Source organism: Anser anser (genome assembly GCF_964211835.1).
Source record: "Anser anser genome assembly, chromosome: 1".
Lineage (NCBI taxonomy): Eukaryota > Metazoa > Chordata > Aves > Anseriformes > Anatidae > Anser > Anser anser.
The window spans coordinates 8,552,752-8,624,840 of NC_139720.1; the positions used below are offsets into that span (position 1 = coordinate 8,552,752).

Sequence of the window (72,089 nt, forward strand, 5' to 3'; positions counted from 1 at the left end):
TATTTGAAATTAAAATTTCCCGAAAAATCTCAGGACCATCTAAGATTATCTTAGAAAAGGGCAATGTACACTGAATACTAAGCAGTGAGGAACCTCTACAGCAGTGGTCCCTAGCCAATGTTTAATCATGTTAAAACTGTTTGTATTTCTTGCTAGTTTTATTGCACTACCAGAGGAAAAAAATCTTTGTTTCTTTATTTTGGATTTCTCATTCTCTGTTTCTCATGATAAGGTAACCATCATACACTACAGATGTACTTTTAAGGGACTTCCACAAAGATCTGTCTTGTAGCATACAATAATCTTTACCTGAGGAGAGAGAAAGAGGCTGGGAAACACAATGTATGATTTATTTCTTTTTAATGGAAAATGAATCGGGAAAGTGTGCTTTGACTGGAATACTAAATAAGCTTTATTTGCAGGGGAAAGATTTGTATTTCCAAAAATAACAGGTCCATTCTAAATGACTGAGTTTCCTGTCAGTGTCTTCTCATGAACTTGCAGGTCTTGGTTTTAGTCAGGATAGAGTTAATTTTCCTCCTAGTAGCTGGTATGGTGCTGTGTCTTAGGTTTAGGATGATAATAATGTTAATAACACACCGATGTTTAGTTGTTGCAGTTGTTCTTACACAGAGTCTAGGACTCCTCAGTTTCTCATACCACCCTGCCAGTGAGGAGGCCGGGGGTGCACAAGAGGCTGGAAGGGGACACAGCCAGGACACTGACCCAAACTGGCCAAAGTGATATCCCATATATCCTGATGCCATGCTGAACAATAAATATGGAGGAGTTGGCTAGGGGGATGGTGGCTGCTGCTGCTTGGGGTCTGGCTGGGCATTGGTCAGTGGGTGGTGAACAATTGCATTGTGCACCACTTGTTTTGTATATTCTTTTATCTTTTTTATTACTATTATTTGCCTTTCCTGTCCTATTAAACTGTCTTTATCGCAACCCATGAGTTTTACCTTTTTTTGGATTCTCTCCCCATCCCACTTGGGTAGCGTGGGCAAATGCCTGTGTGGTTATGAGCTGCCTGTCAGGTTCAACCACAACAATGCTATAACGGACAGTTAAACTCATAAGGTATGCAGGTCATGCAACCTGAGCCTTGGAAGAGGAAGGAAATGTTTCAGGACACTGAAGAGGAAGATCCTTTCCTGACAAATATTACTTTCTAATAAGTCTGAAAACTCAGATGCTTTCCAAGTTGCTGGGGCGAGGTGGGGAGAGACTGGGTGGAAAGAGAGAGAGAGAGAGAGGCAGTGGTCAAGTGAGGGGAAACAGTCTCAAACTAACAAAAAAAAATGGTCTTATAGAAAATGTCTGCAGAACAATGAGTCAGAAATCTCCTTCTATTATTATAGTATCTTCACAACTCAAGATTTTTTTCAGGTATTTATCCTGAGAGCACCTTGCTAACTAGAGAAGGAAAGAAGACATACAAAGATATGACCAAGAAGGCAAGAGAAATTGCAACAGAAAAAGAAAGTTAACCCAGGCTTTTGCTCTCTCCACTTCCTGTCCTAATTAATTACATTTGTCCCTGACCAAAGAATGAAACATAAAACTAGGGAGGATGACCTAAGAAGAACTGGAGAACTTTTCTCTTTAACTTGAAAGAATCCAGCCTGCTGATGGAAGAATATAGTGATCAAATAAGTTAGGTAGACAAATTTCTGTAATTCAGCAAGACTAAAAATACCTTAATAGCGTAGCTGCAGCTGTCTCTACAGCATGGGAGATTGCCTCATCTCTTAAAACCCTAGAGTCAAGCTTCCATAAGAAACAGAAGACCATATTAGGTGGTTACAATGATGAAAATATTCATAGCAGATGATGAGACAAACAACCACAGAAATGCTCATGTGTTTTTTGATGGAAGGACTCCACCCTTGGTACCCCTGCACTATATATTAATATTTTTCAACATCTGCTACCCATCTTCTTGATGGTAGGATATAAATAGGCTGTTTTTACCTTATTTTTGTACGGGGTAGACCTATATCTCAAGGGCCACTGTGAACTGTGTTTTTGCATTACTTTCACTATAATTATTCTTGGGTATTTGTAATTAAAACCGTCTGAGACAGCTACAAACTAGAGACATCTCAGAAACACAGGCAATTTAAATGGTGGTTATGTAGCATGAATCATAATGATGAATTTGAAATTCTGGCAAATAAACTTACTCCTTAAAAATTCAGCTGCTTCTCCTTTTTACTTAGTATTTTTTTCAATGGAGTTCTAATGAGTTAATAATCAATGAAAGAAAGATCTTCCTACATTCTGTATTTGACGTTAATCTGGTGAATATATCCCAAAACAACAGAGTAACTTTACCACATTGGTCTTAAAGAAATTTTGGAGGATGCTTCAAGGTCTGTTTGGAACCAGTGGCGTGCATGGAACTGGTTTGGCACCTGAGGATTCAAATAGATACTCAGTATAATTTCCATAAGTAACTGTGTATCCTACTCCCACAACTTCTCATGAATTAATTATCTGAAAAACAGAGAAAATCACAGTAGATGTTCACCTTTAAGGACTTGCCAAAACAGCCATTCCAGACATAAGACATTATGACAAAAGATCTACAGTTGTCATGTACCATGGAAAAAAAGAGGTTTGGGACTTGAGAACTGCAATGTTCTGCTGTCAATTATATACCCAATTGGAGTTGCTGATAATTTTCTTTTCCTGTCACACTTAGGTGACATTTCTGATCACAGAAACTAAAGCAAAGGCCTCAGGAAAGAAACAGAAAAATACAGAATCATAGAATACCCTGAGTTGGAAGGGACCCACAAGGATCATCAAGCCCAACTCCTGGGTCCACAAAGGATCACCCAAAAATCAGACCACGTGTCTGAGAGTATTGTTCAAACTCTTCTTGAACTCTGGCAGGGTTGGGACTGTGACCACTTCCCTGGAGAGCCTGTTCCAGTGTCCAACCACCCTCTCGGTGAAGAACCTTTACTTAATATCCAACCAGGACCTCCCCTGTTGCACATTCATGCCATTCCCTCAGGTCCTGTACAGAAACACAGAATCTCAGAATACCCTAAACTGGAAGAAGACCTATTCTGAGAGGAAAAAAAAGTGAAGCTCTAACCCAACTATCTGATGCCTGGTCTATTGAGAAGATCGAGACAGAATCTCCTGTGTCTGATTTATAAGGGATTTTGAGACAGAAAGAATTTCTGAATATCTTCATCTACATAAAATGTAGCAAACAGATTAAAGCAAGAATCATAAATGTGAAAGAGAGCGTTTGCTTTCTGCCTCCACTGAAATGACTTCCCAAACTAGTGACAATGATTCCCTGGTCTATCATACAAGAGAGCCACACAACTGCTCAAAGGAATAGTTGGAGACAACAGGGAGCAAGAATAGGCAACTGAAACCACACAAAAATTCAGAGCTATAAAATATAGCAGAAGGAAAAACACTGTAAGTGAGAAGAAGACTGAGACACATCATTAATTAGTAATGCCCTTTGACATGAAAACATCAGGGGATTTAAAAAACAGTGGTAGGTCCATGAAGTTGGGTTTCTGTGCCTACTAAGCATACTTTGAGGAGAGAAAGAACTTGTCTATAAGATGTTTGTATGAGGGTGTGGGGTGTTGCTTGGGAAAGGGAGGCTTCCTTCCTTCAAAAGTTTTTATTCCTTCAGTCTTGGATCTAATGAGAACCAAATGGTTCCTGGATGTAATTATTTTATAGGGTCTGGTGAACAGACATTAAAACGTTCACCTGCTGTAATCTTAGCTCAAACACGGCTTGCACTGAGGAGGAAGAGTGCAGTGTCCTAGAGCCTTCTGGAATGAAATCTTTCAATTTATAGATAATAAATCACTTAAAGCTGAAAACCACATTTACATAACACCTCATTGAGCCTTTTTAAAAACATTTTCTCTTGGTCAACCACATGTATAAACAGAGTTGAATCAAAATGATTTGTCTTGTTGATAATGAGAATAAAAGCACCAGTAGCAGGATAATACTATATGCTTTCAGAAAAATCTTGTTAATGGTCTCTAAAATAGCTCCCATTGTTCACACAAGGGAAAGCTTTGTCCTTTTTTTCATTGTTGTTGTTAGACTGGAGGGAAGACACATTAAAGGAGAAAATCTTCAATATTTTTTTTTAAAGGACAGATTTATTGGTTAATAGGTGTGGGTGAAGGAATGTGGAGGAACGCTTTCAGGAAAGTGCTATCACGGTGAAAGGTGCTAATGTTTTTTTCATTGGGGATTACTTATGTAGATAACCCAGGATGAAACCCTTAAAGTTATGATTAGAAACAGAGGGACGTTACAGATATGCTGGGGGACAGAGCACTTTCTCCCTCTCTCTCCCCCCCTAGATTATTCTGTTCTTGCTTTTCCTTCCAGAATAACTTTTTAGAATTTATGCTCACAAACAGAATCACCTTCCCAGAAATCTTTAGGAATCTAGGAATCTTTAAAATCCAAAATTGTAGGTGCCAAGGAAGGAGAAAGAGAGAGCTGGTAAATCACTTAGAACTGTGAAAGAGGAGAAAGAGGAGGAGAAGGCTACCACTTTCAAGGACAAGGCAAATTGTTTTGGCGGAAGTGTCTGCAACAGTAATAGATTCTCAGCTATATCTTGTTCTCCTATAGAAGCACTTTTATTTTTAAACAAAACCTCTGATAAATTACCAAATATTAGAGAAAAGAGAAAAGTCAGATTATGAGAGAGAAAAGTTGGAAAGATTGTTAGCGAAGAAGCATCTCTGAGGCAAAGTAACTCTCTAATCACCCACATTGCAAACTAGTTGCATGATAATATTTTGGTTGCTTTCTTTTACGGATGTTGCCCAGTTTATTCATATGAAAATCTCTTTGTAGTCAGTTAACTGCAACCCACATCTCAGAGATGACTTTATTTCTTGTGAATATATTGAGAAAAAAAAAATCTATGTCTTCTTTCAAATTAACTTACACAGATTTCTGGTCTTCATGGTGAAAAGACAATATTGCAAAGCAAAAAAAAAAAAAACAAAAAAAAAACAAAAAGTACCACAAAAAAATCCTTCAGAAAAGATATTTTGCTGCATGTACCTCTAGAGCAAAATATGAGATGTTGTGGTATCATAGCAGGGCTGAAGAGCCAAACTATTGCTCAGGCATTTCTGAGAAAGTATGTCTCCCATAGAACTTGTTTCAGAAATTTAAGAAATAGTCATGGTTATTTTTGCATGTCAGGGCAAACGAGGTGTATTGCTTAGCCAGGACTTTTAGGAAATGAGACTGAAAAGCAATGAGCCATACTTTAGACACAAGACATACTGGCAATGTTCTTTAGAAAGAAGTCAGGCCATTTCCTGGAAAATTCAAGGTAAACAAGAGATCAAAACAACAACCTCATCCAGCTGCCTTCCTTCTGACAGCTTTCAAGCTCCTTCATCATGCACTAAATCTAACATTACGTGTAAGTCCATGCAAGAATGCTAATTAAAACAATGTACCTTTCACATATTCTTATGCCTTCCAGGCAGCAAGAACACAACAGACTGCTGCTGTTCCAAGTTGCTGTATGGGAGGATAAGAGGTAATTGACCCTGCAGTTGTTAGGTTAATTCATAAAGGGAAATCTCTTGCACAACTGTTGTTTCATCTGCTCTCTCTCTCTCTCTGTCTCTCTCTCTCTCTCAGAAAAAAAAAAAAAATAGCAGAAGCATTCCCTTTATATAAGCTATTTGTATACAGTCATGAAGACTAATTACTTAAATGAAGAGTTCCATAAGCACAGGAAATAAGGAAACCTTGTGCTCCATATATTTCTGCTTTATGCTTGACTGACTTCAGAGTCTAAGAAAGCACAGGCTTCATTTGAAAGTTTTCCTGTCTGGGAACTGGTTAAAGCCTCTTCCCATGAGGCAGAGGCATGAACTTGAACATCGCCATTTTTCCTCCATTAGGCATAGCGTGCAGGTTCTCTTCCTGTAGCTGGTCATCCATTTTCACAAAACAGGTAGGAGCTTAATTATTTTTGATACTTCTACTCCCCTGTTGAATTCCTTTAATAAAGTATCAGTTTCACTGGGAAGAGAACGGAAGTGCAAAATTAGGAATGCACATGAATGGGCACACTGACAGAAAAAGCCTCATAAGCCTTGTTGCTATAGTAAGTCAAGTTAAAACCCCCACATGCAGATGTCAGATAAAACAATTTTCTTTACAAACACGAGACTGTTGATTTAACTCCAAGGGTTTCAAAAAAAATTATGGCATTCCGTAATAAGCAAACCCACAAAATCCTGCAGGAACCCATGAAAACTTAATTGGACTCAGCATACAGAAGAAAATGTGAATGCCTTAGTATAGTTGTTGGGTGGTTTTTAACATCCATTATTCCCTGACACAGGAAGAGATGATGTTACATCCTTCAAAGGTTCCCTCTAAGCAGCATGAGATGAAACCTCTGATTTCCGATTACTGTTTGCTTGTCTGTTGAAGAGAGTGTAAGCCACAGTATTTGGATTCAAACATGAATCTAAAGTCCCTAAAGGTGCTTGTGCCTGAGGTTTTAGGTCTGATTTGTTTTAGAGATAGAATGACCACCTACATGCATTTATCTAGATCCCAGGCTAAATTTTATGTGTAAAAGCTGGGAGAGTTTTGGGTTAAGGTTACTAAGGAAAAAAAAAAAAATCTCAATCAGTTTAAAGTTATCAAATACTCATCATTTAGCTTAAGGCAAAAATTCAGAGGAATTTCTGGAATGCAGACAAGGATTGTCTAAAAAAATGAATTGAAGAGTTGAGTCTAGCCCTTTAGGAGAAAGTCTCAGTCAATACTATGTGTTTTTTTGTTTGTTTGTTTGTTTGTTTTTATCTGAATTAAAAAATACTCTTTAAAAAACTGTGAGGCTGCCTCATAAATCAGCTTAACATCTACCTCTTCCCACCAGCATCTGTTGTCTCTACTGCACCTTGGAAAATCAAAAATGTATTTTCATGAAAAAGATTTTGAGAAGATTTTGAGGCTTATGTACACAAATCCTTACAGTTGATAAATAGCATATTTTTGTCAGAACTTTGAACAAGTTCTAGAATACTCATTGTTAATTTGGTTTGGTTATCAGATAATTGGTAAGGAATGTAATTTAAATTCATTAACACATTGTTGTTCAGAGATTTCCAAAATGTTTTGCTTAGAGGCAAAACTTCTCAATGATACAAATTCACACAACACTTAATTACATTATCTATCATTCCCTTAAAGGTAGTTTACATATTATGTTAGAGCATGAAGGGAAGAGCAAATCTGCTGTACCATCTAAGGTATACAGTAACGCTATCTGCAGCTGTTCATTCTTCAGCTACTTTTAAAAGCACTTTCTTCCTAATTGGGCAGTTACCTCTAGTGACTGACTAATTTATCCACAGTAAGAGCTGAATATCTTTCATGTTAGCCCAAAGGCTACTAATTTAGGGAGAAAAAATGTAGGATTGGTTACTGCATTCTTGACTTACATGGCTCCCATACTTTTACTGAAGATTCATGGTGTTTAGTGGTGTTTCTCCCCTTTTATTCAAAGCACTGGAACTCAGATTTACATGAGATTCCAGCTTTCATCTTTTCTTCATTGGGTTTGATCTGCTACTGATTTTATTAAAAGTTCAGATTGGTAGTCATTACAGCCTACCATGTGTTAGAATATTCATCATCCTTATGTTATGCTGACTTTTTATATGCTAGAGGCTCAAAAATAAGTCATTATTTAGTGCTTCTGGGTGCACCAATACTGTTAAATGTTTACAGAAAAGAAGAACAGAGTAGATCAGCAGTGTATGATTGATCTGCTGATGGTCTAAATTCATTTAATTCAGACATCAGAAAGCTCTTAAGCCTGAAACCTTGTGTTTTTACAAGAAAGTTCAAGTTTTCTGTCTTCTGCATGAGATCTATGCATTAAGGGCACAAAGAAAAGAGATTATTCGTAGGCAGAGGGAGGAAAGGAATCGATCCACTCTACACTGATTTTCAGTCTTATTACTGTTAAATAGTAGAGTGCTTATCTTGAACATAGAAAATGGCCAATTCTGGGTTAACCATGTGCTTTTCTTATTTCTGTTTTTCAAAATAGCTGCAGAAAGTGAAAATAATCTTAAGGTTTATGTATTCTTACCTAGTAAACTGGTCTGGCATATAGATAGTGAAAGATTAAGCTGGCTAAAGCCATCTAGTTTCCCCTCATTTTGCAATTCCATTAATTGCTTCTCAGATGGAACCAAAATGGGGGCTTGTATCTGCATTCTAAAGGATGAAAACCTACTAGAATAGGAAGAGGAAACAGAAGAGGAGTCTTGGCATAGCAATACCAGCCCATAAAGCAAGATGAAACAGAATAATATATTAATATTTTATCAATCTATAAGCAAAAAATAGGCCTTGTAAATGGTATATACATTCAAACAGTAAGGATGAGGAGGCAGGAACGATCAGTTTATGAGAAGAGTAAGACTGTAGAGACCTATATCTTGGAGAAATAACTGTGGGTTCTTTTTTTATCTTTCAATTCAGAACATACATGGAAATTTTTCTTACTACATGGAGATAAAGTCATCCAGAGAACCATGTATGGGTATGTATGACATCCGCAAATGGGCTAGTACGTTATACACTACAGAAGCACCTGATTTGTTGTGGAAATGTCTGCCAGTTTGGTGTAATTACATGAATTGCTCTTTATTTTTTGGACAGTTGTTCAACTGCCCTTTACAGTCTAAAATTAAAAACTTGAATGAAAATACATTTGCAGCTGAGAAAAACCCTTTCCAATGAAATATTGCATTTCTTTCCATGTGAATAGCTGTATGTGAAAAACTGTTGGTTACTCTCTCCTGTAGAAAGTGGTAGGCGATTAATCTGCTAGGCTGGTAGACCTATAGACAATTATTAATCACCTAAGTCATGGGAATTTTTCTTTCACATCCACCTTATACCTCAGAGCCTGTAGCAAAGCAGTGAAACACATAAAAAATGAAAAGATACTCTGCATGCAATGTTTAGGCCATATCTTCAGAAGAAAAAAAGGCAAAGTTGAATTTACATTTGACAAAAAATTAAGGATAAGACAGCCTGAAACATGAGTTACTAAATCTGAGCATATCCTAGTATTTCCACAAACACCATAACTTAGTTTGTTAACTTTCAGAAAACAAACAAACAAACAAAACTGCAAACAGTCTGTCCCAGTTAAGAATAGTTTTTTCTTCTTTCTACTAGCTAATCAATAGAAAAGTATTTCAGGTAACTTACAACTCTTCAAATGACTGCGTGATTGAGGAAAATATAGGAATATATAATAGTAAGATCAAAAATTTGGAGGAAGGAGAGACATTCTGTGGAATAATCAGCAGGACAATGTAGATTCAGTTTCTAGAGGATGTCTCTGGCATATGGTGAACTGGGGTTTAGATCCCTTTTTTTCCCAGTTCACAATAGGTAATGAATCTTTTGACACTCACATTTCAGATTTTTGTCCAAAACAGTTGTTTGTAAACCTTCTTATAAAATATTTGACTAGTGAATGTCCCAGACAGAGGAGGTACATTCTACACATCTAATGTGTTAGACACACATTTTAGTTGCAGCTATATCTCCAGATTAGGTAGAAAGGTGTTGGGACCTCTGTTGGGACCTTTATACATGAATATATGTAAGCCTATTCAAGCTCTTGCTTTTATTTAATTGTGTGGTAAAGTACAGAAAATAATTCTGCAATATTTTTATTTCTGGTTGACCCCGTCCAATTTTCCAATATTTACGTGTGGTTTCACTGACAAACTGAAACATCAGCTACTTGTAATACCTTGTTTTTTGTGGTAGTTTAACCATAAACACTGGTCTCCAGGGAAGAAAAAAAAAATCCCTTAATGAGACTACACCTTTACACATGAAAGATCTTGCTTTTAGTAAGTTAGCTGTCAACAGTCTGCATAAATTATATTGCTTCCAAGGCTAGCATGAACAATGCTTAAATGTTTTTTCTTGGCTACAAATAGCAGTTAAATTGAGATGTTACTTAGAAAAATAAATTTTTCATGTATTTTGGTTTCTAAACAAGACAGTCAATGTTTTCAAGACTATTGTCTTCAACTATAGACTTAGATTAGAGACAATAATTACAGTCAGATATGATTTATGGCAATAGATGCAGTTTTTATGGCAATTTATGGCAATATTGCAGTTTACAAAAGTACATTTGCCACAAGGTGGCAAACTATGTCTACATTTATACTGGAAAAAAGAGTGTAGAGGTGTCAAGACATCTCTAAAAACTTTTCATCTCCTGTGCTCAAAAAAAAAAAAAAAGAGTAGTATCATATCAATTACTGATAAGTTTCTGACTGTAACTGTCAAAATTGACTTACAGCCAAGAAAACAAAACTAATAAATACAACTGTCAATAGCAACGTAGATAAGTCACTGTTCTGAACCAAAGAACAAGTGCAGTTTGAAGGAAAAAGAAAAAAAAGTATTTTATCAGGGGATAACTAAAATTCCTTAGGTGACCTGTTGGGTTTTTAAAGAAAACGAGCCTGCCAAAAAGAAGAAAAAAACAGCAAGTTTTCTGTCAGTTCTAGGAGACAGAACAGGGCAAATGTTTCACAGTAGGATTTTTAGGACATTAATAAGGAAAACTAGAACGTGGATGGAAAACATCCATGGCAAAGGAGGAAATTGTCTCTTGGGGCCAACTTTCATTTGAGGATCTTATAGAAGTACTGAAGGAAAAATCTCGTGTGATTTTAGTTTCCCCTTCTGAGATTCTCCAATTAGTTTTTAGTTTAGTTTAGTTTTGTTTTTGTTTTTCCTATCAAATACAGTCATATTTTTTGTAAATTGTTTTTAAGCAATCCAAAGTGAACACTTAAGGGAGCAAATCCTAAGCTAATAGTCATGTTAGGCAGTCATCTCAATATGGAGTTAAATGAAAAACCTGCTCTAATAGCTCTACAAATGATCCATGCAGAAGGAGTCTTTAAATAGTTGTTGACAGTTAGCAGATCTTTCCTTCCCATTTTTGAGGCATTCCAGTGCTAATGGAAAAAACAGGGGGGAACAAAAAAGTCAACAACAGAATGTTCACAATGATGTGACCATTCTACAGAGACTCTTCCTTTTTCTGACTTTATCAAAACTTCATAAAACGTACAAACCCTCACCGACACTAAGGAGTTCACATCTAGGATGAGATCTAGCTTTAGGTCTTTCAATCTTTGTACTTAGGAAAGAATTTAAACTTTAAAACATTGAACTAAGCAGAAGATTAGTGTCATCATGCCATTGACTAAGTGCCCCTTCGAAAGACAAGTTTGGTTTACTACATGAGTGCAATTTTTGTAAGGAAGACTACCACAGATTCACCTGTTCATGCTGAAGCACCTAAAACTTTTGCCTCTCTTTCGAGTTTGGTGGGTAAAATAACGGTGTCCTGATAGTTGACAGATACTGAGTCATTGCTCTAAACAGCCGTGCAGCACATCTGCAAACAAGGACAGCTGAATGTAGGAATATTTTACTACTGATGAGCATCTTGGTCATGCCTGCAGGCAGTGATTGCTGCGGTAGACTATAAATAAAGTCTGAAAATGACCAATTATCAATATCATGATTATCAATAATCTCTGAAAACCAGCACAGACCCTCTGCTCATGGAGATCAGTATGGGGTCAATGTACATAGCTGGAATAAGGTTTCATCTCTAAATATAAATTTCAGACACCAAGCCCACAGGTAACAAACGTGTTAGAGGGAATATAACATCTTGGTCAACTGCAGATGGACATTCTCCACTTCCATGTGTCATTAGACTTACATAACCAGCAATGTGACCTAGCACCACTTTTCACAGAATGGCCAAGGTTGGAAGGGACCACAGAAGATCATCAAGTCCAACCAAACTGCCGATCAGGATCACCTAGAGAAGGCTCAGATCACCTTTTGGAAGGCTCAGCTGTGTGAAGGAGGTGCAGCTAGCACTGAGCAGCAGCTTTTTCTCTTAATCTGTGAGACAGCATATAGGATTATAAATTGTGCATAATAAAAAGGTGGAAACAAAGAAGCGAGATTGCTGTGTTAATAATGATAGTTTATATTTCAGAAGAAAAACACCAGCAAGAAAATCTGAAAGAAAAAGGGTTGATTCAGAGGATAGTAAATCAGCAATATTGAGGATCAGTTGTTTTAAGGAACAGCAGAATGTAATACTTCTGCACTTCACTGATGGACATCTGGCTTACAGACACTCATCAGGTGACTGTACCCCAGTACTGTGAATGTATCTTAGTCTATATCTTACTCATATCTTCATCTGTCCAAGGGCAAGCCATAGCTTTTCCCAATAACATATTTGTCCTAGCTCACGTCTGCGTGCACTAGCTAATAAATGTGATATGCTCATAAGTTCTATGCCTTATCTTTCCCTCAAGACTCCACATCTGATAGACGTTACCAAAATGAAAGTGACCCAAAGATTTGGGGTCTCTAAAAAAGGTTTGAAAGTTATGACATATATGAAAAATGACTGTGATATTGATTGAGTTAAAGAGACAGACAGATGTATTGACTGTTTAATTCCTGTAAAACTTCAGTTTTGTTTTTCTTCAGCTTTAGCTACTCTCTACTTACATTTTGGGGCCTACAGATATGTATTTTAATAGATAGATAATTATATCTTTTAAATTCTATTTTTCTCTGATTACCTTCCAAGATATTTTCTTTGACAGCATGTGGTGCTAATACTTTTGTGCAAATACGACTGTTTAAAAATAACACTGCTGGTTATATTGTTTTCACGAAATTTGTTTAATTAAGAACATTTTCCCAAATATTCCTGTCACACTAGTTTCATTAGTTTACTCTGGATTAACCTGGTCAATGTATAAAAGCTAATATGGATCAACATCCATGTGATTATTTTTTTTCCTAAAATACTTGATGTTCCACTTAGTTCAAGCAGTTTTTATCATGTTCAACTGTTATTGCTAACAAAAAGTGTTAAGCTGAGGCTTCAAAATTTTTACAAGTTATTCTTTCATTTCAGCTGTTTTACTCTTGCCAAATAACTACCCCAGAGCAAGCATATGTTGAAAGAAGAGAATGTGCACAGGGAGGAAGATGTGCCTCATGTTCAGTTCATTAAGGGCGGCAACCTATCAATCAGACACAGCCCTTGAGAAGACCTTCAGAGAAGATAAAGTAAGTGCCAGACACACCCAAGACCTGGAATTCTAGTAGGGAATTTCTTTTACTACATATTATAAAATAGTAAAATAGTATAGATATCTGTAAAAACAAAACAATAATATCAAACAGTTGCTTGTTAAGATTCTAACAATAGCACTGAGAGAAGTGAGAAATGAGATTTTGATCTTGCGTTGATTTGTTGGTATGAATTTTATATGGCCTTCTGCTAAATTCAAATGCAAAGGCCAAACTGCAGGATGAATTCATATTGTCTGGTTATAGGTACAATTTAGCCAAGAAATATGTCTATTAAGGCATATACACCAAAATGTCCAGAATAAAGAAGTCCAGCTGAGTCCAGTTATTAGAATCTTTCTTTCTATACAATTTCCCCTCCATATCTATAACACAGATATACTGTAATTTCTGCATTCTTTCTAATAGTATCCTTATCTCTCAAACAGTTTTCCCTTGTTAGAGCTATACAGAACATCTTACATACGGTATCACTATTGTATCCTTTTTGCATGGATGAATAATTTTGATGTTACAGTAAACTATGAAACATTTCATAGAAAATATATTTTATGCATATGAAGTCATAGTCATCTTTTCTCTTCAGAGTTGCTCTCCCCAGTACTTTGATCAAGTCTATAGGGAAATGTAAATCTTCTTTGAAACCACCTGGCACATTTGGGACAAAAGTAATCACAGTCATTCAGATAAGATAATATTTTCTCTAGATCTACAATGAATAACCTTACTGAATAAATCTGATATTTGTTTACAGAAAGTCAGTTTGCTTTATTTTTAGCTGAATTTACGTAACAGGGATATGTTATTGTAAATTCCCATACCCACAAATTCAGAAAGAATTGGAACCTACAAAAAAGAATAAAAGAAGTTAATGCATGTTTACACAACTTCTAAAAGACCTTTAGGCATTTAGATCCTAGGTAACATTTAATGTCTGTGAAATACATGTATGCATGTCACATTTTCAGAACTGGCTCAGATCACTTAGGTTGTTTTGTTACGTAATATATAGAAAATCTTGGAATTATTTCCACATGGTCAAAGTCTGAATTTGCTCCTGCAAAACTACATGAAATTTTTTTCTTAGGAATCATGATTTTTAGGGGTTAAGTGATTAATAAATCAAGGTGTTAAGCACCACCAGAGCTTACAAAGGTTAAAGTACCTCAGTGCTATACCTCCTATCTGAAAATATCAATTATTTCACTTCAAGGCCTCTGCTTTATTTCTGTTTTTTAAACAATTATGGACTTTTATTGCTTTTGGAGAGCAATGAACACGTCTTTGATACAACACAGTCCCTAATTTTGCACACAAAAGGGACTTTTACATAAAAATTGTAGTGTCTTTGGATCATTCGATGGGAAAATCAGAGGAGTATTAGGCATATTTTTTTATTCTCTCTGCCAATTACATATCTAAATACTTCCATGAGGAATGTCTTGACATAACAGAAAGGATAAGATTCATTCTTTGTGTGGTGATAGAGGATTATGAACTACCTTAGTAACAGAGTTTAGAACCACAAAACATTTTAGATAATATCATTTATTAACAGTGTCTAAATAATTAATAACAGTGATAGTAACTAAAATTCACAATAGTATTTTCCCCTTTCATTCACAAACTAATCTTCTTCAAGAAGATTAGTTTAAGAAGACTGTTTAAGAAATGTATGAGAAGAATAAAATAAAATAAAATAAATAAACATCTTAAAATTTTTGCAGAACCAGTTCCTGAAAAAGTTCCAACACTGATGGGTAGCACTTTCTGAACTGTAGCCCGAAGTCCACTGTTCTGTGGTCTGGATCTCATGAGCAGAAGAGTATTTAAAGATTTTGTTTGCTTTTTTGTTTGTTTGTTTATTTCTTTGTTTGTTGTTGTTTGTTTGTTTGTTTTTAATAATATTTGCAGTTAAGAGGGCAGATAAGAAAATGATGATGCATAGAAATTGTTTTTACTTGACAACCCATTCATTTAAAATTTGGAGAACTGCTATTTTAAAACGTCTTGGTCTTTTTCCAATCTATTAAATTAAAACATTATTATTTTTATTTTTAACCATACATAGGGACTCTAGTAATACCACTGCTCTGGAGTTAGTCTTACAAAAATATCCAGTAATAAGAACAGAAGCCTATTATGTTTATTACAATGAATCAATTTAAATAGAGAGAACTCTTGCCCCGAAAAGTTTAAAATAGGAGATGAAAGAAATAGTTTGGTGCACTAGTGAAGACCGTGTAGTTCAGTGTTCAGGCACAAGAATGAATCATGCACAATCATCTTGCATTTACTGGATGCTAAGGAAACACCAGTGGTTAGGCACTGCCCCTCAGTAATGCTTTAAGCCTCCACTGAATGGATCGCCTGTTTGTGACTTTAGTTAGGGACTTATCTGTTTTTCAGCAAGCCTGTGATCCCAAATAAAACCAAAGGATGTCATTGTGTAGTGAGGAATTGTGAAACCCACACTACTTAATACATTTTAGAAAACTCTATTTCTTCTCATTTTCCCCCAAACTGGGTGAATGGAATAAAAACACAGTGAAAAAACAAATTGCACAAAATGCAGTCCAGCTGCTGAAGAAAGTGACAGGTCACCACTCAGCAAGTGTTGGAGATTCCCTAAAGAAATGTTATCAAAAGCTAAGAAGCAACTGATCAAGTGCAGAAGACATTTGAGAAATGTATACATGATGGAGGTTCCTGATCCACTAAATAATCTGAAGACATTTTCTATTAGGACTAAGACTAGGACTAAGACTAGGACTAAGACATCTTTGGTAACAGAACAGTGCTCAGATATTGTAACAGTTCGGAATGACAATAGGGGTCAAATACATTTACTTCAGCAGAGAGAAGAGGAATGCAAACCTGAAACAGGGTCAGAAGAACGAACAAAATTTCCAGTATTATTCCTGTTGCACTTAACAGACATTAAAAAAGGAATTAATACAATTTGAAGTATTATATCTATAATGTTTTGGTAGGGAGAGGCAAGGGGAATGGGGCAAGCAACATTGTCTTTTTCAGAGTAATACCAGAAATATCAAGTTAGGGATATGCATAGTCATGCATCTTTATTGGTTTCATATCTGTTAAATCATAACTCTTGTGACTTCCCTGCTTGAAGGAATTAAACATTTGTTTTGAATTCACATAGCCATTTACAGTTTTCTTATGATTCAAGCCTGCAAATATTATGTTTCCATGGATGCCAGCCTCAGATACTCCAGGAGCTTTTCAGTATAATTTCAACAAAAGCATGAAAGATAAGTGTTTCTTCTTCTTCTTCTTCTTGTTTTTTTTGTTGTTGTTGTTATTATTATTATTGTTATTATTTTTTTCAGTGAAGAGTCTGTCTGTAGCTGGTACAGACCTGGTCACTCAGCTGTTTCTCCATGAACAGGAGCAATGCTCTGCTGTTGAGATAAAGTGCAAATTCCACACAGGTATAGCTCAAGACTGACATCTTGACATCTATTTTTCATACATTCTGGTCGCTAGGCCACCACATAAAGGACTTAGGATATTAGTAAAACAACATCAACGAAATGGTGGAAAGAGAAGCAGCAAGTCGCCAGGCTGTCTGTAAACACCTTATAAGGTACAGACTTAGAGGCAGAAAAGATAGGCAAAGCCCTGAAGGATTTCATCATCCATATTTCAAAGACACAGGAAGGTAAAGGTCCATGTTCAAATTCCACTGAGGTCATTGGAAACTCTTGCATTCACTTTGATGAAGTTGGATCCAGACATAAAAACTAGTCTGTTTTCCCCATATTACATGACAAACGTTGCTCAAGAGAAAGGAGAAATACAGATAGACTGAGGTGCGTAGCCTGTGCTTTGCCAGCTGGCGTGGAATAAATTGCTGATGATGGTCTTGGGGAAATGGTTGGTTTGGATGTCTGAAAGCTATTGGATTTCAACTAGCTACAAAAAATCAAAAAATGTCTGAGGTAGCAGTTTGGGGCCAGCATGAACTGATGCTCCTAGATCATTGTGATTCTTACGACACGCATTAGAGAATGTGTCTTCTAAGACCTTTTGGAAAACAAAAATCTGTTCCTCCAGAGAACATCTGAAATTATAGAGTGATCTGGGATCTTTCTTACCTGTCGCACTTGCCCCAGAGTTACTCTGAATGAATTTAAGGCTTGTCCTCTAGTTCAGGACCTAGCTAGACAGCTTAGATTTTTAGAGAACAGTTGTTGTTACATATATATATATATATGTATATATATATATATATTCACATATTTTGAGTATATAAGTATCCCAAAAAGTCACTGGATTGAGGAGGCTATTTGTGCCAGCTGTTGCTGATCATTATTCCTCCCAAGTCTGGTATGACCTGCCTTTCCTTCTGCTGGAAAGTTTCCTTCTCCTCCTATCCAGGTTTCCTATTCAGCTCCAACCACTTCTGCATGACCTTTACTTTTCCGACAGAAAAAGCAATCTAACTTCATGCTTCCTCTGTTCAACAGTAAAATCAAACACTCCCAAATTTCCATTGATCTGGAGATACAGCAATTGAGGGCTGATAATAATTTATTTATTTATGTATTTATAACCTTTTAAAATTATATCAGCCCAGTATAATAGGTGGATTATTATTATTATTATTTTGTGTGTGTGTGTGCATGTTTTTTGTTCGTTTTAATTCTAATACTTTTTCTATTGTTGAGCCAAACATGAAAAAGCCTGATATTCTTTCACAGTTGAAATATGTCATGACAAATACAGTAATTTCTCTACCTTTAAGATTGTATCCTCCTTAGATAGTCTCCAGTTCAGAGAAATAGAGTGTTTCTGTTTTCTGACATAAGCACAAAGATGAGTAGAAGGACTGTGATCATGGTTTGGACTAATTGACCGGAAAGCATATAGTTTTGAAAAAGGGAAAATCTGGAATATAATTTCGATATTAATAGTCAAGAGAAGTTTGGCAGAGGGAAAGGAGAAAACCTAACAACATATGAGTAGAGGAATACTTGAAATATATATTTAAGAGCTGAAAAGAAGGGTGGGGTTGGATGAAAAACTGGGAAAAAGAACTTATGCTATCAGCCAAAAGAAAACTTTAAAGTTACCTGCAAAAGCTGTTTCCAATATATCCCTTTTCTTATTAACACCAAGTCTCAGTGGAGAAGAAACATGAACTTTTTAATTGGGAAAGAGTAAACCAGATAGCCTGATATCATTTGTACAAAGGATGGCTGCAGTTTAATACTGCTACAGGCAACAGTGAGGCTAATGTCTTTAAGCCAGCTGTATCATGAAATGTTTATCTAACTTTCAAGATCCCCACAACTATCATAATTTCTTTTCATGATTTCTCTCTTACCATTCCTTTTCCTTAGACGTCCTGTTGATGTTTCAGGGTTGACTTTCATGTTCTCCCAAGGGAATTAGCTGAAATATCCAATATGGTTTCTGTTTAGAAGCCAAAAATGTTTCAGGTCTTTCAACTTTTTTTTTTTTTTTAATGGAAGTAGGAATAAATGACATATGGAGGCTGCTTCTTATCACTATTAACAAATTGACTTAAATTGACTTTACTTTCCTGAAATATTCTATATATGAGAGTCAAGTTTTAAATAAAGATTTATCTCTTATAAAAGGATATTTATATGTCATATTCACTATTTGCCAACAGATGTAGACTGTGAACTATAGAACATATTTAAACCATGCTACTAGAGTGATAGGTATTATTTGATTTCTCAAAGTTTGCTTTGCATCTGATTGGCAAAGTTTCAATGTGTTTTGAAAAGCAGAAGCCTAATAAAAAAATGCAAAGAATACTGTTCTTACTTCATTCTTTCTGATGTTCTTGTGGAAGTTATACATAATGCTGGTAAGAAACAATCGAATAGATACCCAAGTGTATGTTGGTGACAAAAAAGGTAAGAAGTTTGCTTTCCTGACCAAACCTTCAGCAGTCAGTAATACACCCAGGGGACAGCTTGATTACATGCAAATTTGATCAGGCTGCTGTTAAAGTTGGATTCGGGACAAACTGAACTGCTTGTTGAGTGAACCACTCAAAATCAAAGAGCAGCTTGTGCATTATGTTATTTTCTCACCATTACCCAATCTCTTTGTTCAAAGATATAGCCTTGTATACACGTATTCAAAAACAAATGAAAAAAAAATCCTGGCAACAAAATTGAAACATCTGAAGTGTTGTTGTCCCTAATTAAAATTTGTAAAAATTGGTTTTATTTCTTTTCTGAAAACTTTGTCCATCATTCTAAACCTTGAAATACAAATTTTTCAGGGCCAATTTGGATGGGGCTTTGGGCAACCTGATCTAGCAGGTGATATCCTTGCCCATGGCAGGGAGATTGTAATTAGATGATCTTTATTGTCCCTTCCAGTCCAAACCATTATGTGATTCTATGGTTCTATGAATCATCAAAAATGTTATAATTTTTACCAGAAATCAATAGGTTTTCTAAACAAAGTGCCTTTGAAATCTCACTGTGTGACTAGATACACAAATCTTTTGAAATATAATGAGTTCCCAAATAGTGAGTCCAAGATTACATGGGACTGAAGCTTGAAAAAGTCAAATTTCTAAACCACCTTTTCTATCTTTTAGGAGATAAATATACATATACATTTTTTTTTCTGTTGAAACTGCAGATAACCACTAAAATTCAATAGCTAAAAGGAATGCAATAATACACTTAGCTTGAAATTCTCTTTTGCAATCAAGAAAATTATTAGTATTCCTGTGTACAGTTCTGGAATAGCTATTAGATAGCTCTAATAAGCTATCTATTAGATAGCTTTTGAAGCCCAAGGGCTAAATTAATAAATCCTAGATAAATTATTAAATCCCTGTACTTATGATGATGATTTAACCTTATTTCACGTAGTTTTCCAGGACAACTTGGCAGAGAGCTGCTCTGTCCCACTGTCTGGATCTTTGAAATGGCTATGTCTTACTTACTGCATGCTTTAACACTCTTAGGAAATCAATCAGCAAACTGTGAACTAGTTACTGTCACACCATGAAAATTAAATAGAGAAAGAAATCAAGGAAATAGCACATCTTGACCTGAAACCTTTTGATAAAAATGGACTTTCTGGTATTCATGAAATTTATTATTATCTTGTAATGTACTGAGATGTTGTTGGCAAGCCATAGTGCTTAGTTCTCCATTTGGAAGTGCTGAAGATCAAATATTTAACTGTCTCAGTCCGAAAACTAGATTTATATCTGAGGCAAAAATGACTTCTATAGTTTCCTAAGGTCAGATTCATTGCATCCAGGTTTCACTGCTTAAATGTAGCAGTTGGTGCAGTGTGTTGTTACCCTAGGTTTCTTCAACAGAGAAAAGACAGAAATGCCTGGAAGGGTAATGCAGATCATGAGTTAGCTGCCTCAAGGCTCCTGACTGGATAAAGATCCCAGGAGGACTACACTCCTAAGATGGTTGCCTGAAAACTAAGTAGAATGAACCTGATACTTTTCTATTATTACTTTCAAGTCAGTTCTTCAAAGTTTTTCAGTACAGTTTTAAATAGTTCAAGTCATTTCTCATACATCACATCCCTTGGGATGATGTTTTAAAGTTAGATCTCTTTTTGCTTTTTCAAGATGTGAAAATACCTGTTTGCTAGAAATGCTTTCTTTTGCTATACTCATTCTCTTTGATACAGAAGTTACAGTTACTGTATGTTAGTATTTGGTTTCTTCAGTTGAAATAGGTATAGAGGATCAACTTTTGGGGTTTAGGTAGAGCATCCTAGGGACAATGTCCATGGTGTCAGAATGGTTTGACAACTTTCAGCAACCTGTGGCAAAACTGAGTTGTTCATAAGGAATTATAAATGGAAAAAAGTTTGAAAATTTTAAACTCCATTTCGCTGAGATGCACCTGATGTTATCTGAAAGGCCTAGATTGAAGTTATATATTCCTGTAACTAATTAAAACCATAGATGGGACTTTTGCCATATTTAGCAAACCATAAGTTTTGTTTTTTTTATGCTTGTACATTACAGTTTAGCTAAGTAGGTGAAATGCAGAACAATTAACTTAGGCTACAAGGATACCTGCCAGAAAAAAAAATGCTTCCTGAATAGGTTCTGCAATGACCGTGATGAAATTTTACATTTTTTCCATAACATTTGCCAACAGCCCCAAAGGTGCAGGTCCAGTGTTGCAAGTACTTTGCTCCCCACTTCCTATAGTAGAAAGGAAATGTATCTAAGCAGAGAAACTGGTTTCTCTGTTGTTCCAGCCAGCAGAAGTGCACTCATACACTGCAGAAAGAGGGCAGAGTCTGTGGTCACTCCACCTCACAAACCCAAGCAGAAAGATGGAAGAACAGTTTTGTGAAACACAGGTGACACATACAGGGGAATCAGGATTAGGCAAACTAGACTCTTTTTTGCACTTTTTATTGTACAATAAAGGAATCCAGTTATGATTCTTTAATTTAGGAGTCATTCTGCTATTAATCATTTAATCTAAGCAGTTACATTGCTTAAAAGCAGCTGAGGAACAATCATTACTTTCTCACCCTTGCTCTAACTTTTACACAGAGCTTAACACACATGAACAAGTGAGGAAAATATTATTCCAGACCTATGTATATTGTGTACACTGTGTTGTTATAAGCTCATTTGTCAAGGTCCTATAACAGACTTGAAAGCTTTGGCCTCTTTCTGGCATCTTTCCATTTCTCAGAGCTATGGCTTGGCCTCCTACAATGTTCAGATACAAAGCCAAATTGTTCAGTGTTCAGGGGTGCTTCCCACCTATCCTTTGGCAGGGTTACATCTTCATTTGGTGCTAAAGATGAGTTATCCTTAGTGATGTTAACAAGCCCATTAGAAACACAAGCACATTTCCATGTTTGGGATTCCAATTGATATGGGCAAAATATGAAGTTATGGTCGGTGGTGAAAAAATATTTGATGATGTCTCAGTATCTGACAGCAAGAGATGAGATTTTATCTAAACAATGTGTATTCCCAAGACAGCAGTGCTCTCTAATTTTTTTCATCATTCTTATTATCAATGCATGTGTTTGCAATATGAAAATGTAGATCTAAGGATGTGTTTATATTGGTTTTATGTAGGAAAATTTTCACTCTTTCATTGAATAATTGGACTTGGTAAAAATTGCAGGGTTTTGTACACACTTTCAAACATATTTTTTGACTTCACATTCTGTAAATTAGATGTAGTTTACATGACAACAGTTAAAAGAAAAGGTAAGTCCTTGGTTGTTTTATGCTGTTTATTTCAAGATAAGTTGAATCAGGTCTTAATATGGTAGACTATGTTAGGCAACCATCTCACAGTGTGGAAGTGAGCACTTTTGCTTCCAGCCTGTCCTGGTTTCCTAACTATAATACAGTGTGTGTTCTTAGGATTACAAGAAGCAAGTGCCTTGAATATACCACAGGGAACTTCAAAGTTACACATCAGGATCCTTCCCTTTTAAACATTTAATAAGATTATTTATTTATTTATTTATTTATTTTTGGTTTGGTTTTCCCACCAAGAAATCCACTGTAGCCAGATCTATAAGTGCTTTGCAGAGACAGAAAAGGTGTATGACATACCACTATTTCTCAGTTCTTAGCTGTTTTCCCCTTCAGCCATACGGAATAGGTTAAAATTATCATGAGAAAAAGTCTGGAAGTAACTTAGCAGAGCTGTTTAATAAAAAGCTTATTCATTTTCTGTTAAAGATCTGAAGAAGACTAGTGTAATCAGTCAATTTTTGTAGATAATCCTCCACATGCGGATGCCAGGGATGTATTTTTTTCTGCATGTCTTCAGTTCATTACATTTGTACCTAACTTATATGAGTAGATTCTAGACATGACATAATTGTATATTTTTTCTATTGGGAACAAAAAGGAAAATCCAATCTTTTTATTTATGAATGATGGGAAGAAAGATATTTGTTTTTAAATTACATTTAATTTCCAAAGCTATTGAACTTCAGAATATAACAAGTATATCTTCTTTTTCAAAAGCTAAAAAATGAATATACCTTCCTATTAACTCCACTTACATTCTCATAGTCAGCTGGTGTATTTAAGTAAAAAAAATTAAAAATGAAAATTTCAATCTATTTTCCACACATTTACTACGATTCTCCAAAAATTTAATTACTTTTGAAAAATACCATCTTAGAAAACTAAGCAAAACTGTAGTACAAAATGGGACAACAAAAGTATGTCATCCAAAATTTAAAATTATGTGTTTAAAAAGGTAAACATGCATTAAAGCTAATGTCAACGTTTTTTAGGAAGCTTTCCATTTTGTAAACAGACCTTCTTCAGTCTAGTAATTAGTCAGCATGAAAAATTTCAACAGATCCTTTTGGGAGAATAAATAGAAAATTAATCATAGAATCGTAGAATCATTAAGGTTGGAAAAGGCCTTCAAGATCGTCTAGTCCAACCATCCACCTACTACCAATACCACCCACTAAACCATGTCCCTAAACACCTTTCCCTGAACACCCCCAGGGACGGTGATGCCACCACTTCCCTGGGCAACCCGTTCCATTGCCTGACTGCTCTTTCTGACAAGAGATTTCTCCTAATTTCTAACCTAAACCTCCCCAGGCACAACTTGAGGCCTCTAGTCCTATCACTAGTTACCTGCAAGAAGAGGCCGACCCCCAGCTCCCCACACCTTCCTTTCAGGTAGCTGTAGAGAGCAATAAGGTCTCCCCCGAGCCTCCTCTTCTCCAGACTAAACCACTCCAGTTCCCTCAGCCACTCCTCACAGGACTTGTGCTCCAGGCCCTTCACCGGCTTTGTAGCCCTTCTCTGGACACGCTCCAGAGCCTCGATGTCCTTCTTGTAGTGAGGGGCCCAAAGCTGAACACAGTACTTGAGGTGTGGCCTCACCAGAGCAGATTACAGGGGGATGATCACCTCCTTGGTCCTGCTGGCCACACTATTCCTGACTTGCTGCCCATTGACCCACCCTGTCCAGGTCCCTCTGCAGGGCCTTCCTACCCTCTGGCAGATCGATGCTTCCCCTCAACTTGGTGTAGTTTGCAAACTTACTGAGAGTGCACTCAATTCCCTCATCCAAGTCATCAATAAAGATATTAAAGAGGATGGGCCCCAAAACCAACCCCCGGGGAACACCACTCATGACCAGTCGCCAGCTGGATTTCACTCCATTCACCACCACTCTCTGGGCCCGGCTATCCAGCCAGTTTTTAACAAAGCAAAGCATGTACCTGTCCAAGCCATGAGCTGCCAGAAGTTGGATTAGTTGCTTGTGCCCCAAGCAGAGGGATGCAGAAGGCTCATGGTTTGTTAATGTTTCCAATCCAGAGGGAGTGTACAGAAGGTTATTTCCTCAAATGACAGAGTTGCTATAGTTGTTAAAACCCAATCTCAAACATCAAATGTTGTATCTAAGTACTTCAGTTTCCACAGGTAAAGTCTTTAGTCTCCCCAAACATATTTTGCTCAGCACATATTCTCAGAGCCTGAACTATCAGGGTTTTTACTCCTAGCTAAAACACCAACAGGATTCACAAGATAGGCAGGAGAACACTTGCCTTGTTCCCTGGATCCAGTGAAGCATAGCCACACAGCACACTTAGCCCCTTTTTTTCTCTCCCCCCTCCCTGCAGGATAACCAGGGTAAGGAAGAGGAGCTCTGCTTTTCCTCAGGAGCCTTGTAATTGAAGCTCTCCTCTGGGAGACAGGAGACCTGACTTCAAAGTCCTTCACTGCCCCATATTTACCACATTCCAGGAAGGTGCCAAAATTTTCTGGGCTGGAAGCCCTCTAAATCCTTCCTGTGCCATCTTTCACACTTCGCATAAAGTGATTAAATATTCACTGGAGCAGGGCCTGGAGGCAGGCTTTTGGTCTTGTCTTACCTGGGTGCTGCAGAGTCCTGGGTAAGTTCTTCTCTGTCTGTCTCTGTCTCTGTCTCTGTCTCTGTCTCTGTCTCTGTCTCTGTCTCTGTCTCTGTCTCTGTCTTCCGTCTCTGTCTCTGTCTGTCTCCTCTGTCTCTGTCACTGTCTCTCTCTTGGTCTCAGACTCAGTCTCTGTCTTTTGCTCCAGCTCTTGCTCTCTATTTTCCTTTGTACAAAATTAGGCTATGCAAAATATGTGATCTTTCAGAGGAGAAACTGTAAAATTTCAATACCAAGATACCTTATATCTCCTAGCTAGAATCCTGTTAGACGTTGTGGACTCGAGTCCCCACAAAGAACGGATAGCTTTGGAAAGACATTGGGGGAATCAGTTGTTTCTGTGTTAAAACAAACAACAAAAATCCCTCTAATACAGTGAACTCTGAGGGGTTATAATGATAATAAAAAACCTGGATACTATCATTTTAAAGAAGATATCAGGCATAAAAACAGAGCAAGCCATAACTGGACTGTGGGAAATTGAGTGCAGGCATCCACATGGCTTCAGAATTGTCACTGAAGTTCAGCTGAACTTATTTATACTCATCTGAGAGCTGGCCATGCCAGAGGAATGGCTTCATCCCTGGTCACAAAGCAACAGCACTGATGCTCACTGTTTTTTGGGAAAGCTGACATTCCTCCACACACAAACAGCTCATGCCTTATTGGGTTTCTTAACTCAGGCTTAGTGCAAAACATTCACTTTTGTATTGAGTCTGGGGCGAGCAGATTCTGGAGCACAGTAGCTGCCATGGTAAAGCTGTCCATGAAATAATAAAGTTTATTTGACCTAAGCTGTCTTTATATTGAGACTGCTTCAGTCTCCACATCCAGGACATGGTTAATCCAGCAACTGTGCAGAATGGGAATTAACATATAAGGTAAATAGATGCAATGGTACAACTGGGAGAAATGGTTACATATGAAGGACAGTGGAGGGGATATTAGCTTTCACCTTTCATAGTCTTGGGTCTGGTGAAGATACTGCATAAAATTCTATATATAACTTTTAAGACTGCTTATTAAAGGTAGAATCCATCCTGTTCAAAAGCTAGATGTCTTGAAACAGAAAAAAAAAATTGTGCATGCCTCATTTCAGGAGAGAAAACAGTAGAGACAAAGGAATTGTGATAGTTACTAATTTACGCTGGGAGCCAATGTGAAAAAAGAAAAGGAGTTCTAAGAACTGTCGTTAGCACAGCTCTGTCCATTGATTTGTGCTGTCATTTCATTGCATGCAAAGGTTTTGTCTGATGCCAACAAAAAAGTCTTTTTTCTGTTGTTTTACATATATATGTGTATGTCCCCAAATGCAAGTACAACAAATGCAAGTAACGATGTTACAACAATGATTTTGTTGTGTACCAGCAATTTTGCAGTAATTCTTGAATTTAAATACCCTAATTCCTCCTCAGTAATTTCCAGCTCAGGATGTGTGTGGTAGAATTCCCAGGTGCGAAGTTCATCTGTGGTTTCCTTAATAAAAATATGAACTGCTACTTATGAAAAGAAATTTCAGGGAACTCCTAGGTTGCAAAGCTGCAGGAGCCCAGATCCTATTAAAAAGCAATAGAAGGTGGGTACCTACATCTCTCAGAGCTTCTAAACCCAATAAATGTAGGCACCCATATTCCAATAATTCATTCCCCTCCACCTCCTGGCAGCACAGACCTCTCCTGAGCATAGTGTGTCGGTCACATATCCCTGCTTGAAAGAACGCTTATTACAGCCAGATAAGGAATATTCCTTTGGCTCTGATTCAGATGGATTTGAAAAGTATGATTTTTCTTGGAAGAAAACTGAATCCCTTAACTGTTTTCTCCTGCCACCACAGCACAACTACTGATTTACAGCAGCATGAGGTCTACTTTTCCATCTACATAATATTTGGGGAAAGCTTAGAGCAACACAACGTGTAAATGAGTATAAGCAGAATGTATTTGCTTTTCCTTCCTGCCTGTCTATACAGAGATGATCTTGACAGTATCTGTTTTGTGTTGAATGCTGCACGTCAGGGGTTCTTTCCACTGATGTTTGTATGGCAGGTGACAGCTCCTATTTGCCTACTGGGAATAAGCTTTACAGTTTGCACCTTCTGGGAGGAAGAAAACCCAGCAAATCCAATCCTTTCTGGAGTAAAGCAGGTACCAGAATTGGTACCATCACCTCCCTGGATATTTACCAGCGGAAGACAGCTTTAAAACCTAGATGAGTCGCCTGAAAAATGATGCCAGTGAGTTGCTGTGTTTGGGTAGCCTAACCTTACCTCTTCCCTAGCTGGCACAAGTCTTTTTTTTTCCTGTGCTGTTCGGAGGATTTCTCTGCCTTCTGTCCAGTTGTATGTCTGTGCTTCCCAGAAAAAAAAAGATATGGATCAATGTATATCTCTTCATGCCAGTTCTCCGCGTTTAGACTTTCCCCAAGCTTTTTTTACTGTTCATTTCTGTAACTGCATGTGTAACTCCACGGGTGAAAGAGAGAAAGGAAATAGCAATAACAACAACAGAAAACAAACAAGCAAACAAACATTAGTGAATTTTAAGGTTAATGATTGTTCAGCTATTCTGTATTTTTCCAAAGCCCTGATACCTGTTTGTACTTGCCCATTTATTTTCCTTTCCATGCCAGTGGTAAGAGATTGAGAATATACTCTACTGGTCAGAACTAACAGCTTTTGAATTTGTACATGTTTTCAGTTTGAAACATTCCTAACTTTCACAGGAGGAGAATTATAAGGCTCTCATTCAACTTCTTGTAATTTATTGCTTCTTTCATGAAAAAATTAAATGCATTTGCTACAAGCCCAACCTTGCTTTCAGTATAACCCCCAGACCTCTATCAATTGTAACATGAGTTTTTGTGAACATACTTTTCATGCAATGCAGTTTCACAAGTCTTTGGGATAGTGCTTCAGATATTTCACCAGAATTCAGTTTAACCATACAATTAGTGAATACAACTTGGCCTTCAACATGAATGTTTTTGTTTTCCACAGATACTTGGAAATCTGGTGCAGAATCCATTGGTCTCCAGTGTAAGTCCTGCAACAAGCAGTAGCATGCAGTTGCCTAGTATTAACATTAGAGATATATTAAACTCATTATCTCAACAAACCATATAATTAGAAAAACACATGCCCTTAATTAAGAATATTTTCTATTGAAGAAAATTACTATTACTAGATAGATTATAATCTAGAGAGATTGTATCAGTAGTTAATTTCTCTCACACTTAGCAGTTTTCTACATGGAGTCTCTGTTCCCTCAATATCCAGCTCTTACTCTGAATTTTGACTACTACACTGAAAAATACAGACAAAAACCATACACAGAGACAAACAAACAAACAAAACACATAAAATCATTATCTATTTTTTGCACTCTTTGTCAGGTTTTTTCGTTTTGTTTTGGTTTGGTTTTTTTTCCACAGACAAGCTAAGCCCCTTTAGTTGTCTCATCTTGTCACTCTCAGGCATATTTCTTAAACCTTCAATTATACTTTTGACTTTTTTTCTGAACCCTTTCTAGTTGTTTGAACCCACTTCTTAGAGCAGAGTTATTCTCACAAGACCTAATATCCCCAGAATGGTAAACATGGAAAACGGAGGTAATATAAGCCTCCCACGTACTTCTCTTGATTTTCATTATATTCATTTTTGATAGGTATGAATCAGACAGGGATCAAGATTAGCTACACATCCACATTGACAGCCCTCCATTTACATTTACACAAGTCACCACATCCCAGGAAGCACTCACTTAATCTAAATGTATTGCCTGCATTTTTATTATAATGTGTATATATATCTATATATATATAGTCAATATTAAAGGCCATATTGACTAGTTGTCTTCATTACCTACAGCTTACTCATGATTTGACATGTGAAGATATTTAGGAATTGGCTGTTTTCATTACAGTTGATCAAAATATTGAATGCCAATTTAGTCTGAACCAGGAAAAAACAACAACAGCAACAACAACACCTCTAGAAACACTTCTGTTTGATAATTCCCTGTTAACAGAGTGTATCTGGAGACTTAACAGCTAGCAAGGTTCTAATCTCCATATGTCATATGTTGCTTTTAAAATGTTCAATTTTCTTAGAATGCTGTGTGAGAACAAATACCTTACATTGTTTAACTACATTGCATCATTTACCTTTATTAATGGGAATGCATAATCTCATTGAAAGACAGTTTGACATGAGTTGTTTTTATAAGCCCATGTTGACTGACTTTAATTAAATTACTTTACCTTAGATTTTGAGTAGTAAAGCCCTATATCAGCCATTCTATTACTTTGCCCTCTGTCAATGTCAAACTGTCAGGCATATAATTACCAGATTGTCCCATTAACCCTGTTAAAATATTGGCAGAGTATTTATGTTTTTCCAGTTGCCTGGAATACTTCAATATGTCAAGACCCATACAAATAAGTTAATGTAAAGACAAAACAAAACAAACAAACAAACAAAAAAAAAAACTAGATAAATAGATAAAGAAATAAACAAATAAAATGGAGATTTCTGTGCCTATCTAAAATTCTGGATCTTTATTCTTACCTACATACTGAATTAATTGCCTAAAATGCCCATCATCTGTAGGTAATCTTGGAATGGAAAGTCTAGTTTATGCTGTTGTTATGCTGTAATTAAGATGGTATTTTTTTAAAAGAAATTTACAATTAACTCTGATAATTCTCACCCAGCCCAAAACGTATAAAACCATTGAATATAATCATAGGATAATTTAGGTTGGAAAGGTCCTTTCAGATCATCAATTCCAACCATCCGCCATAGCACTACAAGTCCACAGCTAAACCATATCTTTAAGTGCTACATCCTCACATCTCTTAAATACCTCCGGGGATGGGGACTCCACCACTTCCCCGGGCAGCATGTTCCAAAGCCTAACCACCACTACCATGAAGAAATTCTTTCTGATATCCAATCCAAACCTCCCCTGGAGCAATGCCACTGTATCATATTGCATCACTTGTCACCTGAGAAAAGAGATTGACACCCACCTTGCTGAAACCTACTTTTAGATAGCTAGAGAGAGAAAGATCTCCCCTCAGCCTCCTCTTCTCTAGATGAAACAGACCCAGTTCCCTCAGCTGCTCCTTATAACAATTGTTTTCTAGCCCCTTCACCAGCTTTGCTTCTCTTCTCTGCACATGCTTGAGTTAGTATCCTTCATGTAGCAGGGGCCCAAAACTGAACACAGTACTCAATGTGCAGTTTCATCAGTGCAGAGGAACAACCATCCCCCTAGTCCCACTGTCTGCACTATTTCTGATGCAGGCCAGGATGCCATTGGCATTCTTGGCCACTTGAACACACTGTTAATGAATGTTCAGCTGGGTACTTGTTTCTTTTCTGCTGGGCAGATTTCCAGTCTCTCCTCCCCAGGCTTACACTGCTACATGGTGTTGTTAGTCTCCCACCCAACTTGGTGTCATCTGAAAACTTACTGAGGGTGCACATGTTCCATCATTCAGTTCATTGTTAAGATATTAAACAGAACTGATCCCACTATTGAGCCCTGGGGAACACCACTTGTGATCAGCCACCAATCAGATTTAACTCCATTCACAATGACCCTTTGGACCTGGGCACCCAGTCCATTTCTTACCCAGTGAACAGTACCTCCATCCAGGTAATGAACAGACAGTTTCTCCAGGACAAGGCTGTGGGAAACAGTATCAAATGTCTTGTTTAAGTACAAGTAAACAACATACACAGCCTTGCCCTTGTCCACTAAGCATAGAAGGAGATTGGGTCAGTCAGGTAGGACTTGCCTTTCATAAACCTATGCTGGCTGGGTCTGGTCACCTGATTGCCCTGTACATGTTGTGTAATATCACTCAAGCTGATCTGCTTCATGACCTACCCTGGCACCAAGGTCAGAGTGACAGGCCTGTAATTCCCCAGATCCTCCTTCCTGCTTTTCTTGTAAATTGAGGTCACATTCGCCAACCTCCAGTCGACTGATATCTCCCCAGTTAGCCAGGACTGATGGTAAATTATTGAAAGTGGCTTGGCAAGCGTTTCTGACAGCTTCTTCAACACCCTTAAGTGGATCCTGTCCGTCCCCATAGATTTGTGAGTGTCCAAGTGGTGTAATAGGTCACTAACAATTTACCCTTGGATCATAAGGGATTATTTCTTCTCCCTGCTTCCACCCCAGCAGGCTGTGTACCCTGCAAAAAATTGGTCTTACTAATAAAGACTAATAAAGATGCAAAGAAAGTAAGTATTTCAACCTTTTCCTCATTTCTTGTCACTACATTTCCCCCTGCTTCTAGTCAAGGATGGAGTCTCCTTATTCCTCCTTTTCTTGTACATGTACTTATAAAGATATTTTTAATTGTCTTTTACTGTAATGGCCAAGTTAAACTCCAGCTGGGCTTTGACACTTCTAATTTCCTTCCCGTATAACCTCACAACATCTTCATAGTATTTATGAGCTACCTGCTCCTTCTTCCAAAGGTCATAAACTCTCCCTTCCCACCCTCCCAACCCCCCTTCCCTTCCCCTCTTTCCTGAGTTCCAGAAGAATCATTCTGTTCATCCATTCTGTTCACCTTGTTCCATACTGGCTCATCTTTTGGCACAGAGCAACCTGTGCTCCTGTGCCTTCAAGATTTCATTATGGGGAATGTTCAGCTTTCCTGGACTCCTCTGCACTTTAGAACTGCCTCCCAAGTTTTCTTTTTCTCAGTTTAGAACTGCCTCCCAAGTTTTCTTCTTCTCAGCTATATTGTATTTCCAGCAGACATCTGGGAAGTTTAAGTCTCCCATGATAAGCAACGCTAGCAATCACAACACTTCTAGATCCTTATGGAATATTTCATATGCACTCCCAGCTGAGCTAGTTGCCAGTGCTAGGGAGAAGTTCATCTCACTCCACTAGCCACGTAATATTGATCAGATGAATGGCATCCTGAAACATTTTCTTCATGTCCTTATGTGAAAAGGAGTTCCTCCCTAGTGCACATGCACCCTGCAGATGTCTCAAATTAGTTTGGATATTTCTAGCTTGGGTGCCCAAATCCAACACTGAGTGACTTCTAAGTACTGGACAGTATATGATACTTATCATGTAGAATGCTGAAACCGTTACCAAGAATTTATTTTTCAGAAATCAGTGTACTTGTTTAGGCCTTAAAAGGAATAAATGAAAATGCCGGTCCTTAACTGAGAATTTCCCAAATTAGACCACATGGAGACATCTCTTTCTGTGGCCTGAGCACCCTATTTTTGAGGGGAAAAAGGTGCAGTGCAAACAATCTCAGAAACTTCAGTGCTTACATTTTATGTGGATTTACTCCGTGTATATCTCCATTCTTCCTATTGAGTTTTTGCATCACTTCTTGATGCCTATTCATCTGCAGTATGGAACAAAGCCCAAACTTTGGATTTTAGCTTCATACTTAACAGAATGATCACCAAAAATTGATCACTGTCAGTGAGTTAAGTACTAGTGGGTACCATTACTCTTCATTAGATTTGTCCCATATTCTTCAGAAGCAGAATGGAATCAAACTGATATATTCAATGAGTCCTCTGAGTAAGATTCTTCTTTACTTCTTTTTGTTGTTGTTGTTGTTGTTGTTTGTTTGTTTTTAATGTAAATGAAAACTTTTTAAACACCTCATGAATTTGAAATGTTTTCATTTCCTTAAATGATATTGTGAAAATTAAGGTGTGCAATCACTTGCATCCTTCATGTTTCTTAAATGATGTCAGTCTTTCTTTAAAAGAAACAGGATTGCAAATGATCTCATGTATAAAATCAAAACAATGATTAAATTTTTCAAGCTTCTATTTCATTCAAAAATATTTGTATAGTCCATATTCACAAGCTTACTTTGTTATTTTTTTAAGTTATCTAAAAATCATGTTTGATTGCTAGTATGATTATTTATGTGACAGTCACAATTCTAGCCTCACCTGTCTGCACAGGATTTTTCTTTATAAGCTCTTCAGAACTTTCCCTGGAAAAAAAAAAAAAAAAAAAAAAAAAAGGACTTGTCTGTCTTTGTTCATTGAAAGAACTTTTGTTAGTTAACTCTGCAGAGGAAGGAAGTATTTTCTAGTAATTGAGGACCGGATCCAAATCTAGCTAAAATGAAGAGTAGAGCTAGTTCAGGAATTTTGGGTGGAACATTTTCATCAGGAAATTCCAATTCATTAACGCTTTTCAAAGGAACTTTCTGGTTTTGATAAAACTTTCATTAAAAAGTCTTCTTGTATGTAGTGCACAAATTTTGGTCAAAACCAGAAACAGACATTCTTGTCTCCATGTTACCAAAAAGCCAGTGGCTACAGCAAACACCCATTCTTCACAAGACATGGATTTAGATTCTTCCTTCGCAGAAAACAAGGCACTCATTTGACTTTGAGTTTCTCTCATCGTTCCAGAAGATTTAAAGATCCACAGCTAGTTTGTTCATAAATACCCCTCATATGCACTTCCATAAAACCACTTAGGTGCACCTAAAGCTTTTAGCTGAGGTGCATTCAGATCATTGCTAAAAACGTTGAACAGAACTAGTCCCAGAACTGAGCCCTGGGGAACACTGCTAGTGACTGGCTTCCAGCCAGACGTCTCCTCATTCAATATGACCCTTCAAGCTCTGCTGTTCAGCCAGTTCATAATCCAGCATAGCGTGAACATGTCCAACTGTTCAACTGTTCAACTCACAATCTGTCCAGAAGGATGCTGTGAGGGACAGTATCAAAGACCTTTACATCCGCTTCCTTCCCTTCATTCAAGCTGGCTACCTTATCATAGAAGATCAAATTACTGATGCAGGACTTTCTCTTCATGAACCCATATTGACTATGCCTGACAATAATTTTGTTTTTTAACTGCCTTTCAGTAACCTTGAACACTGGCCTAAGCACTGCATATAGGCTTGGTTCATCTGAAACTATCTCCCTCTTAGTGGACAGCAGAAAAATCAGGAGCCAGAAAAGTGCTGCTCAGTAGAAGGAGGAAAAAAAAAGGGGGGGTGAGGGGTGTGAGAGCTGGGGGTGAGAAGAGCTTCAGCTCTTCATTCATCTGCCAGTCTCCCATCTACTTTGCTTTACTTTGGTTTTATGTTAAGCTCCTTCACTCCACTTTGGTGCTGCACACACTTTTGTTTCATCCTCCTGATGGTTAAGGCTTTCCTGAGCACAGCCCTTGGGGGCTGGGAGAATCTGTTGATTGAGAACTTAATGGTAAGGAAGAATTACAAGGCGCCTTGCCATTATTTTGTAGACTCAACATTGTAACTTCATAACTTTAATGAGACTCTTTGAAGAAAATACAATAAAGAAATATGCATTCCTGTCTCTGTGCTGCTTTGAAGGAACTTCAGAAGAGGTATCTGCAGGAAAGAGAGAAGGTAAGAACTGTATTTTAAAGAAGTAAGGCTTAACTTCTGAACAAAGCCCCAGTGTTTCCAGTAAGCACTAAATTATGCCAAAGTTTGTGTCTGGCCTTTGTTAGTAAATCCCCCTCATCTGAACTTCCATAAAACCAGTCTTAGGTACACCTAAAGCTTTTAGCAGACATTGCCTGCAAAACAAGAGCCTTTGATAGACAGACATATGAAGTGGTGGAGGGCTTGTTTAAACACATCTTCTAAGCCTGCAAGTTTACAGGGTGCAGACTCTTGTCTTGCAGGAGGGGTGAGAGACGTGGAGAGGAAGAGTACCACAAAATCTTTAACAGAAATTGGCTTGCTGGGTGACGTCTTTTATTTAGAAATTGAAATCTTTATCACAAAAATCGGAGGAAAATAATCTACCTTTATGTCATAACAAATTCCTTGCCTGTTCTGGCACATTTCAGCATACTCAGACTTGTTTCCTACACTGCATAAGTGCTGCTGTTAACACTTTTGCCCATGCAGTCTGGTCTGCAAGTTCCTTTTCTGTGCTCTTTTCTTCCCACACTTGATGATTCTTTTGCATTTTCTTGCTATGAATGGTTAATCCTCCATTCCTGAATTACTCTCAGTGAACTTCGCTTTGATATTTTCCTAAAATTTTATCCAAAGCTCCCTGCAAAAATGCAAAAATGTAAGTTACCAACATACAGAAAGACCAGAAGACAGGGCACCAGAGGGAATCTTTTATAGGAAGCTTGTTCCTTTTCATGTGATTTTATGAGGAAATTGGAATGACTTGCAAATAGGAATGCACAAAGTTACAGCAGCAGCTCTGGATCTAGACATTATCTAGGGTTGGGTACGGTAGATCATGGATCTATTCATGAATACTAGAAACAGAATGTGAAACAGGTACTAAGGAAGATCCCCATCTTCTGGAGCAAGGTCAAATGTGGTTCTTTGTCACAAGAAATTAAAGATGTTGAAAATATTCCTCTTCACATTGGGAGAACAGTAAGGAATAGTACATTATCCAATAAGTGTTTGGATAATGCCCTCAATAATAAGCTTTAAATTTTGGTTAGGCCTGTTGATTTGGTCAGTCAGTTGGACTAGATAATCTTTGAAAGTCCCTTCCAACTACTTCTGTTCTGCTCTGCTCTGCTCTGCTCTGCTCTGCTCTGCTCTGCTCTGCTCTGCTCTGCTCTGCTCTATTCTATTCTATTCTATTCTATTCTATTCTATTCTATTCTATTCTATTCTATTCTATTCTATTCTATTCTATTCTATTCTATTCTATTCTATTCAAGGATTTAAGCCAATTTGCCCCAGCCCGGCACAATGACCCTACTGACCTTTCTGGCAATGAATCCAAAATTAAGACAAAGCTTTGCGTTAAACTGGCCAATTCCCTCTATATGGAAGTTAGAATACAGTTTTCCTATTCATTTACTCAGCTTGAATTCCCTTAAGATGAAGGGCTGGATGTTTTGATTATTACAACATCCTTTCCTTTGGCCTCCAGACTTGCAACTTGCTGTGCTCAGATCTACCCAGAACACTGCATATCATTCCTATGCTTTTACTGTATAACATTTTCCTTTCACCCTGTCACTGACTTTTCCTTCTTCAACAAGTCTAACAGAAGCTGCTTGTCTTCAATTTCAAGGTCTTTTCCAGGTTTCCAGATTTCTTTCTCTTTCATTACTTAAATTACTCTGTACTCACCCACTGATTTTCTTCATTACTTGTTTGCTTTCAGACAAGAGCCTTAATGTTTCTTCTAATTTTCCATGAACGTTGCTTTATTTCCAAATTATTTTTTTTACAAACAATTATCTACCACATTAGAACAATTTTGGTACAGCAGCTCATCTGAGACCCTTCACCTTTCACGACTGAAAGTACAACTATGGTGAGACCATGGTACAGGAAAGCATAACAGGTTCAATCATGTGCATATTAAGGGCTTGCAATGGTCACAAATGCAGTAACGTAGTAGTTGGGCATGCTAGGTGATTAAAATTGTACATTTTCTTCCATGCAACTTTCTTCACATTCCTTACCCAGTAGGAGAAGCTATCATTTTGGTCCAATAATATAGAATATTTTAGCATGATGCTATGTTAAAAAGCAGCTGGGAATGGACTTCCAGAAAAAATCATGTCCTGCAAAATCTTTATCCACATCTCAAAGTAAACTGGGAAAAAGGTAAACAAAGATGACTGCCAACTGAATGGATGGTTCAGATGGATCAGACAGATCCAGTCTTGGGTTCAGAGATAGCCTCTTTATTTTTTGCCTGTAAAGAACTGTATAGAACAGTGGAATTATAGTCTGTGATGGCAGTGGATTATTATAAAAACAAAAACATCATCCTATGAAGTCTTCACACAACACGAGCACTTCCTTTCAGCGTTTAACTAGTACACTGAATTTGCAAACAGCTAGTGCCAGAGACTTTCAAAGGTAGTAAAAATACTGCCTTGCCCCTTTGCTGCATAAAATTACTGTGTCATGCAAGACCAGCTATCTTATTTTTTTCCTGAAAATTCTCCCTAATAACAACTACACACTTTCATGTTGTCAAATTTAATCCACTTAAGATTTAGATGTGCTGTGCTGTTCATTTATACATTTACAAATAGATGATGAAGGGGGTCAGTCATCTCTTAACAGCAATTGTTCACATTTCAAGATTGGTGGGATAAATCCCTCTAAATATGGCAATGCCTCTCAGCTAATGTTTATACAATATGGACAGGAGGAAGTAGGGTGAAACAGTGTCCTCATGTAGGTTCGCCGATGCAACTCAGCCTCTTCATGTGATTTGGCAGCATGAGTGGAGGATCAGGCTCATGTATGAGGCTGTATGATTCTCTTAACTTTGGACAAGATTCATAGAGTGAAATCCTGTCTCCACTAAAGTTAATATGCAACTAATCATTTACTTCAGGAAGCCAAAAAGGAAATCAACACAATAAATTTTGTCATGATATATCACAGTACATCCCTCCAAACAATTCCTAGAAGAGAGTACCATTTGTACAAAAAAAAGATAGCTTTATAAAAACCTGTTCGATATTGTAAGAGGGACAAAAGAACCAAGTTTAAAGGCAGTTAGAGATGTTCTAAATTCAGTTAGCTAAACAAGTCTTAGTTTCCCCATGTTATAATGAAGTTATCAGTTGTTAACCATCATTTAATTTTACACTGTTACCAGATACACATATATCAAAAAAAAAAAAAAAAAAAAAAAAAAAAGGACATGTATGCTTGGTACTTTCACATGCTTGTCCAAGTAGGTGTAAGGTACAATATATAAATGTTTGAAAGGAGTACAGCAAAGTCAAAATAGTATCTCTGGCTAGACTGCTGAAACTAAAAAATCATGCCAAATCCAACAGAAAACCTAAACCTTAGATTTATCCCACCAAGGAAGAACCATTATGGTAAGAGTAATCATAAGTCCTTGGAATATCAAGTTAATCTGCAAAGAACACACGGAGATGAAATAATGCAATTTCCACTGACTCATAATTAAAAACACTGATGCAGTCACCCTATCCAATCTTTGGGAAACACGAGAGGAGTTCTCTGGCTAAACTATGACATTTTTCTACATTAATTCATTATCACACATACAGATTTTGCTGCAATGATGCACATCAGCTAGTGTTGAATTAGTAGTGCTCACTACACAGCTCATGTACCTGGCATAGGTAACAGGCAGCCTTTCCAAAAAGATAACGTGTCAAAACAAATCTACCATTTAAATTATCTAAAAGGGAAATGTAGTCAGTAGCACTTGGCCTTTCACTTACTAAACCCTTGATATAATCTGAAACACAATAAAACTGTCACACTATTTCTTCTACCCACTTCTGACAGAACATACATTAATTAAAACAAGCAATAAGTAATAGGATGCAGAACTTTCTCAAGTGTATTCATATATTGCATTTCAGAAATGAAAAACCCCCTAGACTCTTGCTCTGCAGTCAAACTTGGGTTTCTAAATCTTAGATTATGATGGGGACATGTAAACTGTTGGCTCATCTCTGCAGTTCAGAAAGGACTAACTGTACACCGAAGTCTGGCACAGGTCTTCATTCCACTTCAATTTTTTTCCAAATCTTGGAGCATCTGTCATCCTTTCTGGCTGGAGCTATGCTGCTGAGCCTTGTCTGCTCTCCGGAAGTGTCTCTTCCATGAACTATTTGATTAAGAGCCACAAACTCTTAATTTTAGCAGAAAAGGTGATTTGCATCATATAGCCATGTCTCCCCAACTGACATTTTTGATCTTTGTAAGAATTAGGGAGGAATTTATAAATAAAATATTAGTTTGAGATAATATATAAAATACATTTTTCATCAACTAAAGCAATGGGATTCAAAGTCTTATGCTTAAAAAACTTAAAAATTTGCATCTCATCCCTTATTTCCCTCTCATGAAAGAAGCTATTGCCTAGCTCATCCACACTCTGATCAGTAGTAATATTTCTACTACAAACGTAGGGTGTTTTTTTGTTTTGTTTTGTTTTGTTTTGTTTTTCCATTTGATTACACAAGCAGGAGGGTTATAGGATCAAGTGTTATTTTCCTGGAGATATTTTATTAGTGCTTACTGCCTTGGAGAGCAAAACTGTGAAATTAAAAAAAAAAAAATTGATTCCTTTACCTTTTTTCTATCTTTTGATATCCCTCAGTGAAAGTGACAGACCTAAATTTAAATCCACTGTTCCTCTTTAGAAAATAGACTGACTGTATGTGCTTAATATTTGACATTATTTTTTCATGATACATTCAAGCTGTTTACTATTCGGATTTCATAGAACAAGACTGATATCTAATGGTAGAAGAACTTTTTCTTCTATAAAACAATGTGGAATATACTTAAGTCTGGAAGTATTAGATCAACTTATATTTTGTTCCATAATTAAAGTGGTTCCATTTGTTTTGTTGATTAAATGCATTGTTCTTGAGAATATGTACCATACTGTTTCATCATACAATGAATTTAATGGTTAGTCATATACAGATCATTGTGAAGTTCAGCCATTCCCAGAGGTGACCCAAGAGACTATATTATATTAAATCCTGGAAAAAGAAAAAAAAAAAAATCTCACTGGAGTTAATGAGCTCATCACAGAAAAGAAGTGTTTCACTCTCCGCTCCACTCTGCTCCGCTCCGCCCTTCCCCTCCCCTCCCCTCCCCTCCCCTCCCCTCCCCTCCCCTCCCCTCCCCTCCCCTCCCCTCCCCTCCCCTCCCCTCCCCTCCCCTCCCCTCTCCTCTCCTCCCCTCTCCTCTCCTCTCCTCTCCTCTCCTCTCCTCTCCTCTCCTCTCCTCTCCTCTCCTCTCCTCTCCTCTCCTCTCCTCTCCTCTCCTCTCCTCTCCTCTCCTCTCCTCTCCTCTCCTCTCCTCTCCTCTCCTCTCCTCTCCTCTCCTCTCCTCTCCTCTCCTCTCCTCTCCTCATTTTCCATAAAAATTAAAATTCAAGAGTGATCTAAAATAAATGTCTGCACACTTAGAGAGTCTAAACTGACACCACCTCTTCCCACACTAGGAAGTGAAAGACCCTTGTGAAAGGCTCTTCTATCCACCTCCCATAGAAGTCCAAATTATTTCACCTTTTTTACATTTATATTTACAACCTCATTATAACATTTATATTTACAACCTTATTTTAAGACAAAGACAATTTTTTCTAGCTGAAATTAAAGCTACTATAGGAGCATTTCCACCATATTTTAAGATCTCTTCTTACCATTTCCATCCAGCTAGGGGTAAACTGCTAAAAAAAATTATTTTTTTCCTAATTCACCATAAAGTATCATGTTTAACTGAGGTTTAGGATGGCTGCTATTTTTAATGTTTCTCCTTTTTTGAGCTTGAACTTTTCTGTCTTTCCTGAGCTTGAACTTGTATGAAAAAGGCAACAAAAGAGGTAAGTAAAGTGAGAAATACATACTCTACTCTCTAATCTGTTTGCTTTCCCTACTGTACAATTGCATCCTCCCCTTTTTATTCTTCTTCAATGTTACACTAAGACTAGATCCTAAAAGAGCTTAGATTTTCTCTCAGAATAGAATCCAGATTGCTGCTATAGGTGCCAAGGTTTTCTTTGCAGCAGCAAGAATAAAGAAAAAGATTAACTTTAGAAAAGTAACCCAGTCAGTCCTCTGAGCAAACCTAGTTGGTTGGGAGATCTAGGCAACAGGAAACACATTAGAAATACAAGCTCTATGTTGTCTGAAATGTTATCTCTCTCTGGAGCTTAACTGCATTACTCCTAACTTTTGTGGCTGCATATTTACTAGTAAGCAAAATAAACCACAAACCATTCTGTGATCCTAAGATTAACTGACATATGACATTTCATCTAAATTCTCTTCCCTGCCACAACAGGACAGGCACAACAATACGGTCTGTTTGCCTATGCAAGCTCCTGAATCATATGTGGGTATTTCTTGAAAGAGTGTTATTTGGCCCAACTGAAAAATTCAGCTGTTCCTGCCACTGATTTGACTGAGTTATTTTATGATAGTACTTGGTCTCATGTCTTGGCTTTGTCACATTCACTAGCATAGACGTAGGTTTTAAGGGTATCTCCAGCCTTCTAAACCTTTTGAGTTGACTCAAAATGAAGAAGGCCTAAACCCCGTTTTTTTCCCTCTCAAATAATTTCTCTAATTGTTGTGCTAGTTTTTAAGGGGAGTGAGACTCTCACATCCACTTCTTTGGTACTTCAGGTCTCTGAATTGTGCTTATTAAATTGTGCGCTGCCTGACTCCCATGTTGTACTTATGTCCTGGTTCCAGTTAGGACAGAGTTAAGTAGCTCATAGTAGCTGGTAGGGTGCTATGTTTTGGATTAGGATGAGAAGAGCGCTGATAACATGCTGATGTTTTAATTGTTGCAGAGCAGTGTTTACAGCAGGCCAAGGACTTTTCGGCTTCTCGCTCTGTCCTGCCAGCGAGCAGGCTGGGGGTGCAGCAGGAGCTGGGAGGGGACAGACCCAGGACAGCTGACCCAAACTGGCCAAAGGGGTATTCCATACCATCTGACGTCATGCTAAACAATATATAGGGGTGGCTGGCCGGGGTGGGGGGGCCGGCTGCTCGGGAATAGGCTGGGCATCGGTCAGCGGGTGGTGAGCAATTGCATTGTGCATCACTTGTTTTCTTACACATTATTATTGTTAATACTATTACCATTATCACTATTATTATTATTATTGTTATTATTATTTTCCTGTCTTAATAAACTGTCTTTATCTCAACTCACAGGCTTCACTTTCCCGTTTCTCTCCCCCATCCCAGAGAGGGAGGGGGGAGGGTGAGCGAACGGCTGTGTGGTGTTTAGCTGCCAGCCGGGTTAAACCACAACAGTCTTTTTGGCGCCCAACGTGGGGCCCGAAGGGTTGAGATATCGACAAATCTGACCAGAGTGTGTTAAACTAAAATTGGTATAAGTATTGGACCTGCTTAATAGTTGCTAGTCACGATGTTGATTGCCTTAATCTCCAGTCTGCTGTACCTGTATTCCAAATTGAGTTTTATGGTGCGTTACTTTCTGTATGTGCTCCCTGTTGCACTGTTTATCCTTTCCGGGCCCTGGTTTAAGATTGTTATGGTACTGTGCGGTGTAACAATGGCTTATGAAATGATGAAATATCTGGTCACGGCTTTAACCTGGTATTTGTACTCAGCACTGACGTCGACTCTATACTTTGGAACCCATATCTCGGAAACTATTAGCAATTACACCTATTGCCTGTTTTCGTTAGGGAGCCAATCTGTGAAGGGGACAGGGGAAGACATGTTTCCCTACCTGTTCACTCTCCCTTTCTCCTTCACCACCACCCTCTTATCCCCCGAGCTAGTTACGGTGGTTCTCCGAGATGTTGAATATCCTTGGGATACTCAGACCAGCCTGCTCTTGTTGTTATGTCTCCTGAATGCGCTTCAGATTTTGTGGAGGGTTAAACAACTACTTAGGAATCTCATCCGGAGATCTGTCTTGAGGCGGGATAGTTGCGAGTGGCAGGGAGTGTGGGAGGATATGGGCAGGTTTCTAGAGCAGTGGTCACCTCCAGTGTTTTGGACATTCACCCCTGAACAACTGCAAAATCCTAAAAAGCTGGCAGAATGCTTGAAAAAAAGGTGTCATGACTCTGGCAGTTCCAAAGTGACACAAATCACTGTAGCGTGCTGGGGTCTGGCTTGTGCCTATCGAGCTGCAATTGATGCTATTAGCAACCTAGCTCCAGCTCCTGCAGCCGTTCCAGCTGCAGCTCCTGCAGCCACTCCAGCTCCAGCTCCTGCAGCCGCTCCAGCTCCAGCTCCTGCAGCCGCTCCAGCTCCAGCTCCTGCAGCTACTCCAGCTCCAGCTCCTGCAGCCGTTCCAGTTCCAGCTCCTGCAGCCGCTCCAGCTCCTGCAGCCGCTCCAGCTCCAGCTCCTGCAGCCGCTCCAGCTCCTGCAGCCGCTCCAGCTGCAGCTCCTGCAGCCGCTCCAGTTCCAGCTCCTGCAGCCGCTCCAGTTCCAGCTCCTGCAGCCGCTCCAGCTCCTGCAGCCACTCCAGCTGCAGCTCCTGCAGCCGCTCCAGTTCCAGCTCCTGCAGCTACTCCAGCTCCAGCTCCTGCAGCCGTTCCAGTTCCAGCTCCTGCAGCCGCTCCAGCTCCAGCTCCTGCAGCCGCTCCAGCTCCTGCAGCCGCTCCAGCTCCAGCTCCTGCAGCCGTTCCGGCTCCTGCAGCCGCTCCAGCTCCAGCCCCTGCAGCCACTCCAGCTCCTGCAGCTGCCCCAGCTCCTGCAGCTGCCCCAGCTCCTGCAGCTGCCCCAGCTCGTGCAGCTGCTCCCACTCCTGTGGCTGGGTCAGAGAAACGAGCTGTAGCAGTGCAAGTTGACCCCGCAGAGGGTATTCCAAGCCCTGTGGCAGACCCTGTGTCTGGGTCAGAGAAACGAGCTGTAGCAGTGCAAGTTGACCCCGCAGAGGGTATTCCAACCCCTGTGGCAGACCCTGTGGCTGGGTCAGAGAAACGAGCTGTAGCAGTGCAAGTTGCCCCTGTAGACAAGGTGAAAAAATGGTATAGAGGCTCAGGTCGTTTAAAACGCAGACAGTCTTCTGCTAAGTCTGGGCGTAGTGAAGACGAGGCTGGGCCATCAAAGGTGCAGGAGACTGAAGATGAGGATGAGGATGGCGAAAAATCAACAGTAACTACCCGGACTCCATACCAGCCATCAAAGGTGCAGGAGACTGAAGATGAGGATGAGGATGTCGGAAAATCAACAGTAATTACCCGGACTCTATACCAGCGTGAGCTACGAGATGTGCGAAAAGATTTTGGTCGCTGTATAGGCGAGCAGCTTGTCACCTGGCTGCTCCGGTGCTGGGACACGGGAGCCAATTATGTGGAATTGGAGGGCAAGGAAGCCAGGCGGCTGGGATCCCTTGCTAGGGACGCATGCATTGACAAAGCAATTGGAGATGGAGCACAATCTCGCAGCCTCTGGAGGCGTCTCCTGTCAGCTGTGAAGGAAAGGTATCTCTTCAAGGAAGAACTTGTATGTTTACCAAGCAAATGGACCACCATGGAGAAGGGAATTCAGTACCTGAGGGAATTGGCCGTACGGGAAGTAATTTATAAGGACCTAGACGACGCACAAACATCCGCAGATCCAGATGCAGTCCGGTGTACACCACCCATGTGGCGGAAGTTTGTACAGAGTGCCCCATCATCATATGCCAACTCATTGGCAATACTAGCCTGGAAAACGGAGGAGAATCCCACAGTGAATGAAGTGACTAAAATACTCCGGCAGTACGAAGGAAATCTCTCCTCTTCCCTAAAGGCCTGTGTCTCAGCTGTGGAGAAACTCTCTGAAGAGGTCCACCAACTTAAAGAGAATTTATCTTCCCCTCCACCTGAACGAACCAGTGTCCACCAGCTAAAAGAGAATGCTTTGGAGAAACTTTCTGAAAAGATCCACCAACTTGAAGAAAGATTATCTTCCCCTTCACCTGAACGAACCAGTGTCCACCAGCTAAAAGAGAATGCTTTGGAGAAACTTTCTGAAAAGATCCACCAACTTGAAGAAAGATTATCTTCCCCTTCACCTGAACGAACCAGTGTCCACCAGCTAAAAGAGAATACCTTGGAGAAACTTTCTGAAGAGATCCACCAACTTAAAGAGAGTTTATTTTCCTCCCCACCTGTACAAACCAGTGTCTCAGCTATTAGGGGTAAACGTTCATCTACGCAAGGAAGACAATATGGTGGGCACACACACCGTGCCACCCTGTGGTTTTACCTACGTGACCATGGAGAGGACATGAGAAAATGGGATGGAAAATCTACTGCGACCCTAGAGGCACGGGTACGTGAATTGCAAAGGAAAACAATTGGGAAAAAGGAGTTCTCTGAAAGGTTTGCTGCTCCAACTTCCAGCAGGCAGTCCTTTAAACACAGAAATGAAGATTCTGACCAGGACTAGAGGGGCCCTGCCTCCAGCCAGGGGGAGGAAAGGGACAATCGAGTTTATTGGACTGTGTGGATTCGATGGCCTGGCACGTCAGACGCACAGAAGTATAAGGCTTTGGTAGACACCGGTGCACAATGTACTCTAATGCCATCAAGCTATAAAGGGCCAGAGCCCATCTGTATTTATGGTGTGACGGGGGGATCCCAGCAGTTAACTGTATTGGAGGCTGAAGTGAGTCTAACCGGTAATGAGTGGCAAAAGCACCGTATTGTGACTGGCCCAGATGCTCCGTGCATCCTTGGCATAGACTATCTTAGAAGAGGATATTTCAAGGACCCAAAAGGGTTCCGCTGGGCTTTTGGCATAGCTGCTTTGGAGACAGAGGACATTAAACAGTTGTCTACCTTGCCTGGTCTCTCAGAGGACCCTTCTGTTGTGGGGTTGCTGAGGGTTGAAGAACAGCAAGTGCCGATCGCTACCACAACTGTGCACTGGCGGCAATATCGCACCAACCGAGACTCCCTGAGTCCCATCCATAAGCTAATTCGTCAACTGGAGAGCCAAGGAGTGATCAGCAAGACTCATTCACCTTTTAATAGTCCCATATGGCCAGTGCGAAAGTCTAATGGTGAGTGGAGACTAACAGTGGACTATCGTGGCCTGAACGAAGTCACGCCACCACTGAGTGCTGCAGTGCCGGACATGCTAGAACTCCAGTATGAACTGGAATCAAAGGCAGCCAAGTGGTATGCCACAATTGATATCGCTAATGCATTTTTCTCCATCCCTCTAGCAGCACAGTGCAGGCCACAGTTTGCTTTCACTTGGAGGGGAGTCCAATATACTTGGAATCGGCTGCCCCAGGGGTGGAAACACAGCCCTACCATTTGCCATGGACTGATCCAGTCTGCGCTGGAGCAGGGGGAAGCTCCTGAACACCTGCAGTACATCGATGACATCATTGTGTGGGGTGACACTGCAGAAGAAGTTTTCGAGAAAGGGAAGAAAATAGTCCAAATCCTTCTGAAGGCTGGTTTTGCCATAAAACAGAATAAAGTTAAAGGACCTGCACGAGAGATCCAGTTTTTAGGAATAAAATGGCAAGATGGACGCCGTCAAATCCCAATGGATGTGATCAACAAAATAACAGCTATGTCTCCACCAACTAGCAAAAAAGAAACACAAACTTTCCTAGGTGTCGTGGGGTTTTGGAGAATGCATATTCCAAATTACAGTCTGATTGTAAACCCGCTCTACCAAGTAACCCGTAAGAAGAATGCTTTTGAATGGGGCCCTGAGCAACGACAAGCCTTTGAACAAATTAAGCAGGAAATAGTTCATGCAGTAGCCCTCGGGCCAGTCCGAACAGGACCAGATGTAAAGAATGTGCTCTACACCGCAGCCGGAGAGAATGGTCCCACCTGGAGCCTCTGGCAGAAAGAACCTGGGGAAACTCGAGGTCGACCCCTGGGGTTTTGGAGTCGGGGATACAGAGGATCTGAAGCCCGCTATACTCCAACTGAAAAGGAGATATTGGCAGCATATGAAGGAGTTCGATCTGCTTCGGAAGTGGTCGGTACTGAAGCACAGCTCCTCCTGGCACCCCGACTGCCGGTACTAGGCTGGATGTTCAAAGGAAGGGTCCCCCCTACGCATCATGCAACTGATGCTACATGGAGCAAGTGGGTTGCACTGATTACTCAGCGGGCTCGAATAGGAAACCCCAGTCGCCCAGGAATCTTGGAGGTGATTATGGACTGGCCAGAAGGCAAATACTTTGGGATATCACCAGAGGAGGAGGTGGTTCGTGCTGAAGAAGCCCCCCTGTACAACAAGCTACCGGAAAATGAGAAGAAATATGCCTTGTTCACTGACGGGTCCTGTCGTATTGTGGGAAAGCATCGGAGATGGAAAGCTGCTGTATGGAGTCCTACACGACGAGTTGCAGAAGCTGCTGAGGGAGAAGGTGAATCGAGTCAGTTTGCAGAAGTAAAAGCCATTCAGCTGGCTTTAGATATTGCTGAACGAGAAAAGTGGCCAGTTCTCTATCTCTATACTGATTCATGGATGGTAGCAAACGCCCTGTGGGGGTGGTTACAGCAATGGAAGCAGAACAACTGGCAGCGCAGGGGCAAGCCCATCTGGGCTGCGGCATTGTGGCAAGATATTGCTGCCCGGGTAGAGAACCTGGTTGTAAAGGTACGCCATGTAGATGCTCATGTGCCCAAGAATCGGGCTACTGAAGAACACCAAAACAACCAGCAGGTGGATCAGGCTGCTAAGATTGAAGTGGCTCAGGTGGACCTGGACTGGCAACATAAAGGTGAATTATTTATAGCCCGATGGGCCCATGACACCTCAGGCCATCAAGGTAGAGATGCAACATACAGATGGGCTCGTGATCGAGGGGTGGACCTGACCATGGACACTATAGCACAGGTTATTCATGACTGTGAAACATGTGCTGCAATCAAGCAAGCCAAACGGTCAAAACCTCTTTGGTATGGAGGACGATGGCTGAAATATAAATATGGAGAGGCCTGGCAGATTGATTACATCACACTCCCTCAAACCCGCAACGGCAAGCGCCACGTACTTACAATGGTGGAAGCAACCACCGGATGGCTGGAAACATATCCTGTGCCCCATGCCACCGCCCGGAACACTATCTTGGGCCTTGAAAAGCAAGTCTTATGGCGACATGGCACCCCAGAGAGAATTGAGTCAGACAACGGGACTCATTTCCGAAACAACCTTATAGACACTTGGGCCAAAGAACATGGTATTGAGTGGGTGTATCACATCCCCTATCATGCACCAGCCTCTGGAAAAGTTGAACGATACAATGGACTGTTGAAGACTACACTGAAAGCAATGGGTGCTGGGACATTCAAAAATTGGGATACACATTTGGCAAAGGCCACCTGGTTAGTCAATACCAGGGGATCTGCCAACCGAGCTGGACCTGCCCAATCAAACCTGTTACGCACTGTAGAAGGGGATAAAGTTCCTGTAGTGCACGTAAGAAACATGCTGGGTAAAACAGTCTGGGCTACTCCTGCCTCAGGAAAAGGCAAACCCATTCGTGGAATTGCTTTTGCTCAGGGACCTGGATGCACTTGGTGGGTAATGCAAAAGAATGGGGAGGTCCGGTGTGTACCTCAAGGGGATTTGATACTGGGTGAGAATAGCCCATGAGTTGAATTGTAGTATGTTAATTATTATATAATAATGTATGTCATCACTACCATGATTGCTATATATCATAGATGAAAATGGTGATTAATTAGAATGTATTGGACAGAGTGTAACCTGAGCATGACATAAATGGTATGGAATAAGGGGTGGATATCTGTCCTGGTTCCAGTTAGGACAGAGTTAAGTAGCTCATAGTAGCTGGTAGGGTGCTATGTTTTGGATTAGGATGAGAAGAGCGCTGATAACATGCTGATGTTTTAATTGTTGCAGAGCAGTGTTTACACCAGGCCAAGGACTTTTCGGCTTCTTGCTCTGTCCTGCCAGCGAGCAGGCTGGGGGTGCAGCAGGAGCTGGGAGGGGACAGACCCAGGACAGCTGACCCAAACTGGCCAAAGGGGTATTCCATACCATCTGACGTCATGCTAAACAATATATAGGGGTGGCTGGCCGGGGTGGGGGGGCCGGCTGCTCGGGGATAGGCTGGGCATCGGTCAGCGGGTGGTGAGCAATTGCATTGTGCATCACTTGTTTTCTTACACATTATTATTGTTAATACTATTACCATTATCACTATTATTATTATTATTGTTATTATTATTTTCCTGTCTTAATAAACTGTCTTTATCTCAACTCACAGGCTTCACTTTCCCGTTTCTCTCCCCCATCCCAGAGAGGGAGGGGGGAGGGTGAGCGAACGGCTGTGTGGTGTTTAGCTGCCAGCCGGGTTAAACCACAACAACTTACTTGATAATCTGATGGTCTCTATTTTTTCGTGATGAGACCTGTGTGAATTCCAGCTTGAATCAACCTCATTAGGCCCAGCACCTACTCGAGCATTCTCACCTTCACAGCCTGAAGTAGTTGAACATCTCTCTCCCCTTTTGAACCAACTTTGTCTGGACTGATCAAATTAGGATCCTATACCTTTATCTCTTTGGTTGATTTGACAAATTCTTATCACAGTGCTACTCAGTCCCTGCTGTCTTTCTGACTATTAGTGCTTTGTCACTGAAATCCAAAGAAGGAGATTAAACAAACATTACTTACCATTATTGTTACCATCCCCAAAGCAGTAGTATAAAGTATTTATCAAATATGTATCATTTGATTAGAGTAAGGGAAATGGGAGGAATTACAGGGTGACAAATGGAAATAAAGTAATCCCACAAAAGGCTGGAGAAGGCCACAGCTCACCTGCACCTGCCCCCTTAATCTCTGTCTATAAACCTAAAATGAGAGATTTGGGTGTTACATTACAAGTACAACCTGACCTCCATCTACTACAAGACAACCCAACAACCTACTTAGTGGATGAGGGCAAGGCAGCGGATATTGTTTATTTGGACTTAAGCAAGACATTTGATACCGTTTTCCACAGCCTTCTCCTGGAGAAACTAGCCACCCATGGCAACTACTGTTCTCTGGGTAAGAAACTGTCTGGGAGCCTGGGCCCAAAGTGTCATCGTGAATGGAATTAAATCCTGTTGATGGCTGGTCACAAGTGGTGTTCCCCAGGGCTCAATACTGGGGCAAGTTTTGTTTAATATCTTAATAATGAACTGGATGAGGGGATCACGTGCACTCTCATTAAGTCTGCAGATGACACCACGTTGGGTGGGAGTGTTGATCTGCTTGAGGGTAGGAAGACTCAACAGAGCTTTCTTCAAGAATGTAAAAAGAAGAGCAACAAAGCTGGCAAAGGGACTAGAAAACAAGTGTTATGAGGTGCGGCTAAGGGAACTAGGTCTGTTTAGTCTAGAGAAGAGGAGACTGAGGGGAGACCTCATCACTCCTTGTAACTACCTCAAAGGAGGTTTCAGCAAGGAGGGTGTTGGTCTCTTTTCGTAGGTAAGGCTTTTGTCACTATTTCCAATAAGATCCTCATGGAGAAACTGTTGAAGTATGTGCTGGATGAGCAAACAGTGAGGTGGATTGAAAACTGGCTGAACAGCAGGACCCAGAGAGAAGTGACCACTTCTCCATGGGCTAGTTGGAGGCCAGTAACGAGTGGAGTCAACACTTGGCCCGCTTGTGTTTAACACAGAATCATAGAATGTTTTGGGTTGGTGGGGACTTTAAAGATCATCTAGTTCCAACCCTCCTGCCATGCGCAGGGACACTTCCTACTAGAGCAGGTTTCTCAAAGTCCCATCCAGCCTGGCCTCGAACACTTCCAGGGATGGGGCATCCGCAGCTTCTCTGGGCAACCTGTTCCAGTGCTTCACCACCCTCAGAGTAAAGAAATTCTTCATAATATCTAATTTACATCTATCCATTTTCATTTTAAAACAGTTACCCCTTGTCCTATCACTACACTTCCTGACAGAGAGTCCCTCCCCAGCTTTCCAGTAGGCCCCCTTTAGGTACTGGAAGGCCACTGTGAGTTCTCCCCAGAGCCTTTTCTTCTCCAGGCTGAACAACTCCAATTCTCTAAGCCTGTCTACACAGGAGAGGTGCTCCAGCCCCTTGATCATCCTCATGGCCCTCCCCTGGACTCATTCTAATATGTCCATGTCCTTCTTGTGCTGGGGGCCCCAGAATGTAACACAGTACTCTAGGTGGTGTCTCACAATGATCTGGATAATGGGGTAGAGTGCATGCTCAGTAAATTTGCAGATGATACGAAACTGGGGCTTGTGGCTCGTTTACCAGAGAGGGTCATGCTTCCATCCAGAGGGACCTCGACAAGCTGGAGAGGTAAGCTGACAAAAATGTCATGAAGTTCAACAAGGAGAAATGCAGAGTCCTGCATCTGGGGGAGGAACAGCTCCAGGCACTGGGGCCTGCTGGGGGCCATCCAACTGCAGAGCAGCTCTGCAGAAAATGACCTGGCAGTCTTGTTAGACACTGAGTCAAACATGAGTCAGCAACGGTATTGGCTGCATTAGGCAAAGTATTGCCAGCAGGTCAAGAGAGATGATCCTTCCTCTGTACTTAGCATTGATGAGGCCACACCTGGAGTGCTGTGTCCAGTTCTGGGCCTCCCAGTACAAGAGACCTGGACATACTGGAAAGAATCCAGGGGAGGGCCACCAAGATGAACAAGGTACTGTAGAACCTCTGCTGTGAGGAGAAGTTGAGGGAGCTGAGACTGTTCAGCCTGGAGAAGAGGAGGCTCAGGGGGGATCTTTTCAAGTGTTTAAATATCTGAAGGCTGTGTGCAGAGGACAGAGCCAGGATCCTTTCAATGGTGCCCAGTGCCAGGACAATGATTCCATATTAAATTTCTGAAGTTCTTTCAGTATATGAAATCCCCAAAACATAGAAAGATTATTTTATTCCACATAGTTTTCAGAAATGTGATCACCATGAAGGTCACCTGAGTAGAGATTAGAAAACTGGCTCTCATATCAGCATTCAAAATCTTGAAATTTCAGGTACTCCCTATAACATATGGAGAGAATTTCACCAGTGACTACTTAACATAAAACATCTGAGTAGGGAGATAAAACAACTGAAAGGAGATATCATACAAGAGTTCCACAAAATCATGTCTAGCATGGACAGGGTGATGATGGCTTGATTGTTCACTGTCTTCCTGTACAAGAAGGAGGACACATCAAATGAAGGCAGAGATTTAAAAGAACCAAATGGAGATGGTTCTTTGACAGTGAGTAGCAGTTCTGTTAAATGCCTTGTGAAAGGATGTTGTGTGTACAAGAAGCCTGCGTGGATTCAATCAAAGATCAGGCAAGTACTTGAAAGAGACATCTGCTGGGGGTTACCAAGCAGACAAACCACACCAGGCTTAGGAAATTCCTCAGGCTGAAAATAATTGGCAAATGGAAAACTATGATGAGGGAAGTGTCCTCTATTTTTGGCTGCCTGCTTCCTCCTCTCTGGGCATCTGCTTACAAACACTGTTTCTTCTGTTTGCCAGCTTAGAAGAGCACCATCCACTGCTGACAAAACCTGAGAGCCTTTCTTCCACAGTCTTCTTCATTCAGAGGGGTGCAGAGGAAATTCATTGGAGGGAGAATCACTCTGCGCAGGTGCTGGGCATGCCACACTGCAGCAGGGAGACCCGGGGTATACCCAGAGTCCTTGATCCCTGCTGTATGTGACAGCACAGAAGTTTAGTTTGAGTACTGGTAGCCAGGGATGTGTTTCTGGGACTGATAGGGATTTGAGTAATTTGAGGACTGCTGCTCTTGGGGAAATCTTATTATGCTGCCTGTAGGTGTAGGGACTTCCAGATCTACCATTATAATGACTTAGAGGTGAGTTTCTGCTTCTTATTATGGGGAAAGGTACAGAGGGAACAATGTGCACACTAGATCTAGGGAAAATGGCCTCTTGCCATCAGCATACCCCACTCACAGAGCAGCAGGTGGGTGGGACCAGTCCTCATTTGATTGGCCACTGATTTCTTTCTGTCATTTAATTTATTTAATTTACATGCCAGCTTTATAGATTATTCCCATTAGAATGACACCTGCTGTGAAAAAAAATAAATCAAAAAGGAAGTTCTAGACTTAACCACCTGTCAGGCAAAGTATGCTCAACTTTTGTGCACAGCTCCCTGTTCGTAGCAGAGAAAGTGATGTTATAACCTCCAGTAAACTTGGTACTGAGCTTTTCAAGAACACACCAGAGTAGGATCTCAGGGGAGGGATGTTTCTAGCACGCTCAGCCCAGCCAAGAATTGTCTTCATTAAGAGAAGAACAATAGCTTAGTCATCCCTCTTAAACTTGCTAATGTCTGGACAGTAAGCAAGGATCAGCTTCTATCAGTGGCCTGTGCCAAGATTGGATGAGAATTACCAGTCCATGAAAATGTGCGTATGTGTGTTTGCAGGGTGTGTGTGTGGAGGGGCAGAGAGGGGCCAGCCAGACAGGGCACGTTACAGTTCTGCAATGGTTCTACATAGCATATCCCTAAAACATCTAAACTCCAGGTCCCTCAGATTCCCAAAGTGCACTGCTAGAAATGGGATAAGAGGAGAGGAACCCCCATTTGAACCAGTGCAGAAGTTCCTACAGTTTTAATAGTGCTTGACATAGTGAAATCCAGGTTCCTCATTCCCAGTCCCTTCTCTAAGACTAGAAATGTATTTGCACTCTGACTCTAGACTGAACAGCTTAGATGAGATAGGCAAAGAAATACCTAATTAGTGCTTCCAGAAAGGTATTTGCATGCAAAGATTGAGTTGTTCAGTGATGTCAAGGATAAAATACTTTCAGGAAGAAGTTTCAATACCTGGAAATTTTAATCTCTTAAATTTAGATGCTTATTTAGCATCTTCAGAAGAAGGTGATGATTGCATGAGAGTTTTAAGGAAACATGAGTTTGACCCAACAGTTTCCATCACAGCAGATGAGAGCATTCAGGGCTGTGTATGACCTTCAGAATGACCTATTCCTCTGTACCACAGGAAATCCCTTAACAAGCTGTTCCAGCAAGGGTCTGGGAGTGACAACGGCAGCCAAAAGGGAGGAGAGCTATAGAAAGGTGAGGCAGGGAGCACACTGCAACAGCCCTGAAGGGTCACTGAACATGAAGTGTGCTTTATGTCACTATGTCAAAATTATCTTCCCTTGGGATGGCTGTGTCCTGGTGTACAGACATTATTATTGCCACAGAGGGGACAGCCTACTCTAAATCCTCAAGTGGGGGAGGTAAAAATAGAATAGATCATACTGTAAGACTTCCTGTCCCAAGGGCAGCTTAGCATATGTCTGGAAAAGAACTTTTAAAATCATTTATTTTCAAAGGTTTGTCCTCATACGTCCAGCGTATTGTAGCTATTTATTTGCCTTGAGAAACAGCTTCCTTAATTTTCCTGTGCATCGTGTTTATATTCACTTTTTAACATAGCAAGTTTCACATGAATGAAGGCCCACTTTCACTAGACCAATGATCTGGTAGGAGAAAACTGTTTCAGTTAATCTGCAGTCTTCAGAGTTGACTCAACTGAAAATAGGCAAATAAAGTAGCAGCCTCAGGCTCTGATGTCATACCAACTCTGATATGCACATACTGCGCCCACTAACTTGGAAATCCAACAGAATTTTCTGGTCTTTTATAAAAGCATAATTCAGAAAACAATATGTGTACCACAGTGTAGATATTTTTGGTTCATGTCTTCATATATTTCATACATCAGCTGTATACCAGCAATCCTGAAACATGTCAAGGAATTTCTCTTATACTGATATAATTGCCTAGAATAAAATAAAATTGCATTCATTAGGATGGGGGGGGGGGGGGTTCATTTACAATTTGTGGTGTTAGTGATCTGACTCAGTCCATATGATTTTGCAAATAACTTTGTCATACACACTGAGACTTCCATCCTTCCTTCCTTCCTTCCTTCCTTCCTTCCTTCCTTCCTTCCTTCCTTCCTTCCTTCCTTCCTTCCTCATAATTCTTCTTTTCATTACATATACAGTTGTTTTATTAGTTCAAGAGCATAGATAGTAGATGATAATTTAAGAATACTTGTCTGATGAGTAGTTTGAACAAAATTTCTACATAGTCTACTGGGATTACAACATTTAAATTTCTTGTGAGGCTATAGAGTTCAGTTGGAGTAAAACTCATAAAATAGACTATAATTGAAATCATTCTTACTGGCAGACAAACTTTTGAGGTCAACATTTGTAATTGATTAACTGCAAAAATCTTGAGGGCATTATTTATTTTATAGGTTTGTGTATGATACACATAATAGGTGAGTGTTTGTTTGTACCTGTTTAAAAGTTATGAGGACATTTATAGTAGTGATTTTTTTTAAATTAATTTATTTTTTTAGGTTGTAAAACAAACCAAATGGAAGAAAAATAATTGTAGACTATGGTTAAAAAAATAAATTTAAAAAAATATCTAAAAGAATAAGTAACAATTAAGCAATTAGTGATCTATTATGCCCCAACCACAAAGTGGAAAAGGAAAACTAGCATTTCTAGAGGTCATGTAAGTCCAAGGTCTCTACTGGTATAAAAAAGACATAACATTCTGAGAGCACTGTGGAGCTCTGGCTTTTCCGCCAGCAAATAATTTCAGTAAGTCTATCTGCAAAAGCCATCAGCAACAGAACATCATCAGGCAGATTGGAGCAGATTTACTGTCCCTGCAACGCTTGCTAAGAAGCAGAGCTACTGGTGCATACTGACGTGGCCACTCCAGAGCTGTAGCCTTCTGCTCCCAGCAGCAGCCAAATCACAGCAGGTTTTGTATATGTGCATACAGTGTGAAAGTTCAGGGAAAAGGCATTCCCTGTTTTTTTAAGCTCAAGGCCAATAGTAAGGATGGACTTCTTATCACTCTGTGAACAACAATTATATGTGGCTTTAGAGTTTAGGTTAATCTAGCCTGTTTGCGAATTTTGTAACAGTATGAGCTGTGGCTTACACTGATAGTTAATTTTTGGCTGTGTTAGCTCCTTGACATTACTAAGCAGAAAGTCATGTGGTGCTCCTGATTGCTCATGTTGTAAAATCATAACAACAATCTACCATGAGGCAGTATCCTCTATATCATAAATTGGCCTGCCCCCATTGAATTTATTTTCACCAAGCAAATTTTATACCTATTGAGAAGTTTTCTCATTGATTTTGCTTGAGAAGGACATAAAACAGACATAAGCTAGTGGAGTTATGTTGTGGTTTAACTCAGCAGGCATCCAGGGTTTAACACGGCCCCTCACTCGCTCACTCTCTCCAGGTGGGATAGGTGAGAGAATCGGAAAGGTAAAAGTGTAAGCACTCATGGGTTGAGATAAGAATAGTTTACTTGGTAAAGCAAAAGCTGCACACGCAAGCAAAGTAAAACAAGGAATCCATTCGCTACTTCACATCAGCAGGCAGGTATTCAGCCACTTCCAGGAAAGCAGGGCTCATCACACGTAACAGGTTCTTGGGAACACAAGCACCATCACTCCTCATGTTCCTCCCTTCCTTCATTTTTACCCCAGTTTTTACTGCTAAGCATGACGCTGTGTAGTGCGGAATCTCTCTTTGGCCAGTCTGGGCCAGCTGTCCTGGCTGTGTCCCCTCCCAGCTCCTTGTACACTCCCAGCCTCCTCACTGTCAGGACAGCACAAAAAGCAGAAAAGTCCTTGGCTCTGTGTGAGCACTGCTATGCAACAGCTAAAACATTGGTGTGTTATCACTACTACCTTTATCAAAAGTCCAGAACACAACATCATATGAGCCTTTATGAAGAAAGTTAACTCTCTCCCAGCCAAAATCATGACAAGTTACAAAGTCATTTAGACTGACATTTAAATAATGCATTATCAGAAAAAGAAAAATTTGTTCCATTTATTGCTTACTTTCTACTTCATATATATGAGCATCCCTCTGATGATACTTTGATTTTATGCATTTGTGATTAAAGACAGTCTCCTTCCAGACTGTTCATCAATGTTGATTATTATAGTACTGCCACATCAACAACCCTTTATCAGTTTTATAACATCCATGTCCCCCTTTCTGTTTAGTAATCCCATTTATTGTTTGAGATTTTTTCTCTCTCTTTTTTTTTTTTTAAACTTAAAGTGCCTTTGTGCCTGTTTTGTGATTTGTTTAAAAAGATCTCCTTAGCTACATGTACACTGATGTAAGCTTTTGGATGACCTTTTCAGGCAATCATCTTGGGGATAGAATTCACCACACCTTTTTGCTGAGTGGTGTCCTCCTTTGCAAACACTCTTCACATGTTTTAAACTTGTCATGGGTCAGGTTACACCAGCTAAGAAGCCAGTCTCAGTAATGAATTCTACACCATTAACTGTGAATTAAACAAGTACCATTGTATACACATGACAATCAAATCTTTACTGCTGAAAGAAACAGTACAGCTAAAACACCACTTGGCATTACATTATTAAAAATAAGTTGATCATGATGGTATATCAGTAAGAGATTTTGTGCCATACTGTTTTGTGATAAGATGGAAGAAGGTATTAAAATTCACTCTGGTAAACTGGAGACACACAATCTTCACTTCAGATTAAAGAGCAGATTTTACTTTGGCTGTACCCAAAGTGTGATTTGCACTGAATAACAAATTGTCCCTATTCTGAACATTTTAGTGGGAGAAGGTGAAATACAGGATGTCAACATCTTATAAAAATCCTGAAGCTCACAAAGCTGTATACTGAAGCAAGGCCTGGTTCCAGAGAGAACAGCCACTTGTGAAGAAGTGCACTGAGCTGGCTTTGAATTTGCGCCTGGTTTGGTTGTGCACCCAAGAACACAATGTCACTGAGAAGCTCTAAGGTATCCTTACTGATTTCCAGATGCCCTTCCAGGAGTACAAAAACATGTGTCATGTTTTGGCTACCCCATGGAGTCTCGTATTTTACGAGGTGCCTATGTACGAACTGCTAAACAGAACCTCCAGTCTATATAAGCAATGTGGCATAAGTCTCATTAGCATGTAGGATCAGGAGGAAATACAAATATTACACCTTGCCTGTAATAAATTCAGATTCTAGCTATTTGGACAATAGCACCCTGATTGAAGAACAGACTCTATCCTGAAAATAAGAGTAACATAACCCATCATTATCAACAGCTCCTCCATACTTTATCTTTGCTATATAGATGTGAAACAGAGGGTTCTGAAGTTGAATGTTGAAAGCTGTACTGGCAAAGCTCTTAGACTCAGAATTTGACAGATCTTTTGTTTTTAAAGCCTGTTTGCAAAATCCAAGGGTTCTTTAAAAGGTTTGTTTTCCCCTCAAGGAGTCTAAGCTGTTGGTGCCAACAAGCCAGCTGTCAAGTCCCAGTATTATATGTGTGTTTAGAGGGGAGATGGATTAATGGAAAAAGTCTTAAGAAAGCATTTTAGTGTTGAGCTTTCCAAATGGTTTGTATTAATAATAAATGGGTGGGGAGAAATCATTTGAAATGATTGACATCTGGATCTGGCTTCTAAAATCTCAGTGTTAACTGGATTAATTCTAAGGCATGCCACACAGCTCTGGTTTTGTGGTAAAGAAGATTGTTAATTCTTATAGACTCCAGAATGGGTAATGAATTGACTGTATGCCATTATCAATCTTTAAAAGTATCAAAAATAACAATAAAACCATTTAAACATCCAGAGAAATACATAGCATCCATTTATATGGATCTCATTAACCCAACATAAAAAGGGCAGATAGAATTTTGAATGTTAATGATTTATTGGAGAATAGGGAATTTAAATGAGATGGATTAAAAGGACAAGCGATCTAGAACATCTGTTAATTTACCAGTCTTAAAATAAACTTATGCTAACACTTGCATGTGCAGTCAAATCTGCCAAATGTCAGTAATGTATTAAGTAGAGTTTAAGATTTTAGATAATTCATTTACAAGAAATGGATATATATATATATATATATATTTTTTTTTTTTTTCCAAAAGGGCATTTGATTGAAGGATCAGACAACCTATTAGTCTAATATGCCAGGTTCTTACTCAGTGGGATCTTAAAATTAGGCTGGCTAAAATTGGATCATTATTTGTCTAGTTGTAATAATTTGTTCATTTTTTCTATAATAAAACTATTTTGGTATTCAACCACCAAAGAATTGTCCACTATATAACCTCCTCTGTGAGCCAGAACATTAAGACTTTGCTGCACTTTGCAGCCACTGAAGCCCTGTGATATTTGACCAGCAACTTCCAAAAGACTGCCTCTCATCTGTCCCTGGGGAGGAATAACCCCAACTAACTGGAAAGCAGCTTTGTAGAAAAAGGGCTTGGAGGTCCTGGTAGACACCAAGTCAGCCATGAGCCAGCAATGTGCTCTTGTGGCAAAGAAGGATAACAGTATCGTGGGCTGCGTTAGGCAAAAATCAACACTGCCAGCAAGTCAAGGGTGGTGAACCTTCCCCTCCACTTAGCATGGGTGAAATGCAGCTGGGTGCCGGGTCCAGTCCTGGGCTCCCCAGCGCAAACAGACATGGACATACTGGAGCCTGTCTAGTGGAGGGCCACAAAGATGATTAAGGGACTGGAGAAATTGTTATACGAGGAGAGGCTGAGGGACATGGCACTGCTCAGCCTGAAGAAGAGAAAGCTCAGAGGAATCTTTTCAGTGCATATAAATATCTTCCGGGGGAGAGAGGATGTGAAAAAAAAGAGACACACAGGCCTCCCAGTGGTGTCCAAATAACAGATAAGAGGTGATGAACACAAACTATAATGCAGGAAAATGCATGTAAAATAAGAAAAAAATGTTTTTCTGTGAACATGGTCTAACACTGGTATACTCTGCCCAGAGAGACTGTGGAGGCTCCATCCTTGGAGATATTCAGATCTCAACTGGACACAGCCCCAGAGCCCTGAGCAACCTGCTTTGAGCAAGGGCTTGAGCAAGATGATCTCCAGGGGTCCTTTCCCACCTCAGCTTTTCATTCATTCTGTGATTTTTTATTTTATTTTATTTATTTATTTTTTTGTTTCCCTAACAACAGATACATGTGATCCTTTAAAGGCTGGAAGGGAAAAACATTCTTCTTTATGATTCCAATATGACAGCAAAATGTTTTTCCAGTGAGAAATATGATTCATCAGTTTCTACAGGAATGACAGATTAAAATATATATATATATGCCTGCAGACATAGTTAGGCAGCCAAGTACCAGCTATACTTTAAAAGATGTTGTTTTTGAGTCCCTGAAGTGCTACGAAAATCAGACTAGTATTACTATCATATCCAGGAATCCCAAGTCTATCGGGTGGTTCCTTTTTAATTCTTGTGCATTTTTACATACATTACATCTCCCTTCTTCTGTCCTGTTTCACTGTTAGCCTAAACCTCATGCAATCATTTGCATCACTGAAGTGCTATTTTTATTTTTTTTTTCATTATTCAGGCAAAAGGAAAAGGCATATAAATGAATCAGAATTTGAAGGCAGAAAGGAGAAAAAAAGAGTGAATTCTTCTAGAGAAGGAGTTAGCACTTCAAAGTGGAATTTGGACTCTGAAAACATGCTTGATAACTAGGACAAAGTGACATAAATGATACTGTGTCTTACTTCCAAGGTGTCTTCTTTTTATTGCTATATCTTTTAAATGCATTCTCTGATTTTTGTTTGCCTGTTGGAGTTGTTCATTAATTGTGGTGTATAAAAATGGACATTTCTTCCTTTTAGTTTTTTGAGGAGATGAGCCATCAGTGTTAGGATCTCAGCCAAATTCCATTCTTGTCACCACTTTCTTTTAAGATGTGACTATCGAAAAGATATCAGTCAGTGTTTATGCCATAACTTAAGGGTTAGAGCACTGTCTGCAGAATTTGCAAAGCCGTGTTTCATTTCCTGTTCAGTCTGAAAGGGTCCAAATTCAAAAATTCTCCATCTTACGGAATTCCTTAACTCTGGGGCTGAGCTGGGAACAGACAGGCACTCCTGTATCCTTTTTTTTAGAACTATGCTATTAAGCAAAGGAATGAAAGATTTATGAGATTAGCGAGGAAAACACTGAGAGCTACCCAAGAAGTTTAGTCTTTCAGCTGAAAATGAAGAATTTTGTTTTGTTTCCTGCTTTTGTCCCTGCTTAAGTATTTTACATTAAGCAGTTGTTAAATGGAATACAGAAATCAGAGCCCAAAGCACTGTGACATCTTGCATTCAGCAGGGATGGATCCTTGTGATGACACCTGCACAAGAGTTAGCTTGCTTCCTTAGCAAGTAAGAAACCTTGCTTCCAGATCTACTTTAGTATTAGGGATTCAAAATTATTTTCCAAAAGAGAATCTTACCCACAAACACAGATTAGCTATTTTGGAAGAGGTTAACCATTGCTTTCCAGTTGGCCCAGTGCACAATTTGCAGGCCAAAGACAAGCACAAGCAAAATGAAACATATTTGTTTTACAGCAAATTCTGGTGTGGTGAAGACCTAGTTTCTAAACTGTTCTCTGCTGCTTCTCTTCTTCTTCCTTTTTTTTTTTTTTTTTCCCCTGTTTCAATGACTGTTTAATGTAAATTGCATAAACAGCTAACAGCAGGAAATTGAATTCAGATGTAAGTTGTAATACTCTGAGGTGAAAGCAAATGTGAAACCATAAGGTCCTCCCTTTTGTTTGAAAGGCATCTGACTGCTCAGCTGCTATGCGAAAGCTGGCATAATGCTGGTATGGCACAATATAAAAGAAGTGTGGGCTTGACCTTTTTTCCTTTTTTCCAAATAACATTTTCGTGGAGCTGGGATTGCAAGTGAATATAAGCACGTCTGTCCTAGCTCTGACTCAGACCATAGACTGGATGGTGGGGGAGCAGCACTCGGGTTCACACTTGCGACTGATGGTTATGACTGGCTAGTCCTGGGCAACATTTCGCTTATTGTGTAGGCATTCGATTGCTCTAACAAGACACCTCATTCTCCCATGCTCTGTATACACAAAGTTGGTACCTAATTTGAGGCACTGTGATCTAGCTCCTGGGGACAGATGCACAGAAGTCAGGCAATGTGGTGCCTAAGTTAGAGGTTTCTAATCCTTTCACCAGTCCAGGCTCCATATTCTGCATCTGTTTTCTCTCCTGGAGGATGACTAATCATATACTTATCTGTATATTTTGAATACATTTGCACAGTTCTTTGAAGAATTCTTAATGGTGACTTACAACAAAAACATTTTTAATCCCAATGCAAATATTTTAGTCCTCGTTAAAATTAATAATATTCATTTATATGGGTATAATTCATTTTGCATTAAATAATACAGCTACAGCAAGAGCTTTAGCTGTAATACATCTTAAAAGGTAAAGATCAAATAAAAAAAAGAATTTTATGTGCTTTGCCATTAGGAAATCACTGGTTCTTTTTCCAGGTTGAGGCAGGCATCTCAAGAGGGGAAAAATATTTCCAGAATGACAGTAAATTAGTTCAACAGTAAACATGCAGTAACGAATTTCTACATTAGAAGGACATGATTCTTCTGTTGCAGAAATTGGCCAAGGTAGTTTGGAAAACTCTTTGGATGCAGTCAGAATATGTCCCAAATAGCACTGGAATCTAATAGAGACAGGCTTTTTAAGCCTTTTTGTTTGTTTGTTTCTCTTTGTGTGTGAAGTAGAAAAGGAGCTAAAAGGAAATCAGTGTGCAGCAGAAGTGAGGATGCTTTAAAATTATACCTCCCCAGGACCCCAGCTTTGGATTCTCATGGTCACCAGATGGTTATATGCTCGTCTGGTTAAAAATAGTCCATCCAAGGCATATTGATGGATCATGCACAGTGACTAAACTGTGCAAAAGTTAGTGGAGGTAAAGCAAAGATCCAGTCATATACTCAGCTGGTTTAAATCTGTATAGACCCACTGATGTCAGCAGACTTTTGCCAACTTACACAAGCTAAGAATTGGGTCTTGTACGTTAGCATTTCATCCAAGCCCAGCTTGGACTCATTGCAGCTAAGCCATGGGATGGAGAAGATGTTTCTAAAAAGCCACTGTATTCCCTTTATCACGGACTATCTCAGTGCCAAAGTGGCTCCTTGCCTAATTTAGGAGCAGCCCTGTCTGGGGTACCTCCGCTGGCTGCTGCAGTGCTGCAGCTTTGAAGTCAGCAACACAGGAAGAGCCTCACAGGAAAGAAGCCGCGTGAGGAGGTGGAAGAGGTGAAGGGAAGAACAGCCAGGTAGTTACAGAATGAAAGCTGAACGCTATTGTGAGCTTTGCCACAAGGTTTCCTGTAAACAGCAAACAAAGATTATTGGCTTCAAATTAATAACCCATATTTTTCCGAGTCTCAGTGTTTGCCTTTCCATCTGAGTCACTACAGGGATTACTTTTAAAGTCGTTCATTCATTCTGCCAGTCCACTGCCTCTGTAAAAGCAGGAGAACAACTCTGCTATTTATTGCAGTGTCTTTTTGGATTTCCAAGCTGTATCACTTTAAAAATATATATATATATATTATTATTTTTATTCTTGATTAAAACAAAGCAAAACTAAACTAAACTAAATTAAACAAGCCCTTTATTCTTTCAATGGTGGCTGATGTCTGTATTTGCAGGATTTATTATTATTATTATTATTATTATTTGTGATCACCGTAGGTACACTATTTTTTTGAGTTTTATTTCAAAAAGTTGAATACAATTTAACTTGAGAGGGACTCTTCAATTACTCCTATATGCAATTTCATGACATTTTTTCACATTCTTGGGGGGTTTGTGGTTATTCTGTCAAATTTTATACTAATTATTATCTTTCTTTAATTCTGTCATTTTATCATCAGAAACGTTCTTCTTCGTGATGGTTTTAATTGACCAAAAATTTTCATCTACCTATTATCCAGAAGTATTTCATAGTAAAGGTATTATCTTCAACAGATAGACAGAAACAATGCTGAGAGATGGAAAAGAACTGCAGGATTTGTAACAAGAACTACTGCAGTCTGACCCTTTTCTATTATGTTTACTGGCAGCAGTGCAATATTCAGCTCTAACACACATTCACTGTAAAATTGGTGGGAGCGATTTCAGTGGAGACAAGAATGAGGACATGTATCGATGCAGTGTGTTTGACATATGCACAGCTCATTGCAGCAACTATGGCAGAACACACTCACATGATCTCTCACCAGGCTGTCTTTAAGAATGGCCAACTATTCACTCCATGTGGAAGAATACAGTTGTATTGACAGAGGATATGCATGATATCTTGGCTGAAAATTTAGTCTTCAGGCTGGTATAAACAGGATACTTTGCTTCAAAACCATTCCCAGTTTTTTAATGCTTCTGATTGTTCTGGAGAAAAGAGACAAGAGACAGAAGATGAAAATTAAATCAAATATCTCCAGACTTTGTATTTTGACTCTGTCAACCTATTCCAAAGTTATTGACAATGTGAAGAGTATTTAGACTTCTATACAGGAAGGTTTGTCTTGTGTGAAACTTATGGCACTATTTTTGATCGACCCAAACTTTTCTAACCTAAAGAATATACCACCTGTTTCAAAAGGAATTGCAATAGAAAGAGGAAAAACTCCTCTATGTTTACTTATCAGTTTGCATATAGTATTCTGATATTTCAAGAACTAAATCTTGCTTTCCATTCAGTGTGCCCCCTTGAAGTCAGTGGTGTTTGCCCTGGCTAATTATTAACAGAATGTAGCTATGAATTTATCTTCACAATTATGTTCTGAAATCATGCATTTAGAGAAGAAAGGGACACCAAGGATACAGAAAAATAAAATGCTTGCACATCCACTTTTCTTCCAATGGCTACATATTATACACTGAAATATGCTTGAACTGTTGTAATGTTTTGATCTGAGATGATTTACAGTGATAGTTTGTATGAGGAGAGAAGGTAGAAGGAAAGACATGCCAAACATATGCAGAAATAAAAATATTTCTAATCTGGAGCTTCCTTAGTTTTTTAACATCAGTCCTAGAAAAATATGTATTTTGGCTAGCAGGCTTTGCTTAAACCTGCTTTGAGGGCAACCTTCAGTATGATTAGAAGCAGCCAAACACAAGCTGCTATAATGCTACTGATTACACTGGTTTACATGTCTGTTGAATCTGGCCCATGATAACTACATCATCGTGTAATTAATGCTAGCATAAATTAAGCAATAAAGTCACCAAACGGAATTGCAAGTTAAGCCAGAGGAAGAAACGTAAAAGAGACTAACACTGGGTTGAAAGATTTAAATTAGCAACTGTTGCCCACTTTTAACAACTGGAAATGAAATGTATTTTTCACTTTGAAACATAGTGGATTTTTTCACTTCATCTCATATACCTTTAACATATATAAAAGCCTTGCTAAGAGTTTAGATCTGCTATGTATTTAACAGCACACAAGTCTAATACCTTTGTGAATCAATAGTGTAAAAAAGATTATTTTTTTAGTTGACAATGTATTTATACATTTACGTGTGTGCATATGAGACTGATCGAACAAATGTTACTTTGAAAATGCTGTATTCTGTAGTCTGTTTCATAATAGATGCACATTTGCAAATAACCTCATACTTCACCTGTGTGAATTTCTCCTTTAAGGAATGTGCACTTACTGGAGGGGAAAAATTGAATTTGCTCTGAAAGTGACTGTGTACTTGTTGTAATACTTTTCTAAAAAATGTACTGTCAGGGAGAAATGCAAACATTTAGGGAAAATGGGTGTATTGCTTTGCATGCCTCAGGACATACCCTATTATCAGGCATCCAGGTGTGTTTTACTGTGTAGTGTTGAACAAGAGCTACTGTGTAGGTCAATAAACGTCTCATATCATATCAGAGATCAAACCTTGTCCCGAACTGTTAAGCTGTGTTTTCACTAACACCTCATTGTCCACTCTATCTGACTGTTTTGAGTTTTAGTGGTGATATATTTTTCCAAAAGTCCAGATGGGATTTATTATGATTTGGACTATTATAGCATTATGAAAATATGACCTTTTCTGTCTAAAGATTATCCTGCTTTTTTAACTCTTCTTTGCACAATGAATCCTGTATTTCTGCTGACTCTTAAATTAAAGCTACCATCTCAAAAGAAACCCCAGATTGTATATACACAATAACATAACAAAGGCTTGCAGAATCTAATTTTGAGATCTAATTTTGGAACCAAGCACAGTGCCTCTGCAACTTCAATAAAGCTGTTTGGTTACTTATTTTTTTAGGTTGCAACAATTAAAAATGTGCCATCTGACACTGAAGTGATAAGTTTGTTGATTTGGTAGCATGAAAATAGGAACACAAGTTTTCTTGATGTGTCTACTCTTTCTATCTGCTGGAGACGTAGAAATACAATCTAAGTGATTTATAAAGATGGTCGTGTTCTACATACTGTTTCTTCACTTGTTAAGGAGTTTCCTGCCAACGGTTAACTAAAGAGTAGATGACATGCAAATGCAAATTCAGTGAATTAGCACTGGAACTATCAGCTTTCCTTGGGCAAGAATTAGGACAAATTATTAAAGTGATAAACGATCCCTCTGTGTTTTCCATAATCCCAAAATGAACAACAAAGTATTCAAACAGTTGGTGTTCTGAGCAGACAAGAAACTTTAACTGTTCCAGAGAAACAAAATTATGTCATACTTGCAGTTGTTCAAAAAATCTAAGGCTTGAAGGTATTTAGTATAAGTGAAGGAGAATTAGTCAGATCCTTAGCTACTGTGAATCAGTGCTATTGCACAGTGTCGCCTAGATTAGCCAATTAACAAGTGGTATTATACTCAAGAGGCTCTTAATCATATGTGATTAAGAAACAGAGAGTTTTACCATTAAGATCTGTCTTCATCTCACATAAATTTGATGTAGAAGTCCATATCTGAGCACACTAGCTGAGAAGTAGCTCTCTTAAAATAAGATAAGCAACTGCTTTTCAGTGCCTGTCTCACTGCTTTGATTATCCAAAGTGTCTGTGCACCTAACAGACTTTATACATTTATCTTTTAAATCATTTTAACACAGTGATATAAACTCTCTTATATCTATCAGTGATTTATAAAATAGACTGATGACCTAAATTCAATGTCTATGAAAAGATGTCAAAACTAAACTAAAATAAAAGAAAAAAAAAAGAAAAAAAAAGAAAAAAAAAAGAAAAAAAAAAGAAAAAAGAAAAAACGGCACGAGTGGGCACCACCAAAAGTAGCCCCCTCTTTTTTTTTTTTTCTTTTTTTTTTTTTTTAACTAGGAAAGCAGTCACTGTAAGTATTTTGAAAAGTACAATTCCCAAGGTTTGAGAGACTTTTCTTCTGATTTTGGTTTTGATCTGTTTCCTAATCAATTGGTTGTAAATGGACTTGGTTTTGAATAACAGTTTTGGTAGGTTTTGGTAGTAACTGGAAGTCAAGAGAAGGGAGAAAAGGAAGAAAGCTAATTAAGGTCTTTTCAATTCATCCATGGTCCCCAAGACGTTTCATTGCAGGTAAGGGACAATAGAAATATTATATTGATCTTTTGCTATTGTTGGTTGAAGTGGAAGGTGTATTTTTATTTTCATTTAAAATGTTTTCTATAATTAAGCTATTTTTAAAGTAGTTTCCTAATTTTCTTCTATTTTGAAGCAAATATTTAATTACCCTAGATTGGCATTATTCTATTGAGACAACTTTGTTAAGAAATATTCTGATATTTTAAAAATCGTCCATATTTTCCCCAATTCCTATTTTCTTTTCCACTTTCTCTCCCCCACCCCCACCCATCCCTTTTACAACAAATCTATAATTTTGAACTCCCCAGAAGATTCACATTTAGTGTTATTTTGCTATTTGATTAAAAAAAAAAAAATTATGTTTAACTATAACCCTGGAGAGCAGTACAGAAAAATCAGAGTAACTGATAGATGAGCTCTATTTTGCCTGAGAGAACTCTGGCATGGTTACAGGAAGGGAACTAGATGATCTAGAGTTTGTTTTGGGGTCTCTACTACATTGCTGTCCATCATATAAGCCTGTTTTATGGGATTTATGTACGTGTGCATTGCAAGCACATTTCTAAAGGAGATGATTATTTTGATTCCCCATCCTACCCACCCCTCAAGTTACTTGGAACAACATGACAGTTAAAGGAGTGTTTGCAAATTGTTTTATAAAGTGTATTTACTGTTGCAATCCTGCTCCCTCTGGAAAATATATATTTAGTCCATTTTTGTCATTGGGTCTTGTTTAAAACCTGATAACCAGATTATTTGTCAAATTGGAACATTTCCAAGACAGCCGTTTCAAGTTTCTTGGTAAACAGAGTCTGTACATTGTATATATTTGTGAAATGTACATTATTTACTTTATAAAGTCTTCTGATCTTCCATAAATCCTGGCTCACAGAGTACATTTTAATGCACCATGTCCCACTTCTTAGCAGCTGGCCTATTCATCTCTTTAATACCGCACATGTGGCCACATGAAAAAGGTTCGAGGGATGTCTTTCAAGTGTAGCCATCATTAGACATCAGATGGACCTGCTTTTCAAAGTGAGAAAAACAAAACATCTTATTTTCTCTCTGAAAGAAAGTAAGTGCTTTTAGTGAAATTAAGAGCCTATACTGATGTGAACACATGCTTGACAGTCATTACTGAGTGACATTTCTTCAATAACCAAAAACAAAATCGTGAAATCCTATTCTTATCTATCTATCTATTTATTTATTTATTTTTAAATTATGCTTCTTGGCTGATATGCTGTAAAGAGAAATGATACTGTATTTGTGTCACAGTTGGTGCTAATTTAATGCCATACATATGACAGTAGTTGCAAACAAACCAAGTTAGCTCTGCCTATCTTAAGCCCAGGGCAGAACAGACAGATTGCAATCCAGTTTGTTACTGAAAACAGTCTAGCCACATGCTTGTGGTACTAGCCTGAGCTAGAAAGCCCTGAACATAAAGATCTGCATACTACCTTCATTGAGCGTAGACATTCTTATGATAGAGTCCTGTTCTGCAGTACTTGTCTCTGCAGATACTTGTCTTTCCACTTTACTTTGGAAATGTTTATCCACACCAGCTTTAAAGAACAATAATAAAATAGTTCTTTTTCCACCCTTGAAGCTAGACATCTTGGTGTAGCTTGATAGGGTCTCAGAGGAACATTTGTACATGGACCAGAAACTGAAGCCAGAACTCCCATACAAACCTTAACCCTTATCTCAATATGAGATTCAAAATCTCCCTGAGGTCAAAGTATTTTTCCTCAAAAGAACTGGTTAAAAATTGCATTGTCCACTCTGCAATGTCAATTTGACTCAAAAACATAGCATCCTTTAAATAAGGCACCTCTTTTTTTCTGGAAGAGCACCACCACATTTTAAGCTTCTGATACAAAACACCTCAGAATTGGCACAAATTCAATATCTGCACTTAGATCCACATCCAAGTGTTGTACTGTTCCTCAATGAGCTAAGCCAAGGGGACCCCTCTCCTAACATCTGTGGATATTGGGGTATTTGAAATCCAACTCCAAATTCCATCTTAAGCCATGCTCTAATGTAAACAAAGTTAATGGCTTGTCAGCATGGGGCTATAAAGCAATGTGGGTACTGTCATAATATTGATGTAAGGAAACTTTAAATATATAGCCATTTTTCTGAATATAACAGTGAGTTTTGCTCTTAGGAAAAGTCATTAAATCAGTATGTTCAGGTTATGTAGCAGCCAGAAAAAATATACAATTGTGGCAGCCAAGAAATTACATGGAAAAAAAAAAAAGTTATGCCTTGACCCACTGACTTTATTCAGTGCCAAGCAGCAACTGCCATTTTGTGTTGCACCATTTGGGTTGTATAACCATGTGCTATAGCTAATGTGCAACCATGCTTGTAAGGAAACAAGGAGAAAGACGTGCTTGACCTGCAACACCCAGGGGACTACTGGAAGAGGAGGCAGGCAGAGAGTTTACTTTATTTGAACAGGAGGATTGAAGAAATCAGAAAAAGAGATACTGTACTGGGATATGTCATCTGTTCTGGCTTCTACAAGTAAGGAGTTGTTCTCAGCAGGATATCATTCACTATTGAATCAAGATCAGTTTTAAAGACTCAGGTAGAATTTCTTAGGTGATATATTATAGACTGATAGTATAGTTAATGTTGTTCGTGTAAAATCTCTGCAAATTGATATAGGCTTTCCTAAGGATTATCTTCTAAATACAATGTAAAATAATTTCTTTTGTGCAGTCTTAATGATTTCCAACTGCTGGAAAATAAGCTTAATTTACTTTACAGTGATCTGTACAAGCTGTACATATTTAAGTATTTTAGCCCATCTCTGTAATCAATCATTTTAGCTCCTGAGTTAATTTATACGTTATTTGATTTTCTCCAAATTTATCAACTTGTAATACTGAAGTGCCAAAAGAATGCATTGTATATTTAATAATTCTTATGTATCTTTATTTTATATTTTTAATCTATGGGAATCACTACCACATATATTTTTAGTGAAAACCTGTAACCAAATAACTTTTTCATACAAGGTATCAGCTATTCAGTCAGTGTAAAATGACAATGTACTTGGGCACATAATCATTTTGTTGAGTTTTCATGAGGTATTATTCTCTGAGTCCTTGTTCAATCTGTACCAGTATTCTGATTTATACCACTAAATGATTTGGGAACACATTTCTGTGTTCCATTAAATGCAAAGATACACATGATGGACTGAGTTCAGATGAAGATTTGTACTCATTTTGGAGCTAAGGAGAGATAAAGCATTAATACTTTCCCAGACTTTAGCAATGATCTGGTTTTGGGTAAGGGCCCATATCTGATTATGTGTAAATATTTTGACATGCATGGTATTCTATTATATAAGATGGGTAGATCATAAGAACCTCATTTGTGCTGTTAGTCTGCACAATGGAAACAAATGACATGTTTCACCCATATTGAAGAAATTCATGATGAATAGTTCACAACATGAATCACATTAATATATAACATATACACAGAAAATTCTGGACATCTACATGCTCACTATGATACTGGAGGATCCAGACATTTTTAAAGTCAATAAAATTAAGAATTTTCAGATGTGTCTTAGGGATAGGTACTAAGTACATGAGAGAGAAGTTTTAACCCAAATTTCCAACTTAATTGCTAAGACTAGTTTTCAGATTTCTAGGCTGATGTGAGCAAACAGTGGTAATGTATTACTATGGTAGAAAGTTACATTTTAAATGAATTTGAAAGGATTGGTGATAAAGGTGAGACAGCTTCTCTCCACCTCACAAATTTGATGTTGGACAGTCTGTGCTGATTCCCATTCTGAACTGGGATTCTCTGAGGCCTCTGAACTTGTTCAGTGTTTCCAGCTGTGACTACATTTAGATGCTTACCTATCATATCTGCCTTATCTGAGGTTAGTTTAAGCAGGAAGAGTTATGAAGATTATCTCGGAGATTACTGAAAAGCAGTTGAAGAAAAAAACTATTAACAGGCATAGTTAACATGAGCTCATGAAGGGAAGCCCTGCCTTAATAAACTGATCTCCTTCTACAATAAGGTTACCTGCTTGGTGGATGAAGAGAAGGCAGCGGACAGAATCTTTCCGATTTTAGGAAGGTCTTTGATACTGTCCCTCACAGCATCCTTCTGGACAAGTTGTCCAACAGTGAGTTAATCAGGTTTACACTATGCTGCCAGGTGATGAACTGTCTGAATGACAGAACTCAAAGGGTAGTACTGAATGGGGGTAAGTGTGGTTGGCAGCTGGTCACTAGCAATGTTACCAGGGCTCAATTCTAGGGCCAGTCCTGTTCAACAGTTTTGCCAATGATCTGGATGATGGAGTGGAGTGCATCCTTAGCAAGTTTGCTGGTGATGATGATCTGGGAGGTGCTGTTGACTCCCTGGTGTCCCTGGAGACCTTGCAGAGGGATCTAGATACCTTGGAGAACTGCCCAATCACCAATGGCATGACGTTCAGAAAAGGTAAATACTAGACACTGCAGCTTGGATGGAGTAATGCCAGACACTGGCACAGACTGGGAGATGAGAGTCTGGAGAGCAGCTCAGCCTAAACGGATCTGGGGGTGCTGATGACAGCAGGCTCTGCATGAGCCAGCAGTGTGTCCTGGAATCCAAGAGGGCAAATTGCATTTTAGGATGCATTAAACATGGCATAGCCAGTCAGTCAAAAGACAAATTTCTCCCACTTCAATTCCATTCCATTAATATGCATCTTACTTTCTGTCCTGACACTGATTCAGCAGTGTCTATCTTCCTCTTTGTTTGCAATTACCTTTAAAGAAACTTAATGCTTATGTCTCTTAGTAAATTGTCCAAGACTGCCCTAAACCTAGCAAGTAGTAGCCCTGCAAGATGAGGGGAGAGAAGGATTCAGCTGACACCACTGATTCATCAGCATGCCAGAGGACAGTGCAAGCCAAAGTCTAAACTGATGACTTCTAACATTTT

The 72,089-nt window shown here is 39.1% G+C and overlaps 1 long non-coding RNA gene across 1 annotated transcript; it reads left to right on the top strand.

The window, feature by feature from the left end:
- Positions 1-3,590: 3,590 nt before the first annotated feature.
- LOC310902788 lies at positions 3,591-18,741 on the top strand. The gene is made up of 4 exons (XR_014587006.1): positions 3,591-5,578; positions 8,557-8,617; positions 13,085-13,239; positions 14,991-18,741. It is a non-coding gene; the product is annotated as an uncharacterized lncRNA (long non-coding RNA).
- Positions 18,742-72,089: the final 53,348 nt, after the last annotated feature.